This window comes from Melospiza georgiana, chromosome Z (assembly GCF_028018845.1).
Source record: "Melospiza georgiana isolate bMelGeo1 chromosome Z, bMelGeo1.pri, whole genome shotgun sequence".
In the NCBI taxonomy this organism is placed as follows: Eukaryota; Metazoa; Chordata; class Aves; order Passeriformes; family Passerellidae; genus Melospiza; species Melospiza georgiana.
In genome coordinates, this window is record NC_080465.1 from 68,233,621 (window position 1) to 68,305,709 (window position 72,089).

General features: G+C 37.2%; 1 protein-coding gene across 4 annotated transcripts; it reads left to right on the forward strand.

The window, feature by feature from the left end:
* Window positions 1-7,878: 7,878 nt before the first annotated feature.
* TMEM161B (transmembrane protein 161B) lies at window positions 7,879-57,219 on the forward strand. 4 transcript variants are annotated; one of them, XM_058043278.1, is made up of 13 exons: window positions 7,879-7,960; window positions 14,280-14,369; window positions 15,857-15,960; window positions 20,430-20,510; window positions 24,838-24,935; window positions 26,599-26,755; window positions 31,411-31,562; window positions 32,077-32,137; window positions 33,848-33,988; window positions 37,053-37,166; window positions 38,244-38,418; window positions 40,465-40,561; window positions 41,479-46,448. In XM_058043278.1, the coding sequence occupies exons 3-13, from the start codon at window positions 15,887-15,889 to the stop codon at window positions 41,754-41,756; spliced, it is 1,428 nt and encodes a 475-aa protein (XP_057899261.1). In that variant the 5' UTR covers window positions 7,879-7,960; window positions 14,280-14,369; window positions 15,857-15,886; the 3' UTR covers window positions 41,757-46,448. The 4 variants fall into 4 exon arrangements, with proteins under 4 accessions (XP_057899261.1, XP_057899260.1, XP_057899262.1 ...); XM_058043277.1 differs by lacking the exons at window positions 7,879-7,960; window positions 14,280-14,369 and adding an exon at window positions 8,166-8,279; XM_058043279.1 differs by lacking the exons at window positions 7,879-7,960; window positions 14,280-14,369; window positions 41,479-46,448 and adding exons at window positions 9,876-9,954; window positions 56,816-57,219.
* The last annotated feature ends 14,870 nt before the right edge of the window (window positions 57,220-72,089 follow it).

Here is a 72,089-nt window from a genome sequence, read left to right on the forward strand (position 1 = left end):
GAGAAGTTAAAATTTGAATTGGCCATCAGAAACCTGAAAATAAGAGTGTAAAGCAATTTGTCAATGAAATTAATGCCGTCAGCAACAGTCATTAACATGCATACTGTTCAGTTCTGCATCAGCTGCTCCAGATGTAATTGATCAAGCTGGTATTGGCAAGTTAGTGACTAACTTTTAGTAGTAGTTTGAACATATTCAGTTTAAATCAGTTTGAAAGCTTGCTGAAAAAGAGAAAACTTTTCCCTTCCAAAGGAAAAAAAAAAGTAAAAAAAGGAAAAGAAAAGGCCTAAAATGTAAAATAGAATCACAACACTAATTAGGCTTAGTATTTTGTTTCATCAGCATTTTGTTTAATGCAAAGCACATTGAAGTGCTAATTATTATTAATAACTCAGAGGACACAGATAATTAATGATTGTAGTGGTTCAGAATAATAACCCCTGTTCAGGCTTCCACTCAGAAAAAACAGAAAGAGGAAAGAGGAAAGGAAAGGGGAACGGTTTGGAAAGGAAAGGTTCGGAAAGGAAAGGTTCGGGAAGGAAAGTAAGAAGGAAAGGAAAAAGGAAAGGGAAAGAAAAGGGTCAGTTCCAGGAAGGGACGGTTCCAGGAAGGGACGGTTCCAGGAAGGGAAGGTTCTGGGAAAGGAAGGTTCTGGAAAGGTTTGGTTCCGGGAAGGTTCCAGGAAGGTTCCGGGAAGGTTCCGGGAAGGGAAGGTTCCGGGAAGGTTCTGGGAAGGTTCTGGGAAGGTTCTGGGAAGGGAAGGGAAGGGAAGGGAAGGGAAGGGAAGGGAAGGGAAGGGAAGGGAAGGGAAGGGAAGGGAAGGGAAGGGAAGGGAAGGGAAGGGAAGGGAAGGGAAGGGAAGGGAAGGGAAGGGAAGGGAAGGGAAGGGAAGGGAAGGGAAGGGAAGGGAAGGGAAGGGAAGGGAAGGGAAGGGAAGGGAAGGGAAGGGAAGGGAAGGGAAGGGAAGGGAAGGGAAGGGAAGGGAAGGGAAGGTTCTGGGAAGGGAAGGTTCTGGGAAGGGAAGGGAAGGGAAGGTTCTGGGAAGGGAAGGGAAGGGAAGGGAAGGGAAGGGAAGGGAAGGGAAGGGAAGGGAAGGGAAGGGAAGGGAAGGGAAGGGAAGGGAAGGGAAGGGAAGGGAAGGGAAGGGAAGGGAAGGGAAGGGAAGGGAAGGGAAGGGAAGGGAAGGGAAGGGAAGGACATTGTCCCTCTGTCTGAAGTCCAATATTTGTTTTATAGTTAGAGAAATATATTTTGGTAAATGTATTTTTTGGTCTCCTTAGTTGCTGAGTTTTAAAATATTAAATTCATCAATGTTCACTGGAGTCTAATTATGAAATCCTCAATTGAGGACTATTCTGAGAATGTTAATTGAGAATGACACAATACCATTTTACCAAGTTTTTTGTAAGTACTAACATTCATAGAATATAGACTCACATATTCATACACAAACACACATTAGATATGTGTACACACATATATACAAATATCTAAAGACTTTTTCAAATGTATGTGTATTTATAGACGAGCGCACACACACACACAGACACACACAGACACACAGACACACGTGTGTGTGTGTATATACATATATAAATGTATGCTGTCTTTCTCTGTACTTCTGAACATCTTCACGGCCAGGTTCCATCTGTATAACAATTGTGAAGAACACTTTAGAGATTATTGCATTAAAGAGAGTGCATAAGTTGTCAGAAACACTTTGAAACAGTAAACTTTCTTGTCAAGGGTTCTACTGAACAAGAGGCTCAAACTCAATTGAGTATAAATCTCATATTAGCAGTGGAGCTAATGAGCCCTCATCTGCTTGGTGTCTGTTTCTTGTGCTTGGATTTGCTACTGTCTGAATAAGATATGTGGTCCAGCTGATGCTTTGTCTGCATTTAGACATAAATTTTAATAAGGGGAGAGTTCACACTGTAGCACTATCCCTGCTTGTAGCAATAATAAGGGTCTCCCCTTGTTGGGGTTTGACACTGGCTAAAAGCTAGGGACCAACAAAAAAACATTCACTCATTCTCCTCTACTATAGTTGAGCAGAGGAGGGGGAAAAAAACCCCAAAAGGCTCGTGGGGCAAGATAAGGATTAGGAGAAAACACTTTAAGGACAAAATCAACTCAAAACTTAATAGGTATAAAGAAAAAATTATTAAAATAATAAAAGGATAAAGAGACCTAAACAAACCGTTAGAATGCCTCCCCCCCTCCCCAGCCCTACTTTCCTTCCCACCGATAGTGAAGGGAGACAAAACATGGGGTTTTAGTCAGTTTATCACTTCGGGAATCTTTCTTCAGTTCACCTAGAGAGAAGAGTCTCTTCATAGGGTCCTTCCCATGGACTTCTCCAACATGGTTCTATTATTTAGGAGTAGCAGTCCTGCCCAACCTGCTGTAATGTGAGTCTCTCCCATGGGCAAAATAGTCTTCTTGAACTACATGGCGTGGGTCATTTTAGTTCATGGGGTGTAGTTTCTTAAGGATGATTTGTTGTAAGTTTTTAAGGATGAGTTTGGAAGCAAGGGTTCTCCTCTATCTTCTCTCTGAGTTTCCTACTAGAATACAGCCTTTCAGCATCCATGCGCTCCAGTGTGAACACCTTTTCTCAAAGGCAGCGAGTGAGTCTCTGCATCCACGCACGCACTTTATGAATTACAGGGAAACAATTGATGTTTCCCTGTAATGATGAATTAGTCCTCATCGTGGCTAGTAGAAGAATCTCAGCTCCGCTGCCCAGAGCATCTCCTGCCTCCTACTTTTTCCCTCCTCACCAAAAAATCAAGTAATCCAAAACTACCACACCCCTTGACAATCCCCAGGGTTCACAATTTCATCAGACTTGTAAGAAGTTAGCATGTTTCAGGGCATTTAGGTAGGAACTGGACAACAAGGCCTAAAGTAACCAGGTGAAATAACTATGACATTATCATGCACACACTCACATGCAAATATAGAATGATTAAAACCACCAGAATTCCTTAGAAAATAGACCAAAATGTTAAAGGATATAAAAACATGTTTACTTTAAGTATGTTTTAGTCTTCCTGTTCCCCACAGTATTTTGGCTTTTGGAGAATCACTTTAGAGCACTATAGCAGAGTTTGACAGAATAATTTTTTAAATATAAACGTTTTTCAATTTTTAATTTATTATTCCCTTTAATCTCAGAGAAACAGTAGGGCACAATTGAAAACATTCAGCTTTTTTCAATATGTCCCAAAATTTAAGAATCCTGGCATTCAAAACTGTGTAACTCCTGTTAACACCAAAACACTGATTGTTTCAGCGTCATTTGTCCAAAGCCAGTTTATAAAATTAATTTATCTCTCCTTTACTACCAGAGATATAGTGGTAACTCTGCCTTCACATTACAGAAGAATGTGACACTTCAAATTACAGAAGAATAGAAGAGTTCTTAACATTTTTACCACAGGGCTATGTTGGAATCACAATAAAGCATACAAAGACACGCTTGAAAACACTCAACAGATGCATTGTTCTGTTGCACTTTTTAATTTGAGCTTTACATCTTGACTAAATTTTTTTTGGACATTTTTGACCCAGATTTACTCTGTGTTGAAAAAATGGATTTATAATGGGGATTACTTTGGCCTGTTGCACTAACATCCCTAAGTCTTCATCTGTATCAAGATGTTTTTAAGCTCTTTTTAAAACTAATTGAAGAATTGCTCCTATAAATACCATTCTGATAGGAAGCAGAGAGAAGACCAAGGAAAAAAAGGAGAGAGAACTAAGTACAGTAAACAAAACTCCTTGATAGCTTTTATTCTATGATCACAGAACACCATTTCCAGTTAATGCTACTGACACAAGACTTTATTATTTGATACAAACAACACATATTGAGCATCTATGGGACACTAGATAACTCCCATTAGTGACAGATGATCTTCATAACTCACATGTTGGTTTACCACTTCATTTTATTAACTCTCACTTATTAGACAGCAGTTTATTAGTGCAGTGCTTTGCACTACAACAACAGCTGACTTCTTCAGGGCTGACTGTGCGACAGATTTCCCAGTGCTAGCCTTTTGGGGATTTTTCTGAAGAAAGGACTGCACATATGATTTGTTTATGCATTGAAAGGTAGACAGAAACAACAGAAAAAAATGAGAGGCTGCTTGGTTTTCTGTGCATGCAGCCCTCTCTACAAAGCTGACTAAGCCTCACCTGTTCCCTTCCCTGAAAGCATAGAAAGGTAAAAAATTCATCACTGACCTTGAGGTCAGAGGGACTGGGAGGGGGTGCAGAACTTGCATCCTGACCCTCATCTCCCCTTTGACAGCATGGGACTAGAATATGTAATTACCTGATCACCACCCACTCATGGTCAGTCTATTTGGGGCCCCTGCTATGGTTTAGAGCTGTACAAATCATCATTCTTGTAAGGAATGAGAGGTATGTGATCAGAGCATCAAGAGGGGCTGGAGAATTCCTAGTCCTGAGTCTTACAAATGCTGCCTTTATATTCTGATTTGTAGATGGAGAATATTCTTCTAGTCAGTGTTTTGTTTGTTCGTTTGTTTAATATGTTTGTAATACTTACAAGTGCTTGGGATATACTTCCTAAGTATGCCTGAGGAACTGAGATAAAGGCTTGTGGCACCATCCCCAAGTATTTAAAGAATGTTCCTGACAGATTGCTAGCTTCCTTCCAAGCCTCCAACATACCAGAGTTACTCTGCCCACTACACTGCTTCTCTGAGAAGCAGAAGAATTATTTTAAAATTCTGGTTCTGACCTGCAAGACCTTCAATGGTCCAGCACACAAGCACAAGATCTTTTCCCCAACCGCCCTGCAGATTGCAGTCCACTCATCATCTACTACTGAGTACCAACATCCCAAAGAACTTCCCCTTTTTTTTGCATTACACATCTGGAATGCTTTGCCAATTTCTAGCCCGTTGACTCAGGACAAGATTTTTTACACACAAATGCCACTCTGGGACACCGCAGCATGTACCAGCCCATTACTGATATAGTTATGTTCTGATTATGCTGTTATGACTTTGTTTGTAAGCTACTTTACTGTATATTAAAACAATGTACATGAAGCCTCAAGACACAATACAAAGAAAAATGCATCAAAACCTCTCTGTGCTTTTTAAAATGAAATACTACCATCAGAGACATGTATTTTTAAGTTATTTTAACAAGTGGTTTTATCTGCTTTTAATAGTGGTTAAATCAAATCACAACACACCTTTTAGCACTAATGAACTGCTCAGCAAGAAGGCATTTGCTCAGTAACATGATTTTTTAGGGGGAAAAAAAGTGCTATCAGAAAGCATGTTTCAAGTTAATTGAACAGAGCAGTAATGACTTAAATGTCACACAGTAGATAAAATGAGGAGTGCCTAGTTTTAGCTGTGATATATTTGATTTGTCTGTTTTACGTTGTGTTTCATTTGAAACAGCACATTTAGAGAGCATTAACTTTTCTATGCTTGTAGAAGTGCATGCATGCATCAATATTGTGTGCATAGCTTAGCTGTGTGAACCAATGTATTAAAAATATGTACTTTCATACATTCTGAATAATGAGGCATAAACCTCCAGCTTAAGACTGCCTTGTATTCAGCAGGCACAGGCAGTAAAAATGTGTCTCCTTTAATGCTTTTCTTAAAACTTACTCACTCTTTGAGACAAGAGGACTCAAGAGAGCAACTTCACAGGTCAGGTCGTGTTTGTACCAGTAGTGGTGTTGGGCAGTAACGCACAGGGCAGTTTTCTTTACCTCACTGCTGCAAAGGTCCACTCAGCCCATATACATCCATCCAAAAATACATTTTTCCATAGTGATTAGAACAACTTTGGCCTTGTCTTTGTTGTGTGAAATACAAAGTCAAACAACAATAGAATTAAAATACTAGAGCTCTGAAATTGTCATTGTTAGAGTTCAAGCGGACTAATTCTTGTTTCAGTTAATTAAACAGTTCTGCTCACTTCCAATTTTGATTATTTTTCATAAAACGCCACCAATTTGTATCAGTGATGAAATCTTATGCCAAAGAGTTCCAGATTAAGAATTTTAAAACACTTTTGAGACTCTTACCTCCACAAGTAAACATGCCTCAAATCAGTTGGTCTCCAAATGCATCTCATCTCTTACCATCTCTGCAATAAGATTGATACCTTTTTGTTGTAACTTTGCCTTTTAAAGAGCTTATTGATTTTCTTTAGTATTCTGTGTGCAAGAAACACATGGAGTAGAACAAATGCCTTTAGAATTTGTTATTTTCTTGACATGCAACATTTCCCATAAATGTGACGAAATTAGCATTAATAAATTTGGAGGCCAAAGACCTACTTGTTGACTAAAATTGAATGGTTTGAATAGCTCAGAATCATCTTGTCTTTGGCAGTATAATCTCTAGTATCAGAGAAGATTTGCTTTGCAATCTATTTGTTCTACTGTTTTAGAATGTGATTTTGAGTTATTTTTGGTGTCTTTTTAGCTGCAACATAATTCAAAGGAAGAATTTAAAATGTCAGAATTAGAGAGTTTGTAACTTTCTGATAGTTGTTGAGAGTTCACTACATTAGCTTTCCCTAGGGATTTGGTGTGAAGCAAGATTTAGATTAACTCTGAGCCGCCCTGCAGAGATCCTTCTTTCAAGGTTCTGGCAGACAAAAAGCTGGACATGAGCCTACCAGGTGCATGTGGAGCACAGAAAGACAACCATGTCCCAAGCTGCATCCTAACCAGCCTGGTCAGCAGATGGAAGGAGGAGGAGGATTGAAGGATGGGAAGGTCTGTTCTGACCTCCTGAGACCTTCACCTGGGGTTTTGTGTCCAGCTCTGGGGTCCTCAGCACAAGAAAGGCAGGAACCTCCTGGAGTGAGTCCAGATGAGGTCTGCAAAGGTGATCACAGGACTGGAGCACCTGTGCAAAAGAGACAGGCTGAGAAAGCTGGCAATTATCAGTCTAGAGAAGAGAAAGCTCCTGGGAGACCTTAGAGCCCCTTCACCTAAAGATAGCGTTATAAGAGCAATAATGAATTTTTACACAGGCAGATAGTGACAGGACCAGGACAAGCAGTTTTAAACTGAAAGTGGAGAGATTTAGATTAGATGTTAAGGAGAAGTTCCTTACTGTGAGCAGGGTGAGGGAAACTGGATGGACACTCCATCCCTGGAAGGCCAGACTGGACAGGACTCTAAGCATGCTGCTCTGATGAAAGGTGTCCCTGACACGGTACAGGCTTGGAATGAGATTATCCATACAGATCCTTCCAGCTCAAACCATCTTGCGACCCTCCTAGGTTTCTCAGAAGGCAGATAAAGCTTGACAAAATACGAACAGACGTTAAATATTTTCTACAGAAATACTATTTATCTATTCAAGCAGAATGCTCCTATTTGTTTCCAGCTCATGCATAAAGGACCACAGCGACGCATTTAAAACCGCAGCATTTACGACAAAACTTGAGCAACTGTTCCCCGTGGCTGTGTTGGGACGGACTATCCAGGTGTATCCCTTTCGGATCGAGCCAGGTAGTGCACAGTACTGAGTATTCTGCAAGCAGAACACCTATTTCCCTCGGGCCAAGCGACTCCGCCTCGCTCCTCGGAGGGCCTCCCTTGAGGTACCGATAACCGCGGCCACGACCGCGAATCGGCCCAGCCACCCTTCCGACCTCAGTCCGCACCACTGCGCATGCGCAGCGCCGGCAGGGGAGAGACCGATGTGACCTCGGCCCTTGCGCATCTCCTGCTTCCCACGACTCCTCCGCCGGGCTCCGTTCACGCTGCCTCCGTGTCGGACCCCTCCCCGCTCCGCCCGCTCCTCTCCGGTGCTCCAGCGGTGCCGTGCCTCACGCGGGGGGTCGCGAGTTGGAGAAACTCCGCGCTCGGGGCGACCTCCCGCGTCACGTGGTTGGGGCCGCGGCGGCGCCGTTCCCGGAATAGGCTGGCCAGGTGACGCCTGAGAGGGCTGTCGCCAAGGGGCCCGCGGCCCTTGCGCCGTGGCAGGCGTCTCTCCCTTCTCCGCTTGTCGCGGGCCGGCGGGGGTGGAGCGGTGAGGCCGGGGCTGTCCGTCGCGGCGCCGTCCCAGCGCTCCGGAGCCCCGCCCGCGCAGGCAGCTGGTCGGACAGCTCTGGCGGGCCTTGTTGGCGGCGGGATCCCGGCGTGACCTCGGGGTGCGCTGTCGGGAGCGGCGAGCGGGCGGATATATGTGCCGGGAGTGGGGCCGAGCTGGACGGCAGCGGCGGCTGGCGGGGCCGAGGCGGGCGCCATGGTGAGCGGGGCGGCTGAGTCCGCTCGCCTCCCTTGAATCGGGGCTAAGCTGTTGCAGGCCCCGGTCCCTGGCTCTTGGGACAGCTCGGGGGTTTGGGCGCGTCAGGGGCAGGGAGGCAGCGGAGTGACACCATCGAGCTCTGCAGTTGGTACTCGTGAACGGAACACCGCGGCGTCTGCGGCATTCCGCGGTCTAATGTCGATACGGTTCCACTGCCCAGTGGTTGCTTCCCTCTCTGCTGCTTTTCCGTTGGGAAGTAGAGTGAGCCACTGCACTTAGTGCTCTGTAGCGGGGTTAGGATGTCTCTGTATAAATGCACAGGATTCTTTTCCTTCTCTATAACTACCTGACAGGAGATTGTAGTGGGGTGGGGGCTGGTCTCTTCTACCCTGCCTGCAGTGAGATGCAGGGAAATGGCCTCAAGCGAAGAGATTGGAAATACAAATTTCTACACATACTAGAAAAAAGAAAATTCATTGTTTGAGTGGTCAGGCATTGGAATAAGTTGCCCAACGAGGTGGTGGAGTCACGATCCATGGAAGTGTTTTAGAAACGTTTGAACCTGGTGCTCGGTGATGTGTTTTAGAGGTTCTGGGATTACAGTGGCAGTGCTGGGTTGCCATTTGGTCTTGATGATCCTAAGTTCTTTTCAGCATTGAGTCTATGAGTAGAACTGTCTTGTCGGGTCTCCTTAAATCCTCTGTAAATGGAGTGTGTATGTGATCTTCGATATATCCAAAAGCCTTTGCCATATGCTTTGTTGTTCATTGCCACAACTTCGCTCTTGGTGCTCTGGATCATGTCACAGCAGCCATGTGTGCGATGGCAGCACGTGAGTGTTGTAGAATCACAGTGCATTTGGAGCTGGAGAGGATCTCATGAAAAGAGTCCCACCTCAAATCGCTTATTTGCAGCAAGTATTTCAGCACAGCTACAATTTATTGGGCTAAATGTAGTGCACAATAAATGACCTTGTAACACAGTAGAATTAAGTTTGGTGTAATTCCTACTAACAATGTAGCCTTGTTGGATATATGTTGATTCAATAGAGCAGGCTAAGTATTTAATGAATATTAAATTATATAAAGATATTTCTCTGTAGAGGTATGCTGAATTTTGTTATTAGGTCTTAGCATTTAAAACACTGGAATTGATTTGCTTAGCCTTGAATGTACTTATATTTGAGATATGAGGAGCAGAGTCTGCAGGTATAAAAGCGTATTTTGTATGTGCCATTAATATATTTCTCTTCCATATGACTATATGAATATAAGTGTCAATATGTCATTTTAGCTATGGCACCAGTGTTTGTTCATTGATCTAAGTCTTAAGAAATGCACTTTACAAGTAAATTTTTTGATAAAATATGCCTTTTAACTGTTCTCCTACTTAGAAGTTTAATCATGTTGTTTCACTAAAGTAGTTTTTATAGTGTAAATTCTTGTATATGAAAGAAATTGTGATTTCTTTATGATTTTAGAAAAAATTTATGATCTTTTTCTCATGAAGTCTTTTCCTTTTTTCTTTTTTTTTTTTTTCTTTTCCACAGGGGTTAGAATACTTATTCAAAAGGCCTTGAGATGCTCCTCTCATTTGTAGGAGTCCGTGAGTGCTGTGGTCTAGTATGGGAAGCTACATTTGGAAAATTGCAAGCAAAAAAGTTTTTCCTTTCAGTGTAGGTCCTTATTTAAAGTAATTGAGTGCTTGCTTGTGTGGCCTAATGGGGTTGAAAGATCAGGTCCAGTTTTCTTTACTGTGTGCTGGCAGCGTGGGCAAATAACCTTTGTGTGTGGTTCCATGACAAGTGAAGGCAAAAGATGGTAGTCTGCTTCTGTGCTGTTTGGAAGCTGTATTTTCAAGTTCCAAAGCAACAGGAGAATGAAACATTGATCAGTTTCTTTTGTACCAAAAGCTTAGAAATCAGGTTATAAACATCAACACCTGGGGATGGGACTGTCAGGACTCCTCTGTGCGGTTGCAATGCCAGTTAGGCCATGACTTTAAGCTCTGCACAAGTGTCTTAACACTTTGTAAGACCATGGTGTTTTAGACTGTTCAGCAGAGGCGTTAACGTCTTTGCACTTTTTATACTTGGAATGATTCCTGTAATGACAGAGCCTGTTCTTTAAAAAGCCAGTCTTTTAGAGAGTGGGAACTTCTGTAGTTTGTACTTGCCTGATTTGTGGAAATACTGGGCAAACTAAATTTTAAAAATCTTGGAAAAGTAATAATGGAGTATAACCTTCTTTTCCCTGTGTAGTACATAATTTCTCTGAACTAGTTTTAGTTATAATTTAATAATATATTCTGTATATATTGGTGTTCACTGCAACAGGTATTCTGTATTGCCTTTTCAGTAATAATGATAAATTTGCATTTTTATAAATGCCCTTGTTCTGTCCCTGAGATTTCTGTAGCAATAATGTGGTTTGCCTAATGACCACTAGTTCTGTAATCTTGTACTTAGAGAGCCTCAGTGGTAAATGAAGCAAGACTGTCAGGTAAAATGCTGTTCACTGACTAAAACTGTTTGGTTTCAAACAAATCACCTTGTTTCAAAGGGAGTCATGCATGTCTGAGTCCTTCTAAGCACCAGTTTATGGTTCTTCTTTGTCTCTGTGGAAGGACACTGGTCAAGAGAGAAGTGACCTTTGGGTATGAAAGACTGTGAGGGTGAGCAGTTAAGTGATACTATTGAACACCTTGTATATTCTTCATGCCCGTTTAAGCAACTTTTTTGTAAACAGTGATAGGTGCGTGAAAATTTTAATTCAGGGAAGCCTTGGTCATGAGAATAGAAAAAACAGTAAAAATCTGAATTTTTTTTAAAAGAGTTCTCTTATCATAGATTTCTTTTCCAAAATTAGCTGTATGAATGTCTGATTTCTACAAACCGTAGGATTTGAACTGCCTCAGGATGCTGATTATCATAATGACTAAAGATATCTGTGAAAGTAGTAGTTTTCACAGGAAGCATTCACTTTAAGATGTTGTACAGCAAGTTCACTTTTCTTGGCCATCCTGTATAATATTTTCTACTGTTTAGGAAACAATTCTGAATTGCATTTATGTTTCAGGGGAACACTATTTTGCTCTTGCAAGCTAGAGCTTTAGCATGGACATAAGGAGAAAAATTTTCATATGAAGAAAAAATTATACAGGGAAGTCTCATTTACAGGAAAAGCAGTAATGTGTCAGCTATTAAATGGCATTTCAAAGCGGATTTATCTTCCAGACTTCACAAATACCATTGCACTTTTAAAATTGCAGGAGATAGGAGTATTTGTTATATTCTCTTAAAAATCTTGGTGGCCACTACTATTACAATACCTTTTCAGTTTCTTACTTGAAAAATCATCAGCCATATTAGTGTGTTTGTGTGCTACCACTGAAAGATATTATTATGGCCTGTATTAACATCTGTAGGATGCTCAAGTACAGTTGTGTTAAAATCTTGTTTTTACAAGACTTGCCACTTCAGAAAGTAAGCAGTGGTAGTTAAATTTCTTAAGGTGAAGTTGTGAATGGGATTCTACCAGCTGTTTCTCAGTCGTGCAGTTGTATCCCTACTGCAGGCCTGGTGCAACAGCAGTTGGCTTCAGCTCAAGGCCCTCATCTTGTAATGGAGGAGATGGTTACTGTATGAGAACAAGTAGTTTCAAAGTCCTTTGTGAAGCTGGTATTTGAATTATTTGTAATAGGTAGATAAGTGGTAAAAGGAAGAAAAGACGGAAACCCATGCCCTTTTACTACAGGTAAGGAGGAATAACCTTGGGCAAGGTCAAAATAAGGAGACTGGAGTGGTGTCTTTGCATAATACAATCAACCTTGTCTATCTTTTTATTTCATGTTCTATAAATCGTGTAATGATGAAAAGAAAAAATGTACTTTAGGTAGAAGTACTTTGAAAAAATTGTTGGATTTTTTTTCTTACTGTGAGGTAGCTGTTGGTGTTTTATAAGTACACTTACTGTGCAGATAAGAGTATTGTAACTTTATCTTAATTACTTATTCTTAGTTTTTGTCCTTCTACTAATCAGTAAGTCTGTCTCCAGGTATGTACTATAAAGGACTGAAAACCAAAGTCCAGGTTACACTTTTTTCAACCTTACACTTCTGCATTTTCAACCTGCCATTTCTTTCCTACCAATTTTAAGAAATCTGTCAAGCTTCACATTAGTGTGACTGCTGAAACTATTCTTGTGGACTACTTAATGTGTTCTCTGCTATGTTTTATTTAAAGCTTTTATGTAAAGTGTGTTATGTTACTCAAACAAAGGTAGGAATGCCATGGTTGCTGGAGGGTCAGGAAGTGAACATAGTCCTCAAGACTTCTGAGACACCTCTCATCAAAGATCTTCCTCTGTGGCAGAAAGACAGACAGACTGCAGTTTATTAGACTATGTTGTTGCTGCATGGCTGTACCATTTCAGTCTTGTTTTTGACCAGGAGATTGCTTGCCAGCCTGTGTTTTGCAGAAAAACTGACTTACATAGTCAGCTTTGGTCCCCATGCTTCCCAGTATTAGAGAGATTGACAAAAATGTCTTTGATCAGCAGAGTGCAGACCTCTCTCTCTAGTGTCTTGAACTTGGTCTCAAGTTTCAAAATGCAAAGCTGAAGCATGATAAGGACATGGATGTATGTGGAATCAGTGTTGGAGGCCTTATGGAATGGTTTCAGTTCCACAAACTATTCTGTAACTGTAGACACTTTATTTGATCTGTGCAGCACTTCCTCATCTCTTAACAGTGAGTAGTCTTTCTCTTAGTTTTGAGTCAACCCAGTCACCAACTGTGTGGTTATTACTTCAATACAGATCAAGTGGTAGGTTCCAGAGTTTGTTTACCAGAGGTCCTCAAAACGCCCTGTGGTGTCAGCTTTGACATTGAGCATCTTCCTCAAACACATATCACTCTATTTCTCATACTGTAGATTTTTAAAGTTGTAGATTTCTGATGAAGATCTGAATCCTGTGTCCTCTAATGTGCAAGTAGAGGATGTAAGATATTGGTGGAAACCAGCACCTAATCTTCATTTATAGTTCTGAAATTAGTTGTTTTGAATTTAAACTGCTATTAGTGTAAAGTGAAGACTCAGAAGTTAGGGGAGACTGGACCTAGACAGAGTCTGAATTGAACCCTGTATTTGGGGATGGAGGGAAAATGTGTTCTAGTGTTGTAATATGGGGGTAGTTTGGGGTGTTGTACATTTTTCTGGAGGGTGTTAATTAACCTACAAGTAGAGTGTAAACGCATCCGGGCAGAAAGGTAGAGTTGGCAAAAAGTTGTGCTGTGCACATAGCTGGTTATTTTCACTCATTCTATTGTCTAATGTGTTCCTGTGACTAGTGTTCTTGGTGGATTGCAGGAAGATTAATGCAGTGGATTTTTAAAAAAATTTCTTGTGACAGCTTTTCTCTATTAGTATATTGCTTGTGATTAAATAGTAACCTTCAGGAATCGAGAAAAATGCCCATACATGGCATATGTGTATATATAGATGTATATACATTTTTTAATTGTTTAAAATATAGAAAAATACCAGAAGGTTATTAGGCTATTTCCTCCATGAAGTCAAAATTAAGTTTAGAGATATCATTGGGGTTTTAGGTTTGGTTGGTTTTTTTTTTTTCCAAGTGGCTTAAAACTTGCTAGGCTATTTTTATTTGTACACAGAAAGGTTTGCAGGTGTTTCTATTTTTATCAAATACATCAGTAACTTTATGGGATTGAGCACTATAAATTTCTGCTGGAAACAGGTATATAGGGTGCAGCAAGGCATTCAGTGGCTAAGAGGAATTGTTCCTGATGGGTTCTGTTACAATCTGCAGGCTTTATTTGAGTAAGGAAATTAGTTTTTATTGGTACACTTTTAAGTAGTCTCTTGAATTGTAAGTATTTTAGCTCAGCTAGTGGACCTGCTGCCCTATATAAAAAAAACTGCCTCTTTTGCTTCTTTTTCCCTTCTCTTGTCTTAAGGCAATTTCTTTCCCTTACAGATAGGAAGCTCTAGGAGTAAATGAAGAGACATACTGGCATCTGATTAGGCTGTGCTTCTAATAAATACATAATTGTAGAGAAATATTAATGTAAGTTCACCCTGAGAGAGTGAATTCTGAGAATAATGGCTTAGTGGAGAGGCTAGATGAAGGGACAGTGATTTCTCGCTTACATTGGGTGGAAGTGGTAATAGGGCTTAGTGTGAGATGGTCAGAAGAAACATTTGATTTTAAAATGGTTTGTTTTGTACTCAAAGAGTATATACTTAGCAATTTAGTAATGTAAGTATACCATGTATTTTATGCATGCAGCTGGTAACACTTTTTTGTTAGGAGTGCACTTCTCTTAGCTAGGAAGCTGGTGGAATTGGTTTGAGTAATCTATGTGCAGAACTATGCATAAACCTTAATAAAGATTGAGCATTCAAATATGTACAGCTCCTGATCCTGATATCAGTGAAACAGAACATAAACAAAAGTGAGATTTTACTTTTTGAGATTCCTCGAGGGGTTGATGGCACCAAAGTGTAGAAGCAGTAGAAATTCCAAAGAGGGAGGAGGTGGAGACTCTTGAGCACCAAAGAAACTTGCTGGTATCTGACGCCCTTCAAAGGTGTTACTTCAAAGTATAATAAAGTAGCACCTCCTTTTATTGATACATGGCACTTTTTTGTGACACATGTGGTAACATATTGAAAGCGTTTATAAGTAGTTGAAGAACATTTTATTCTGTCTTTATTTCCCTCAATTGTGTTGAATTACAGATAATAATGTATATCCAAAACATTTCATCTGCCTACGTTTTTTAATAAAAGCAGTATCTGCACAATTTGTGTTTTACTAAGGGAGAAAGCATTAAAGGAAGAAAAGAGTGCATGCACTTTCCTTAGTGCATTATTTAGGATGAAAGATTATACTGCTAGTAGAGAGGGGAAGGGTTGATGTAGAGTTGTAGGTTAACAGCTCATTGCATAGCAGGTGTTGGTAGAAGGGATTTGGCTTATGTGACCATGGGACACTGTTGAGGTGCAAGGATTGGTAAGACAGAGCAGTATCCACCAGATCAAGTGGACAAGAGCATCTTTGCCAATAGTCTGGCCAAATTGATATTTAGACTAGGATTTAGAGAGGAAAGAGTTGATGACCCTTAAGTCAAGAGGAAAAGGTGGTGAACTGAGCTGGTAAAGTAAGGATGATGATGATGATGTGGAGAGGAGTCCTTGAAAATGACTAATTAGAGAAGATAGAAATCCACAGATGTCGGTAAACAAAGAGGAAATGTTTGTACGTACATAATGGGGTCAGCATTATGAGGGGCAGGATCTTAGACCTCTTCAGGGAGATTAGCTGTGGTGACCTGAGAATGCCTTTTCCCTTTGATGAAGTTTGTAAGTTATTGTAGCAAGTTTCAGAGAATTTTTTTTAACAGCTTTAGTGTTTTGCCGGCTCACTCCCCCCATTCCTCCCCAGTGTTGTCATGCCTGTTATACAGACTGTTACTAAGTTTGTTTTTTTAAAGATACTTCAACACTTTTCTGAAGCACATACTGACTTGTTATTAACTTACTTCTCTACAGGGTGTGATAGGTGTACAGTTGGTGGTTACCATGGTAATGGCTAGTGTCATACAGAAGATCATACCTCACTATTCTCTTGCTCGTTGGCTTCTCTGTAGTGGCAGGTAAGATAAGTGTGAATATGGTAATTATGCATCTGGGTAGTAAAAGTAATACATACTGATCTTGTTTGGGTTTTTTTTAAGTAATTGACTTTTATTAAATTTATTACCATAGCATTTTTACACCTGATTTGTGGGCTCAAGGCAAAATGACAGTGTTGCTGTAAAAGAACATTACTTGTTCGTTGCTATTAATTGTATCAGTCACACAGTTAATTGTTGTTCAGCTCTTATATTAAAGGTATAAGGTTCATCCTTTAATATTAAAAAGCTAAATTCAATACAATATACTGAAGAATAAAAGGGTTTTCTTTTCCTCTGCACTGTCTCTGTGTTGTTGATAATCTACCTCCTGATTAGCCTTGCATATGAAGAGTGCTTAGGTATTTAATAAAAATTCTATTCCTTTTTAATATGTCAAAGGACAGGATTAATATAAATTTCAGTACAGTGCTTCCTTGTAGCAATAGATCAAACAGACATAATGAGTTGCAAGGGGAGCATTCCCTGTGTCGCTGTATCCATAATAACAATTTAAAACAGCAGCTGTTTTGAATATGAACCACTATGTTAAATATTAAAAGGAATCATAGATACTGTGTCTTTTCATTTGGTAAGAGGAACACTTTGTATGATTAGCAGATAGTGTGCTGTCTTTTGTAACTGTTAAAATTTTGAGAATATCAGGTCCTTACTGCCTACTTTCTGAAGGAGTATCCTTGAATAATAATGTACTCCATAGGAGTATTAACAAGTCTTTGCATTGTCTTTTTTCTCTGCATCTCATAATTATCAACTTGTTCCTTTTTAATATTCCAGGTTTCATCACCCATCAAGTTGCTAATGAAAAGTGACTGTAAATGTTGTTTAGATGTATGTTAGATATAACAGAAAACAGTAATTGTCAGGTGGATGACACAAACAGGAATCATACTCTTAATTGTTGTGTGAAGTTTCACTGTTAACCATATTGGCAAGATATTGATCACCTTTCTTGTGCTCTAAAAAGAGCATGACACTAATCAATATGAAACTGGCTACCATTTATTTTGAAAGTGTGTCACCATGAGAGTCTTTTTTCATCAGCAATTATCCAAATTGCATATTGTACCTTTTATGTCTAAGATTGATGTAAACTTTTATTTGAAAATTTAAATATCTAATTGCTCTTGCAAAATAATTTGTCAGTATTATGCCCGTGTTCTTTATTTTTGTGAAGTTTTCACTTACTGTATCCTTGTTTTAAGGTATGCCACATGCCAGCGATAGGGAGAAGTTTGCTGTTCAAATATTTTTCAAATCCATTTCTCCATTTTTCTTGGTGCATCTGCAGATTGATAAATACTTCAAGCAGGATTTCAGCACTTGTGCTTGGGTAATTCTGCTCTTACTGCAGTCAGTGGGAATTTTATTATTGCCTTCCATGTTAGTAGCTGGTTGTTGCTTTTCAGTTTCTTTTATGTATCTGATAGCACTATTTTAGTGTATTGTCATTTCAGGCATTCTGAATAATTCCCTGAATACAGGAATTGTATGAAGAATCAGAAGTAAGCCTGTGGTCTAGAAAAAAGAATAAGTCAGAAGATTGGCTGCAACAAGAATCTGAATTTTAATGGTAGAAAGAAAAGCAGTTATTTTCTTAGTTAACCTGATAACTAAGGTTATGTTTTATCTTTAACCCATTTCTCCATAGTCTTTTTGCCAGTGATATTTGACAGACCTGTGTGGGTGGGGTAGGTTTTATAGAGGATTTTACACACGTAAGTGTGCAGGTACGGGCACACTCCTAAAGCAATCCATCTGTCTAAGGAAAAATTACCACCTGCTCCTCCTTACCTTTGTTAGTAACTAACAGTGGTTTTTAAGTGACTTTGTTTGAGTGTCCTGCTTCCAAAGGATTAGCAGGCAAGATAGATCTGAAATGTCTGTGGATAGTCCTTGCTAAATGGGAGGGAGGATAAGCATGTTATCAGACAAGACAGAAACATTAAGTGACAAGTTTGTTTAAAGATGGCTGTTTGTCTGTTTGTGTTCATGGGAAGTTTGTTAAAAGGAAACAAAGACTTCTCAAAATCTAAAAGAACTGTTAGGATAGACAGATTTAAGGTAGTTACTTATTTTACTTATTAATGGAATAAATAGCTATCACTGACTCTTAAAGAGCAATTTACATAAATTTGTTAAGAAATACGAACTTTTTCAGTCAGTGCTATTTTCAGAACTTGAATGCAATTAAATAGATTTATTGAAACATTTACCAGCCTAAATATCTGCGTAGGCCTTGTGTCATTTTTAAAAACATTTTAATAAAACATTCTCTACCAAAACATTGCTTTTTAAGTCACTCAGCTATTTCAGCTACTATGTTTTCAGGGCATGTCAGGATACAGGGGAAAATGGATGTTTTGTTGTAGATTCGTTAATGACCTTTATTCAAATTAACTAGGGCATGTCTGTGTGTCTATTGCTATTCAGACTGACTTGGATATGTCAAAGCCACAAGGTAATCAGTTGTGGGATTTCAGTTTTAAGCATATGTAAGCTAAAACAGATATAAACTACCTTTTATTATCTCTGTCTTTATGAAAATGTTTGTCCAAGTCTTTTGGTTTTGAGATTTTAAATGTAAGATGTGTAGGGTTTATCAACTGAAAAATACCAAAACTTTTTGTCCTATTAGTTCTAATTAGCTATCACTTGCAATGTCATTTTGTAGTAAAATTAGGAGCAAATTGTGGTATAATTTGTGGTTTGATTTGTATTAGCATGCTACACAGAACAAGAATTTTGTCTGTTCTGCTGCATTAGGTACCATTTCTCTGTCTGTGCAGGAAAGATTTTGAAAAGTTTTTTTACCACATAGGTGGCTTTCATCATTAGCATCCCAAGTACAGATCAGGGTGATGTGGTAAATGACAAAGCAGAAGAATATATCTGCTTTTTCACAGTTGCTTTGGGTCATGTGAAGGACAGAAGTTACCATCTCCAGAGTAGTTTGACTTGGATGCAAAGCTTGTTTCTCTGATTTATTTGTGCCTCAGTCTTAAAGTCTCTTTTGCAGCAAAGTTTGCAAATCACAGATGCCTCAACTGTACTATAACAAATAAAAATAAATTAATGAAGTAACTTTCACTCTTACTTATACAAAATTGAGTTCATTTTTTCCCCCATCTTTAACTGTTCGTGCAAACTTTGTAATATTTGCCATTTTCAGTTTTGGAACTGGCAGTGAATTCTTTCAATGGAAATTTGCAGTGTGCAATGGTTTGATGGTTTGTTGGCTGGTATTAGCATTCTTTTCTCTTGAAGAGTTCCCGAGATGAAGGAAGCCTTTCTAAAATGGAGCCAGGAATCAAGTGTTATTAAATGGCTTGAGATTGTTTGAGTTTTGATGCCTTCCAAATTTGCCTTTGCTAACTTTTTGAAATTGCATCTGACATCATCTCTAATTCACCAGTATGGATTTGAATGGTCCTGCTTGGTGAAGTTTTCTTTATGAGAGGTGGTGCTTGAGGGTTCCTTTATCACGTATTGACCTGTGTCACTATGTGTGACAATTAGTGGCCTTCTACTTCCACACACATTTCTCATGTCTGTCCTTGTTAATACTTGGTCTCCTTTACTACAGCATTTCAGAGTGGAGATCATAGTGATACGTGGAGATCATAGTGACTTTCCGCATCAGGACAGAATGTGGAAAAGGCTTGTTTTAGCTACTAAGATTTTTGCCATACTTAGAAATTTAGGTAAAATATACCATCTTAGACACTTAACCGTCTCTGTTTGTCCTCTTCAAAATTTCCATGCCATTTGTTGCCTTTTAAATGAATGAGCAATTAATGGTGCATTGATCTATGAAAGTGAAAAGACTTGTAGGTCAATTTTGTGTAAATTAGTGATTTTTTTAATAGCACTTTTTCTAGTAGAAGTTGAAGATATCACTGAAAAATGTTTAAGGAAAGGGGTTATGATGTGCTCTGCTTAAGAAAAAATATTTGATTATGTTTGGTAATGATTATTAGATAATTGATATTTCAGATTCTGGGAAATTACTGGGTTTGGCAGGGATATAATATGCTTTATTAAGTTGTTTAGAATATGGTTCTAATGAGTAATTGTAGTGGTATAATTATTCTAGTGAACTTTCCCACCTTGTATGACTGTGTTTGCTGTATTTGATGATATCTTTAAAAGTTGGTGTTCAGAGACTGAAGAGCTTTCATGTGAATGACAAAGTGGCAAAGCTTTCTAGTTATGTATAAAAACCTCATTTGCTGTAGAGAACTGAACTCTAGCTGTTGTTCAGTTCAGGCAGGGTTGGTACTGATACACAAAGGTGTCTTGCTTAGGAGTGACAAATTACAGATGTCTTAGTAAATATATAAATCTGTGTTGTTATACAGTTTTTTGAAAGCCATGCTTTAAATTGCTAGTAATGATATTGTTTTACTTGAGGTTTTCTTTTTCTTTAGCTTAAGGTGGTATCAACATCCCACTGAAGAAGAACTGCGGATTCTTGCAGGGAAGCAAAGAGGGAAAAGTAAAAAAGATAGGTAAATACTTTTTTTAAGCTTGTTTTCCCCCATCTTTTGGGTTTTTTCAGCATTATATGGTTCATCTAGTAACTTTACCAGCCTACCTTTTGTCTTAGCATGAGTTAAAAACTGCTAGTTGCATATGATGCCCTGCTTGCATTAATTGTCACAGTTCTTTATCAAAACATGTTTTATCAGTTTAACAGAGTTGGACATTCCCAAATTGTGCAGAACTGGTTAATTTCTGCCCACAAAACGGTCTGTGAAATGCTAATTCAATGGCAAGTTTTTTTAGTGAATGTATGCATGTAGATGCTGTGGAAACAAATCTTAGGATTGTAGCTTTTCATCTTGAAGTCAGAGAAGAAAGATTTGAGTATATTAGCTTACCATAGGATTACTGTAAGCCACTGCTGTTAACACAGCTGTGAAAAAGGCAAATGGGATCTTAGGATATATTACATTAAATGTTTCTAGTGAAGAGAGAGGGAAATATTAATCCTCTTGGACAAGACACCAACGTAGAACTTTATCTGGATTACTGTGTACAGTTCTGATCACTTGTGTTCAAGAAAAATAAAATTTGTATGTGAACAGGAAAAGAGAGCTGCTGGGATCATCCAGGAAACAAAGTCTTTCTTACTCAAGGGGGCTAAAAGAGCTAGGCTTTCTGAATCTATCAAAAGACAACTGAGGGGATTGAATAGCTGTCTTACCAGCTTAAGGTGGAAATAGATTTCTGGAATTCAGACATGAAGTTCCAAACAGCTGTACCAAAAGTACAGCTGCATCAAGAACTGAGACATCTTGAGATGGTGGAACTGCCCATGTTGATGAAATATGTCTAAATTGGCTTTGTTCATAACCAGACAATCCACTGTGATTTTCTTTTTGGCAACACAGGAGGTTTTTTCCTAGTTCTGTTTCTTCTATCCCAGAATGAACTCCCTTATAAATCTTAAGTTTTGAATTAATCTGTGCACTGCTCATATAATGTTAATTGTAATCTAACTTTTCTTCCTGTTTCCTAGCTCTTAAGCAGCGTGGTTGGCAATTGTATTTGCCTCTTTTAGGTTGGAAAAGAGATCAACCTTTGATCACATGTTAATTGCAGCCCTGAGGGCCACATCAGTCATTTGTTAAAAACCTCTAGGAATGACGACTCCACCAAATACTGCCCAAGAAGGGCAGCCCATTCCAATTCCACACAAAAAAATTCCTCTTCAGGTCCATCCTGAACCTCCCCTGGCACAGCTTGAAGCTAGGTCCTCTTATCCTGTTACTAGTTAACCTTGAGAAGAGACCATCCCACATGGACCTATTGCCTTCCCTCAGGCAGTTGTAGAGAACAAAAAGGCTCCCTGTAAGCCTCCTTTTCTCCAGGCTGATAGCCCCTAGCTCCTTCAGCTTCCCCTCATCTAACTTGTACTCCTGACTGTTCCCCAGTTCCGTGTCCCTGGACTTGCTTGAGCCCCTCAATGTCTTTCTGGTTGTGAAGGGCCCAAAACTGAACACAGGATTCTAGGTATGACCTCAGCAGTGCTGACTACAGAATACAGTCACTGCCCTGGTCCTGCTGCCCACATTATGTCTGACACAGGCCAGGATGTGCTTGGTCTTCTTGGCCCTCTAGACCCATGCTGGCTAATGTTCAGTCACTGTTAACCAGCAGCCCCAGATCCTCTTCCATTGGGCAGTTCTCAGTGACTCTGCCCCATCCTGTAGTACTGCATAGGGTTTTTGTGACTCAGGTGTAGGACCAGTACTTGGACTTGTTGAACCTCATGCCATTGTTGTCAGCCCAATCCAGCTGTCCAGATCACTCCCAAGAGCCTTCCTGCCCTTCAGGAGATCAACATTCCCATCCAACTTAGTGTTTGGAAATTTATTGAGGGTGCCCTCCATCCCCTTGTCCAGATGATCTATAAAGATCTTGAACAGGATGGGGCCCAGTACTGAGCCTTATGGAACACTATGAGTGACCAGCTGCCAACTTGATGCAGCATCATTCACTGCCAATCTCTGGGTTAAGTTGTTCCTTGTAAAGTAGTAATTTTTTTTTTACAACATTCCTTAAAATTAAGAATGTCTTTTTATCTTAACAGTTTTCTGTGACAAAAATGAAGCAAAATAATTGTGAATAAGAACATAATTTATAATTATCTATGTAACCAGTGGTATTTATTCATATATGAAGTAACTTAATTTATGTAATTTTAAGTCCACCCGTAGGAGCCTGAAACTGAAAAACGCAATTGTACTTCTACATAATAATTGTGCCTTTGCTCTTATTGCCTTTCCTCAGCCTTGCCAGTCTTTTGCAGTAGTAGTAGTAGGTGTTTGTATCATGGTGAATGTTAGTCAAAGGGGAATATAAAACTTCAAAGAAACTGAAGCAGTAATGTGGAGGCTTAAATGATGTTTTGTTTGCTTTACTTGTTTAACTGCTGAATGAATAATAATTTTTTTTTAATGAATTAGTGTACCTCTGTGTTCTTGAAAGAAGTGACTATGGTTTGTGAAGAACCATGGTTAAGTGGGAATTGTTCCTGTTGAGTTGGTTTGGATTTACTGATCTAGGTTGCACGAAATGGAATGTACATCTTCTGAGTCATCCCAGCAAGGAGATGTGAAACAGATTGTGTGAGAGAATAAAGATGCGTCTGTTTTATACTCCCCATGATAAAGAATACTTTGCAGGATAAAGAATCTGCTTTGTCAGGACCATAGTCTTGGAAATACCAGCTCCTTAAATACACTCTCAGTCTGAACTAATTTAAAGAGAAATGGTTAAAGGAGGTACAAGGAGCTTGCTTGAAAATTTGCCTTAGAAACAGCTGTAGTGTGAAATTTTAGTTAATTTTATTCAGCACATATTACCCTTCAGTGTATTATACTGTAGGCTTTGGGAACACAAGAATATTAGGCAGGTTTTCTGCTTCTAAATTGTCTGTATTATACAAAATTATTAGGCTTATGAAAAGGTCCATAGCTACTGTGAATTACTTTGAACTAAAGCATTCAATGGTCCTAGGTAGATTCTGTCTGTGCCTCTTGGACTGTGGGGCTCTGGGATAATTAAAGTGTAGGAACACCAAGTTTTGTTGATCTGAAACGGCTTCAGTGGTAAAAATGCTCATCTCACTCAAGATGACAGTACTCCTGGATACAGGTAGTAGGAAAAAAATCAGGAGTACAGCTGCAGGCATGGAAGTACACAGGAGCTTGCAGGTAGTATAGTCCTTGGGCAGTGTTTGGGACTTCTTTTGTAGATTTGCATAACTGAATTTTTTGGGTAATACTTTAGATTCCTATCTATAGGTTGTCCATTAATATAACCTGAAAATGTTTACTAATGTTTTGTGCTTGTATTTTCCTCTCACATTTGTGCTGAGATGAAAGCATTCCTGAAAACTAAGTTCATGATTGATTTGATTTCTTTTTAATGCTTATATTGCAGTAATTTGTTTTCCTATGGAAAACCCAGCTCTCTTTTTCTAATTTCAGAGGTGATATTGTAAAATGTGGCAGTTTATTGTTTTCTTCTAGCCTTTTAGAGGTCTTAAGTTTTAGGTATGATTTTTTTAATGTAGTAAAGCATTTTCTGATCTCCTTTAATGATTTTTTTTAAATAGTGTGAGAAGGAAGTTTTACATTAGTTACTAATGCTGGTCTACCAGATTAAATTATTTAACTTTGTTAATCTTCTTTTAAGAGTGTGCTGGGTTTTTAATTTAAAGTCATCTAGTATGACTTAATTTCAGGGAAGTGAAAATCATGATATTGGTATAGTTTGAGAGCTCCAGATGAAAAGCACCTTTTGGTCTAAATATACATCCTTTTAGATTAGAAAGATACCTCAAATTGCTTCACTTGATGGCTAGTAGGTTGGACGTTGCAAAGATCTAGGTTAGTTCAGCTCATGTGATGTACCTGCTTGTTGTGACAAGAAGGACTGATGCAAGTGTTTTTTTTTTTTTTTTCTTTTTTTTGACTTGGTAACACCCTGTAGCTCTGAATAGATAAAATCAGTGGGCTGAAATAAACTGTCTTCTGGACCTTGATCCAATACGTGCTCAGATTGAAGCAGCTGGAAGCCGTTTAAATCCATACCACGTGGTATATCAGAGTCTGTCAAGTTATAGATGGGAGCCATTGACATATCTGGTTGTTTTCCAAGATTTTAACTTGAAGTTCTACTTTTAGTTAAAATGATAAAAATACTTGTATTTGGAAAAAAAAAACCATTCTGCATTTTTCTAAAATTTGAAATGTCATTCTATATTGAAAAAATTATTTTGTCATACCCATGCTTGTACTATCTATTTATTTATTTCTTTTACAGAAAATATAATGGTCATATTGAAAACAAACCCTTAACCATTCCAAAAGATATTGATCTTCATCTGGAAACAAAATCTGTAACAGAAAGGGACACTATTGGTAAGAGTATGCAACAATAATACATTATTTCGAATATATCCTGATTCTTTCTATCAAGTGTATATTTGTAATTAATGCTGAAATGTCTTTTTTGTAGAATGTGGATGAATAGAATGCAAAACTGATCATAAATGAGAAAGCGGTTAGTAGGGCTGAGTCTCCTTTATTGTTCTATGAGTGACAGTTAATAGCAGTGTTGTGGAAAAGGATGAGTAGATGACAGCCAATGTAAAGCATAACTTTATCAGTTATAGCAATATGAGACAGCACTGAAACAATCAGATAATTCTCTATTCAAAATAGAGTTTTTAACTTTGTGCAAGAAAATAACAATGGGTAGATATCAAGTCATACTTTCTGCTCATCTAACATAGGGTATGTGCTGTAGCATTGGAACCTAAGCCCTTTCAGCCGTACATCTCAAACATTCAGGTAAAATGTTTAAAAATAGCAAGCGATAGTACAGAAATATGCAGCATTAAGTGTTTTGAAGGAAGTGGAAAGTATGACTATTATTTTTTAGATGGGTAATTTTTGATTATTAAATAATAATCTGTCATTCTGTACAGAAAGGTCATATATGAGTATGTATGTGATACATATTTTCTTTCTACACATATTTATATTTATGTGTACTCTGGACAAATATAGAAAGAAAGGATATATATTCTCATTGTAGGAGACAGCATGTGTGTAGCATAAATTAAGTTTTTGAAGTAAATAAACAAAACATTCACAAGTTTCAATTAGTGTTACTTACCTGAAATTATGTCATGTAATTGTCAACCTGAATGATACAAGGTAGGGTTTGACTGTGTTTGAAAAATAAAATATACAATTTGTTTGTAAATCTAACCAGATTGTTATTTCGAAATAACAAGTGTAGGACTTGGAAATACTTAAGTTTGCCTAGTTTCGTATCTTTGCCAACAGGTAGCTTGTAGTCAAGTCAAATGTTCAGTAGTGTTTTCTCACTTTTGAATGTAGGGAAGGTGTTTGGGGGAGACAATTTGTGTGGTCACAAATGGTTCTTTGGAGTTTCCAATACCTATGGGAACTCTCTCCATAGCATCTAGCCTATATGCAACACAGTATGATTCCCAGAATTTTTACAATGAAGTTTACACAACTATTATTGCTTTATAGAATGTATTAACAAAATCTTGATGAGCAATCCATCAGGTATCTTAGATGGGGGGGTTTGTAAAATAAAAAGCACTGTTTATTTGTAATATAATATATGATAGCCAGTGAGATTTCAATCTTTAACAAAGAGTCAAAACAAACCCTCTTACCTGGAATTGCAGCCAGACTCAACTGGAAAACTGCTTACTCTCTGTGTTGTGAAATCTAAATTAAGTATGCTTTTTGGATTGAGGATGTTAATGTATAAAAACTGAGGTGATAAAATAGTAAAACCTCTGAAGCCTTATAAATTCGAGTAGTTATTAAGTATTGGATGACAGAAGTAAAGAATGATGTTAACATTGTTAAGTAACTTTTTCAATGTTACATTTCACTTGGTTGATCTTGGTCTACCTAAATTTGACTTCAATACACTTAAGACACAGTTGAAAACCTCTTTTAATTGCTGCTCCATTCTATATATATAAGTAACTGCCTTAAAACATACCTTTAACATTCACAAACATATATTTTTCAGCATTGCATTACTTTCCAGAATATCAGTGGTTGGTGGATTTCACTGTTGCAGCTACAGTTGTGTATGTGGTGACCGAGGTCTACTACAGCATTATGAAGCCCTCACAAGAAATGAATATCAGCATAGTGTGGTGTCTGCTTGTCTTGGGTTTTGCAGTGTATCCTTTTCTGTTGTGTTGAATCCCCCTCTACCGAATAGTTCCGAATAGTTTACATAATTCTGCAGTTCACATAAATTTCCATGCCACTGATGGGCGGGACACAAAAATATGTGGCATTTGGAAAAACGGTCCTGTAAGCTAATGCTATTGTTAAATAATATATACGCTGTACGTGCTCTTTGCAAATGCTGGTATCATTAGCTTGCTAACATTAATACCAGACCATTTAGGAGAAAAATGCATGTATGCAAAGATAGTTAGTGCTGATCTGTAGTATGTAGTGGTTCTAAACTAACTTGATTTTGTTCAATTTGGCAATCAGAAATGATTATGTGTACATAAAGTACAGCTTTTGAAGAAGTTTGGAAATTTAGTGTGCTTCTTTTTTTCAATATGTTTAATCTGATACTTCTTGATCAGAATAGCACAGTGATGTGTATACTAGTTTACTGCAAAAATACATGTGTGAATTCATAATTTTAAAATACATTCAAGGTATTCTTACAGAAAATAAGGTATGTAAACAGTTGTAGAAACTGAGGTCTGTGAAAAGCTAAACTCACCTCTGAAACTGAGGGAAACAGAAGTGGAGTATTTAGGAAACAGGCATTATCGAACCATAAAATGTTTGTTTTGTTATGGAGGAGGCAGTTAATTTTTTAAATTTATTTTACTGGAGAAGGCATTATCACACTTAGATGCTTGCATGGTAATTACCTGTGTACCACATATGAATCCAGACTGCTGCTTTAGGGAGGAAAGTTACACTTTAAAGATATGATTGGAGATAAAGCAGTAGAATGGAATAAGGGCTTTTAAAAGAGCATGTTATAGAAAGGTGAACTGGGAAGTGAATTGCTACAGCTCTTCTGCTCCTTCAGCGGCTGAGACCAGATAAAATGCTAAGTTACAGTTGATAAACGTCTTGAATATTCAAAATTGTTTCCTCTATATAAATGGCAGTTTTAAAGATTCTTAATGTGTTGTGGTTTGGTCAGTTGTTTTGTAATATTGGCAGTAGCTGCTGGTGTTATATAAAACCTTGAACTCTAATGTTTGGTTACATTTGTCTAAGAGTTCTGAATATGCTTCATGCTTGCCTGTCCTTGATAATTATTAAAATGTGTGATGCCTTTATAGCGTGGACAGGGGTTCTTTTCTAAGTATACTGGAGCATAAATCATAGAATTTCTCCAGAATTTTTTCCTTGTAATGTATAGAAACTTGCTAGAAGAGAAGGTCAACTCACATTTGGGTAAAAGAATGTCTGTTAGCATACTTCCAGATCAGGTATTTGCCCTTAGACATGTCAGTGAACAGATCCATGGTCCGAAAGGTGGTTTTTCTAGTCTACTGTGGGAAGAAAATCACTGTCTGGCTCTTGGGCACCTTTTAATTGTATCATAGCTGTAGTATAGGTAATGTGTAATTGTTACTGCACATCCTTAATTTTTTTGGTGTGAGGTTGAGAATTTTACTTTAGTTTCTGCAGAAGGAAGGATAAGGAGGTGGCTACTGTTTCAAAATCAGAAGATAGCCAACACCTTTCACTCTGATTTTTAAGGATGAGGGGGAGTTTAATAGAACTAATGGAAAAAAAAGCTTCTAATACAAAAGCCACAATGTACTCTTAGATTTATCGGTGACAATGCCTTGTTTGCTTCATCTCTTGTATCTCAGGAGTAATCAATTTAAACAAACCTATAGTAATTGCAATTCTAGGTGAAACAGGGTTGTGAATTGTATATTGTAGGAAGACGTACAATACAGAGGGTATTGGTAACAATTCCTGGGGTCAGTGGAACCTAGTTAGATGAGGTTTCAGAAGGGGTTCATTCCTGTATTGTGACATCAGGCTTTTGGGATGCAGAGAATACTTAAAAATTACTCAACTACTCATTAATTCAATATGTCAAGACCAGAAATTATTCTATGATAATGGAAGACTCAGAAAAATTTGGTTGCCTACATATTTTTGACAGAAAGTAGTCAACATGATATGTCAAAGTTAAATATAGAGCAATTTTGTGTTCTGTTGACAAGTGTTTCTTCTGTTTCGTGCCAGTGTGTTAAAAGGTGAAAAGTTGTACTGAGGATACAGAGCAAGTTTTCAGATGATAGAAAACTGGGAGGAGCTGTTGACTCCCTGAAGGCAGGGTGGCCCTGCAGAGTAACCTCAACAAAATCAAACCCAAAGAGATATGGGCAATCACCAACCATTCTAAGTTCAACAAGGGAAGGTGCTGGATTCTGCACCTGGGATGGGGCAACCCTGGTTGTATGGGCAGACCAGGGAACAGAGAAGTAGGGCCATAGAAAAGCACTGGTGCTGCTGGTTGGCAGAAAGTTGAGTGTGAGACATCAGTGCCCTGGCAACCAGGAGGGCAAACTTGCCCAGCTTGGCCAGTTTGTCCTGCGCTAAGCTTGACCAGTTTGTCCTGCGCTAAGAAAGACATTCAGCTATTAAAGTGTCTAAATAAGCCATGAGGAGAATGAGGGAGGGGAAGCTGTATGAGGAGTGTCTGAGGTCACTTGGCCTTTTCAGCCTACAGCTTTCTTGTGAGGGAAGAGAAGGGGCAGACCCTGATCTCTTTCTCTGTGGTGCCCAGTGACAGGATTCAAGTAAATGACCTGAAGTTAAGTTAGGCCAGGGAAGGCCTGAAGTAAAGTCAGGGAAGTTTAGATTGAATGTTAAGAAAAAGTTTTCACATGGAGGATGATTGATCACTGGAACTGGCTCCCTGGGGAGGTGATTACAGCACCAAGCCAGACAGTTCAAGAAGTATTTGGACAGCAGTGTCGGGTGCATGGTGTGATTCTTGGGGATGGTGCTGTGCAGGCCTAGGAGCTGGATGATCCTATGGGTCCCGTCCAACTCAGAATGTTCTCTGCTTCTGTGAATTCGGAGTTTTCATGTGTTTTAGTAGGAACAGAAGATGGATCTCTTTCACCTCAACCTATGAACTATAAAATTAAAGAATTCAATAATCGCAGCAGTTAAAAAAAATATAATTATTTTTGTAAAAGGGTATACCATGATTTCTACAATGTCTGCAACTAAATACAAAATGCAAAGTATACAATTCTATAATTCCTCTTGTGGCAAAAAAAAAACTAAATGAAGGGCGGAACTGGTGCAGGCATTCTATTAACTTAGCACTAAATACTCCTAAATTATTCTTTCAGTACATCCTGAATATTAGGTCTTGCAGTGGAAGGAAGCGATGAAGCCAGCCATAATGCTTCAATCTTCTCCAACCCAAAAATAGGAGCAATGGTCATGTGTAGTTTGCATAATCATGGATCTGCACTATAATTTTGGAATGCTTTCTTTTTCCTCCTTGAATTTTCCAAATCCTTCAGGCACAATCCATACTTGAAGTCATAAAGTATCTGGGGGGTCATAAATCTGATGATAGATTAGGTTTGTTGATCACAAACTTATTAAGTCCTTTGTATAGCTTCAGGGTGTTTTCAATTTGTGATTAATGCCGCTAGCTATAAAAAGAGCCTTGGTTTAAGCATGTGTTATTAGAGAAACAACATCCAGAACATAGTCTGTATGATCTGTTATGTACATCTTTTTGGGATGAGTTAAGTCTTCCTTTTAATGTATGAGTTCTTTCTGTAAAGTATAGAGGGGTCTGAAGGTGGTTACTGTATGAGATTACAATTACTGGATGCTGTCCCTAGACCACATAGGGTATATTAGAATCTTTCTGCGTGTATGAAATTCAGCAGTGTGTATATTAAATGCGTGCTGCCTGTTGAAGCATAGTCATTGTTTCTTGAGAGATTGATGACTGTTCAAATGTTTTACTGAATAGATACCCCCAAAAATGTTTTCATGTACTCTTCATATTAATATTATTTCAGTATTAGAAATAGGCAAATTCAACTGCATTATTGCATAGTGGAGGAAAAAAGTGCTACAGATTACACTTACAATCTTTTTTTTTTTCCTTTTTGTCTGTATTTTTTTCAAATCGTAAATTACGTTTTTTCAAAACGTAATGCCTGGAATTATCTCCAAATACTTTATTTAAATCTGGGCTGGATATTGCGTACCATTTAAATTATAATGAGCTGCAGTTCGTAGTAATAAGAGTGTATAATGGAAAGTTTATTCTAATCTGTTACACTTGAGAACTGATTTAGAAATGTGTAAAAAAGAATACTTTAAAAATATTTTTAAAACACTCTGATAACAGAGCAGGTGATGTCTTAAATGTTTGTCTTCATGGCAGTAGGGCTAGATAAAAGGATGCTTGAGGAAATGGCTTAGTGGTGAACTTGCTGGTCTTAGGATGATGATTGGATTTGATCCTAAAAGTATTTTCCAAACAAAAGGATTTATCTGAAAGGGGAGAAATATAAGTTCATCTTTTCATGTGTCTTCTTTCTTACTATAAGTAAGCCTAAATCAAAATGCTACTCCAGAGTATTCCTGGCTATGCGTTATGAGATCATTATGCTTTAATGTGTTCTGTAATTTAACCTGAAATCGACTGAACACGTAATACCTTCCAAAGAAATAAATACACATCATAGAACAAACTTGTGGATGAACAGAATAAAATATTATAATTCTTAGTTATAAGATTCTTTGTTATTTTACAAACTTGATTTTCCTTGACCTTTTCATTACATAGTAAGGTACTGTTTTCATTGACTACGCACTATTTCAAAGTGGAAGATGGAGGTGAAAGATCAGTCTGTGTCACCTTTGGTTTTTTCTTCTTTGTGAAAGCCATGGCAATACTCATTGTGACAGAAAACTATCTAGAGTTTGGATTGGAATCAGGTAACTCCTTTCTTTAGTGTTTGAAACAGCTGTAGTGATTGCATGATCTGAATAAATTATTTCCAGAGTTTTTGAGAAAAGCTGTGTTAAAATGAATGCTGTAAGTTAAATGCTTCTAAGGAAATTTGCTTCGGAATGAAGATTCTAGATAATATCCTGTACCTTTTCCTACTGTTCTCTTAAATAGTCTATTTTTTGCCTAGGTTGTTTGTTTTGTTAATTGTATTTGCCTTCCAGTTACAGATTTAGCCCCCTTTGACTTCCATAGTAAAGTGTAGCTCCCTAACTAGAAAAGAATTTAAAAAGTTATCTTTTTTCATCTTCCCAAAGTGTTCAAATATTACAGATGTTGTTAATCAAGCTTTACTTTATTGTGCCAACTAATTAGCACATGAGAGAGCTCTGTTACACATATGAAAAATTGTTTAAAAAATGACTTGTTACCCTACACTTTATTTCACAAAAAGGATTCGTTGTTTGTACTGTAATGAAAGAAATATATATGTCCCTGCAGGATTCTCGAATTTCTCAGAGAGTGCTATGCAGTTTCTCGAAAAACAAGGTTTGGAATCCCAGTAAGTTTCTGAAAATACACTTGTCTGTTTATATGTGAATTTTTAACTTGTCTGTCTATATGTGAATTTATGAACCATTTGGATTTTGTTTGCAAGATTTTGTCTTGCATGTTTTGCTTTTGTACATGATTATAATCCCTACAACACTTTAAAGAGATTAATGGAAAGATCTGAAAAGTACCCACAAGTAACTGAAGTTGCATTAAAGTTTTCATTTCAATATGGAGATAATTACTGACATTTTGATTGTAGTTCATAAAATATAGTTCAAAACTGTAAACACTTTTTTCACAGTATTTCCCTTCAAAAAGGATTGTTTAAATAGAGAAGTATTTTTTGTCATTCCTATGGCATGTAAGAGGAGGAGTGTGCAAAAGCTACAAGATGGAGTTTGTGTTAAATTTCGTATTAGGAATAAATTGTGTTATTCATGTTTTCAGGTTATAGCTGTGTTCCTGTCATGCAAAAACATCTGCTTGCTACAGGGCATCCAAGCCTCATATAGACTGTTAAAGGAGCATGCCATATCTTGTGATATTACATAAATATACAATAGGCAGGCTTTGTATATTGCAAAATGGATTTCTGTTACAGTTCCTTATACTTGTGTGCTAAAATTTAGGGACCATTTCATCACTGGGAGCACACTGAATGTCTTGCTTGGAAGATCTCAAGTATCATGCAGAAGCCATGGCATATCTTTATTTTTGAGGAACAGAAGCTTCCTCAAACTAGATCAGTGTAATTTATGAATAAACTCATGGGAAACCATTACCTGAATCCCATGTGTTTCTTAGCCTTTCTTTAATATGCTTTCCTAAACTGTTGCAAAGTCACTACCTTCTGTATTCATTTTCATGTTGTTTGTTTAGTTATAAATTATTGCAGTGCTTTGCCTTTTTTAGCAGTACCCATGTTAATGATGGTGTCTCTTGTTAGTTTAGGTGACATAGATTAAGAAAGGATCTGAAAATCATTTGAATCACTAGATTTGGTTTTGTTCCTATTTGATCTGCTAGTTACATTTCACTGTAACTATGATGGTTTTTTATTTGTTTGAGGGTTTTGTTTTGTTCTCTTTTTTTCTTTGTGTAAACCTGTTTTTGTTAATTATGTGATTAATTCTGTGATTTCTTTGATCATAGATACTTTTCCCGTAGCTTTTCTTATGTACAATATTAATCACTTAGAAGAGACATGTTATCGACCATATGTACATTTCAGATAAATCTGTGAAAAGTTGCAGTAATAACTGTTTGATAGCGATTTTTAATGGATAATGGTAGAATAAAGTATCCATTTTGTCTTCAAGCAGTTCAACTTATGAAACATCTGTTCCTCTTAAAAACACAATCATGAAATTCATTCTATTTTAGCTATTTCTGTTATGTAATTTGTTGCTAATTACAATATAAAATTGTTCTTTTTTTTCTTCTATACTAACAAATTAATATCTCACAGTCAGTAAATTAGGTTTTCTGTTTTTCTAGGAAATAAATAGATTATTTGGTTTGGTTTTGAAAGTATTTTTAAAAAATTTAATTTCTGATTGGTTTTTAATAATGCTAGTATTTTGGAGGAAGCCTATAGAATACTGTTGGCTTTTTTTATTAAGTGTTAGATACTGTTGGATTGAAAGTAGTCTCTGATACTCCCCGCTCCCCCAACGTCCTCAGCAAGAAAATGCTTACTTCCTTTCTTTTCTTTTAGGGGTCCTGTGTCTAAACTAACCTTCAAATTGTTCCTGGCTGTTCTGTGTTCACTTATTGGTGCTTTTTTGACATTCCCTGGCTTGCGACTGGCTCAAATGCATCTGGATGCTCTGAATTTAGCTACAGAAAAAATAACACAGTAAGAGAAAATATATGCAAATAGGTATATGCTACTCAGTCTTAAATTTTTTATGTCTAAAAATGTCTAAGCAAACTATTCCAACAAGAAGGTAGTGACTTAAGACTTCTGTTGCTGCCTGCTTTTCGTATCTTGAGCAGATTTGCCACCTGCCTCTTTCTGCTCAACCTGTGCTTTGCCAGTCTGTTACATTCTTTGCCTTGTAATTAAGAGTCTCAGTTAAAGGAGCTTTCCTTTCCTCCTGCAAAAACTCCACCATGAATGTCTGTGTGCCCAACTTTCTTTCCACCATCATGTCTTTCCAGAAGTTAAGATAATCTTCAGGAAATACAAATATGACCACAGACTGGTTTTTTTCACCCACACTTACAGATGGGAATTATTCCTTTAATAAATTTAGCATAGGATAAAATGCAAAAATGACCCAGAATATTTAATTAGGGTCCTATGTTAATACCAATTTAAAGGAGTATTTTCATTTTCTGCCATCCTTCCATATGGTAGTAAAATGTTCTGTCCAATTTAACTATTTCTCTTGAACATTCTCTGGTTGAGAGGGTGAAACTCCAAGTGGCTTTCAGAGATCTTGACTGTTGATGTTTAGTACATGCTAATGACAGATTCTGCAGCATAGGGCAGTTTAGGTATTCAGTGTGGTAAATTTCCTAAGAGAACCACTATGTTTTCCAGTAGGAAAATAATTTTTGTTCAAATTGCATATTTTTTCCTTTCCCTTCAGGAATGCCCAGCTTAAAAATTAATCTGTTTGAAGTGAGTCCATCAGTCTTGGTAATTTATAAGCATTGAGTACACTTGCACTCAATGTAATTTTCTATGTAGCAGCCAGCTACTGGATTGTTTTATCTGCTGTTACATTTCTGTCTGTGTGTAGACTGTGACTGAGTCACTTCCTAATCTGTTCTTTCCAGACAGATAAACTCCTTAGTTCTTAATTGCTATAGTTCTCACTATTTTAAAATTCTTTGTCTCTTTTCTCTAAGTATTCCAGCATCTTCTTTGATCAATGGACATAACATCCTAGGCAGAAATATAAACTCTCTGAAACAAAAATCCATTAATTAAGAACTAAAGGGCAATTAATATCCACTGAAGTGTGGTTATGAAAATTAAAACTTCTCTAGCTTCTTTAGACGGTATCAGAATTGGTTGTTGAAGATAACTTTGTTCAACACCACCAAGTTATTTTTGAAAGTCTACCAATAGACTATTCAACGGGAACAATGTGAAAATTACATTAAATGAGTATTAAATGGATACATGATAAGGTATCCATATAATTAGATAAAGCCATTATAAAGAATATTTGTCAAGTGATAGGTTCTAACAAACCTGAAGAACATAACTTGTCCTTGCTGATGCATTTTTGTTAGTGTTATTGACTACACTTGTTTGACAGTGATTAAAGAGGGGGGATTGTAAATGAGGATGACTTGTCACTGATAAAAGCTCTCTAAGTTGGGTACTAAAACAATGTCTATCTTTGCAGTCAAATACATACTCTACTTAAAAAACCTCAACCAAAACAACTGCAAAGAAAAAGCTCACCAACTAAACAAAATACAAAAACAGCTTAAACCAAAGAAAAAACCATAATCAAACTAAAAGCCCCCACATCCCTTAAGCTGCCCGAAAACCCCACAAATCTCTCTTAAAACCCAACAAAACAACCAAAACAAAACAGCTTAAAAAATATCCAACACAAAATCTATTCCTTAATGGAATGGAACACTTAACTTGCAGGGAGCACTGACCAAAAAAAGCCCCAAAACTTAAAGGTTAAGGAGCAAGAACTATTTTACTAATATGTTCAAAATTATTATTGTTATTCTTTTATGAGTGTAGGGAGCAAGTTCATTGTTTTTAGGTAAACAGAATAGAAATCATCTGGTGTCCCTTTCAGTTTTGAGAACTGGCTTGATTTTTTTTCTTTAGCAGTAGTATCCTTACTTGCATATATTTGGAGTCCTCTTAACAAAGTTGTACAATTTTCATACACATTTCCTCCTTTGCCAGAGTCTGCATCAAGAGTATTTCAGCCTTACTTCCAGTTCCATTAAACACAAACAAAAAGAAGAACAAAAAAAATAGAGATTCCCACCACCCTTTGGCACATTGCAGTCCATTACTCCAGTCCGTTAACTCAGTAGGATCTCCTAAATAGGTAGAAGCTCAGGTAAAAGGCTTTCACAATCTAATTAAATGCTTTGGGCCGATCCTTGGTGCTGTTGCATTCCCAAGCACCACTTAATAGCTAGCAGGGTTTATTTCTTCATCTGAAACCGAAGATCTAAATTTGTGTTTGATGACAGCTTCTGTATTATGCAAACATTTTAGTGGTTTTAGGAAGCTTGATAGTTGGCAATCAAGAAGGTCTTGTGTTCTTTAGAACAATTTTTGATTACATAATTTTTTCTGTCGTGCAGAAGTACTGTAGTGAAGGTAGAGACAAACCTGATACTATTAGTGAGGAAACACTGCTAACAAAACAACCCAATCCCTTCAACTGTTCTCATTTCATTTTAGTAACGAAAAATGATTGGGGAAAATGGGTTTAGAAATAGAGAAGAAAATTTAGAAGTTTAGAAATAAAGAAGGATATTATTTAAGGGAGAACTCCAGAAACTGTATCCCCTTTTAAAATTCTGCTAGGTTGTACTCAAAAATTACTAAAGAGTACCACTTTTATTTTTGTTGTGCAGTTTCATACAGTATTTTTTTGGTCTGAGTATCTTTAATGTAAGTACCAACTTTAATTTAATCAGGGTTTCTAAATAAAATGCTTCATTAAACTGTGTAATCTGACCTCTGACAACTGTTTATCCTCTTCTTTTTAAAGCCAAAATCCAGTGTGATTTCACAATATATAATGTTACTGTTTTGTTGAAATGTAAGCCGTACCTATAAAATAGGGAAGAAATTTTCTTATTTATCTTTCTTCCAATTATTTTAAAGTTAATATTTCTCCTTTTGAATCTGTATATACTTTCAACAATATGGTCATTGTTTTCATTTACTAAGTTCCCTGGTTTTTTTCTTTTTTCAGAACATTGCTACATATAAACTTCTTGGCACCTTTATTTATGGTTCTACTGTGGGTAAAACCAATCACTAAGGACTACATTATGAGCCCACCTTTGGGCAAAGAGAGCATTCCTTTGTAAGATTTCATTTAAAAGTTCTTTCTGGGGTATTGAGAACAAAACATTGTCTTAGCGCTCTTTGCAAGTTGAAGAAACGTGAAAGACTTTAATAGCATTGGCTGTCAGAGGTATTGTAGAAGATGCAGCTGAATTATAAGGAGCATCTGTTATTTCAAAAGAATGAGTTGCGGAATGTTGAGTGTTAAGGTAGTGGTTCCCAAGAAACTGCTGTCTCTTGATGACTCCTTGGCAGTAATGTGTTGTTTTTTGTGGGGGTGGAATACCACCTTGCTACCTGCTGGAACCTTATGTCTTGCATATTGGTGTAGGAGAGAAGTGGTTTCAGTGAAAACAGTCAAGATATGTTGGCATGAGAACTAAGCTAGGAGGTTTGTCTTAATATTACATACTGATGAAGTGGTATTGAATTGATAGGTAAAATACTTAGAATATAGAAAGGGAGAGAGTTTCCAGGAAGAGTAGTGTTTGAAATGATGTATAAGTAGAGTTGATTGTCATTGTCACAATTAGTCTTGCTAATTCAAAATAGACTTGAAAGAGATGAGATAACCTTCTTAAGTGATCCTGTGACCATTGAGCTATTACATGAAACACAACAGATATACATATTTTGCATGTCTTCTGTTTCTCAGTTTATCTTAAAATGAGGGTTGAGCTTTTACTGGCTATCTCAGGTGTCTGAAGATACAATTTAGTACTAGATGCAATTTAGTGCTACCATTTACAATCTAGTACTATTTACTATCTAGTCCTGTGTGTCCAAAAACCTCTAGTTATCTGAGAAGTCTTCGTTTTTAGTGTCCAGCCTTCATTTCTTAGAATTTAGGCAGTTAAGAACTGCTATTGTTTACAGACAAACGAATACTAATTTGGATCTATACTGTGGGGCTACTGAGAAGTAATGGGAAAGAGAAATAGAAGGCATTACTTGCATGTGAACTTCATAACTACAGTTCCTGTGTTAACTGTTTTTGACAGTTTGTCTCAAGATTGCTTTACACATGATAAAAACAAATAACTGTAGCAGTAGGTGGTCTTCGGAAAACAGCATTACCCTTTTTCTTTATCCACAGAATGTCAGAAGATACATTTGATACCATCAGATTGTGGATTATAATCCTGTTGTGTGTTTTACGGTTGGCTATGATGCGTCATCATTTACAGGCCTATCTGAATTTAGCCCAGAAAAGCGTGGACCAGATGAAAAAGGAAGCTGGTAGAATAAGTATGGTTGATTTACAAAAAATGGTAAGTATGGTGGCACTTAGATTATATATTTGTAGTATTTTGACTGTGGAAATGATTTTTTTCTAATTTGTTGTATTCTGTGGCAGCAGAGCTCAAATCTGAATGAAGCTTTCTAGACTATATCTCCTATAAAAATACAGAAAAATCCGGCAAACCAAAATATGGAGAGATATATCATCTCTGTTATGCGGGTAGTTTGTCCTGGGTTATTTGGAAGTTTTTATAAAAGATCCTTTCCAAGGAGTGGTGATCTGTAACTACAACATGGGAAAGAAAAAATTGAATTTTTATTGAAGGGTAATATACTGTTACCAACTATGATTTTTAAATTGAGGGAAAATTTATGACAAGGTGGTTATATTTTGGAATAAAATGACAGATGTTTGATTCTGTCAGACCATTTAGAAGTGTACCAGCCTAGTTAAAAAATTACTTATCATATTGTGGACAAGACAAATTTTCCAAGGTTTCTTTTTTTTAAAAGAAAAGTAGTAAAGCATACCTTGAACAAATGGATGAGATAGAATGGCTGTTGTGTGTTGTCTGCAAAATAAACTTACATTTCTATTGTTGTATGATAGTGCTGTCTAATGATTTTGCTGAGTTGGGGTCTGTTTCAGGCAGAATATTTGAAGCATGCCGTAAAGACAGAGACTCCTCTTCTAGGATTGTCATTATTACATGTAGTTACACTAAGTGTCTAAATGCCATAGTCTGAAGGTGCAGTAGTTATTTACAAAGTGGCTAGGAATTTGTTCCAGGAAAAAAATCTATGAAGTACATGTAGTAGCAGCTGGTTAGGATGGAACTGTCCCAGTTGCTGTAAATGTGCTATTTTAATACTGGGAATTTTATTCCTACCTGTAAAACATTAATGTCTTCTCCATGTGGCATTTCTTATATCCATTTCTCCATCTTCATATATTCTGTTTGAGAAGGCCCTAGTTACTAGATGGCCTGTGACTTGTTTTGTTTTACTAATCATATCTGCTTTACCTTTTTTAGGAATTTGTGCCAGTGAATTCTTTCCTGTCTGTCGTTCTGCAGTGATCGTTACTTTTTAATTTGTTATTTTTGTCATATTCCATCAATTTTTTGACAAATTTTTTTGTCTCATGCTTTTTCTTCTGTCAATGTCTTACTACTTTTCTTTCTCATGTTAATTTTTTTATTCATGCTCATTAAGAAGCCTGTTGAGAGGTATTCCCAAAACTATCACATCTATCTCCATCATTTTTGCCAACCTGCATTCTCTTCTTCTATAAAACATGAGTAGTTTTATTTCACTGCTTGCTTGCTCTTATTTTATCACTTTTTCCCATCTTTATTTAATTTAATCTTTTTGGTCAATAACTTATAAAAATACGTAATGTTACAATCTTGAGAAAAATGGAACCTGTGGGAGAGTAGAGGGAGGGATATATCTGAATGGACTTTGATGAACCATGGTGTATGACTGAAATAAGGATCATTTAAATGCTGTTATTGATCTAATGAAAACTCAAGTTATCATTGTTTCTAAAGTACAAATGTTTTCCAGTTGGAAATCTTAAAAATATCTCACTTTTGAAAAAGGACTGTAATAGTAATGAAGCTTTCATTTACCTTTTATGGGGCTTTAGACTACTACTTCATTTTTGAAATAGGATTTAGCTTGTAAATGGCCGGAAACTTGAAAAATTAAACATATATATTTAATTTTGTTTCTGGTATATTAAAGTAGGAGTCATTGAATAATGGCATACAGTTTGCAGAAGCAAAATTGATTCTCTATTTTTTATTTAGATCTGATGTTTTTAATTGTTTTCTTTCAGCCCTTCTTTTCAGTTTTGTAAATGTCCTGAAACTAGAATTCATTATGGGGATTTCTTTATTAGGTCTTTTGAAGACAATATGTCCCATGCCAGGAGTTACTAGAAAATTCTTAAAACAGCTTTAGTGCATAAATACTGGTTTTTTTTAGTAAATTGTTTTTTCTAGACATGTTCATAAAAGTCTGCTTTGATGAACCAGGAATCATGAACTTATACTCTTTCTTTTTTCTAGGTGGCTCGGGTATTCTATTATCTCTGTGTAATTGCACTGCAGTATGTTGCACCATTGGTAATGCTTCTTCACACAACTCTGCTCTTAAAAACACTAGGTAGGCAAAATTGGATCAACAGTAGTTTATTCTGTTCTACAGAGGGCTTTTTTTATTTTCACCTGACTAAAGAGAATTAGAATTCATGAGTACTTGCAATACAAAAACATCTTGTAGTTTCCTGTAATTTAAAACATTCATATGTGTCTTGTAAGTAGTTATTTCTGTTGCTGCTTTTGATATCTTCCAATTACATGCTAATTTGTTTTATTTATTTCTGAGAGATTGTGTAATGCAATCAATTAAACTGTTTACTTCTGTTGAAATATATGTCTTTTTAGAAGTATTTTAAAAGTGGACTGTATAAAGTATGATTGACTGTACTTCATTAACATCTCATACACGAATTTTTCAGCTTTTTTATCATTAGTAGGCTTTTAGAATGGAAATTGTGAGATAGAGTGTTCATGTAGTTAATGGGAGATCTGAAGTAGCTCTGGTTTGGGTTCTTTTCTTTATTTCCTGTGAGACTTGTATTTCATAGCCTGCCATGCGGTTGTATCATTCTCTTTGCAAAAAGGCAGTGGATAGAGATCGACTTTATTAAGTTGCGATTCATCCTGCCTTAGAGTAGACGTCTCCATCTGGTAAGATCAGTCATACCCAGGACATACAGAGGTTTCAAGGCAGCTATATCACATGTAGATGTTAGGATGTCAAAATACAAGATGAATCCTACCCCAGGGTGAAGTAGGATTGATTCATCCTACTTCCTGATATGACCAGGAAGCCAGATGAATATACTTTGTATTTACAAAGTTATAAAAACAGCATTTTGTGTGTGTGTGTGTGTGTGTGTGTGTGTGTGTGTGTGTGTGTGTGTGTATTAAAAATATATCAAAGACCTGTAGAGTGATTGAATTAACATAAGTTGAATTTAATTCTACAAAAATCTGTTACTTGTTTATTTTTAACAGGTAATTATTCTTGGGGCATCTACCCAGGATTGAATTCTGACACTCCAGTAGAAAGCAGTCTGCTTCCCAATTCTGTTTATTCTGAGTCTCCACCTGCTGATGGAAAGATGAAAGTAACTGTAATACAAATAACGATGGCTCTGGGAAGCCTAAAGAATATTTTCACTCCTCTCCTGTTCCGGGGACTCCTGTCTTTCCTCACTTGGTGGATTGCTGCTTGCCTTTTTTCTACAAGCCTTTTTGGTCTCTTCTATCACCAGTACCTGACTGTGGCATGAAGTCAACTGACTGAGCAAGTGTGAGGTCACATTCTAGATACAAGGTATCCCAGGTACCCAAGAGGAGATGAAGAGAAAAGAAAACTATATATGTGAAGAGAAAACATGTCATAATTATTTTTAAAGACTTCCTTGGTGTTCTCAGGGTGAATAATCTTAAAATGTTTAAAATTGCAACTGGGTTGGTTATACTTGTTACCCAAATGGTAGGTAACTAATTCAGTTATAGTCCTGGGACTGACTGACATTATTGTGTTGTAGATGGTGATAAGCATGCTGAAAAGATATGACCTCTGGGTATCTTGGTTTCCATAAACAGTGAGCCAAACTCAAAAATTTGGTTTTTAAGCATCAACAGTCACTGACTGAACTGTATTCAAAGGGTACTGGACATAGTGATGGTAGCTGCCTATCAATTAAGTCCTGAAACTGAGCCATACAAGTGAAAGGAGAGAGAGGGGATTTTAAAAAAATGGATCTGTTGGATAACTATTGATCACTTTTCTCCTTGGAAAATTAAAAATCCAACAGGACAAAAGAGATACTGTATATTACAGTAAGGAAAGTTGTATAAAATATAAATTAAAGAGGAGTAGATGTATGTACCTGACAGGTATTGCTGCCTACATATTTTGCAGGAGTGCTTGTGCAGTAAGAAGAGAGTTATAACAATTATATTATTTCAGTCCCTGCAGTCATTTTGAATTAATGGCCATCTGTATTGGTGCTAGTATTGATCCACACATTGCATCTGGATCTTTTAAATTTCTTCTTTTGAGGTAGTAGATAAATTCCATTGAGTTTACAAAAGAATAGAAAATAATTAGTGACACCAGTCAAACATTTCAAAACAAAACAGTTTAATCCTGCTGACTGCTAGTGTATGTATATGTGTAATGTACATATATATTATATATCAAATATATAATATATATGAAGGTATGAAATATGGAATCTTTATTTTAAATTCCTGAATGTATCTTACAGAGCTATAGGAGAGGGGTGTATATGTTTCTAATAATTTCAAGATTCCCTTTTGAAATTAAACTTTTAATTTTCTTTTTTTTTTCTTTTTCTTTTTTTTTTCAGTTCAGTTGAAAGGGCTGTTTGGTTTTTGTGCCTCTTTAGAGGTACTTAAGTATACTAAAGAACTTACTATGTCTTGGAAGAAAAGATCTACCTAAACTGTTAATCTTAAAATTTCTGTTCTGTCAAATCATCATCTTTTGCCACTTTAATCTATGCTAACTTGACCATATAATGATAATTAATATATTTTGGCTTCAGAAATAGATTTTCTGTATAATAAAACAGCCATGTAGTAAGAAAAAGAGCAAAGTATTAACTTTACAATTTTTGCTTAACTGGATAGATATATTCCAGTCATAAAATTATTTACAGTTTTTCAGATGTTTTGTGTATTTGCAAAACAGGAATGGGGATTTATATGCAGTAGCTTTTTTAAACAGTTAATATTAAACTTCACAGAGGTCAGTGGGTTTTTTAACTAATACTGGCTGGTTTTATGTTACTGTTCTTTTTCTCTTGAATTTGTGTACAGCTTTGGCATATAATAAGCATTTATAAATGGAAAAGCTTAACTAATTTTTAATATGTAGCAAACCTACCATATGGGAGAACAAACTCGATGAATGCAGAAAGTCAAGATTTTAAGCTGGTGATAAACTATCTTGCTGTGTTGAAAGCTTTTAAAGTTATTTATTAGTTTGTTAAGTTGCATTTACTGGAGAAAGATTTGTGTACACCAGCATAGTACCTACTGCATGGGTTTGGGACATCTGAGAACACCTTGCATGATGCTACTGGTTTCATTGCAGTATTTCAGTGTGACTGGGACTGCAAGCTTTGTTGTTTTCACACCAACTTTTTGTAACTAATAGGGACAAGTGCGTAACTGTGAATTGGCCTAAAGAATTAAATTTGACCTCATAGTTTCAAATTTCAGTCATTCCTGGGAAGTATTTTTCAGATGAATAATTGAATGGCAAAATATGACAGGTCCAGTAACACTGCACCCGCTTTCACATTAGTTCAAGATATATCATTGCGAGATACATCATTACTAACAGAATTAGTAAGGCCAGCTTTTAAGTTAGAGTTAGGTGCTCAATGCCAATCTTTTATTCAGAAAAATAAAACAATGCAAAACAGTTTGATTCTGATAGTGAACTTGCCTGATGAAGCTCACTATATAGGAGATGTAACCTGTTGTTGAAATCTGAAGGAGTAAATTTTGGATACTTGGAGATACTTCAAAATAATGTTAACAGTTTTTGCTAACAGTCATTCTGAAAGCTTATAAGCAAAAGTGAACTGTAGTTCTATAATAATGCATTCAGCAAAAGTAATAAGGATCGTGTAGCTCAACTGCGCAAAGCTTTTGCTAAGAGCTCATGCTGACTTACAATTCAGACATTATACTGATCACAGTGAAAAATAGGCACCTAGTGTTACAAACATGAAGATCAGTGCTTGTAGCTGCTGAGCTGCTCCATTGTTCTACAGACCATTGTTGTGCAGAATCGAATGGTTGACCTTCTGGTCATTAGTGAGTGGGAGACGGTCCTTCTTTGGGTCCATTTAATCCTGACATGAGTCCAGAAGGCTTATGAAAAACTAAAATATGCTAATAAAAACCTTTGAAACATGTGGTGACTGTGAAACCAGAGGGACCATATTGCTAAGGTTGTGAGCAGTGCTTCAGACAAGTATGTGATATGATCAAAAATGTGTTTTAAAGAAAATCAGCAACCCTGATAGTCCTGACTTCCATATATATTGTGTAAGGGTCAAAGGAATATCTGCTTACTTCTGTAGTAAGTTCCTTTGAAACAGCAGCTGTCAAATGCCTTTTTTTGTTTGTTTCATGGAGACCTTTAGCGGCACCTGGCAATGAGAGGAAAGCATCTTGCAGAAATGGAAAAGCAATAAAATGTGACTGAAAGGTTGGTAGGTGTTACTCAGGTTTCTTAAACACTTTGTCTTGCTTTTTGCCCACTACTTAATTTAAAAAATTGTAGAATGTTTTGGGTTGGAATGAATCTGGAATGGATCACTTTTCACCGAACCAGGTTGCTTCTAGCCTCATCAAACATGGCCTTGAACACCTCCAGAGATGGGCAGCCATAGCTTCTCTGGCTAACCTTATCTACTGCCTCACCACCCTCATAGGCAAGAGTCTCCATCTAATACCTAATCTAAATCTCCCCTCTTCTAGTTTAGAAGTGTTCCCCCTTGTCCTATAACTTCCTGCCTGTGCAAAAAGTCATTCTCCCTCTTTTTTATAAGCCTTCTTTAAGTACTGGGAGGCCACAGTGAGATGTCCCTTAGTTTCTGAGAGATTTTAGAAGGAAATGTTCCTGTGGTAAAGAGTCCATGTCTGTTTCTTCTTAAATTCTGGTCTCTTTTCCTCTCTTAGTCATGTGACTTCCATTGCCGATCTACAGCACTGTCCCTGTGTTCCCTTCTCAGAACCAAGTAGGCTAAACTAGTTCAAGATTGTATTTTGACTTCTGTTTAGTTTAAATTTATCTATTTTTGAAGGATTAGTTCCTTTAAATATTTCAAATAACTTAAAATTCCATCTGAAATATGAACAAACTTGTTGATATTTGTTTAAACTCTGCACTTTTATTATGTGGGTCCCTTTAGAAAAAGGGTTAAGACAGCAAAAAATCCAAGTCTTCCAGCAAGTTCAGGGAGGTCCAAACATAACACTTGGGCTATTTCTGAGCTAAGAGACATTGATTAAGAACAGGAGAATAGACTATAGAAAGCCTATTCTTACACTTCGTAGGTGACATTCTCAGGCTACACTTGTCCTCTTTTAATTCCTTCTCAAACTATAGGTTATGCCAGATTTCGAGGTTTTCTTGGCTGCACAGTCTTTCCCTCCTCCAGAATTCGCTTACATAAAGGATCCACAGATTAAATAGTAGCATCAGTACAAGAGAACATCCTTGTACAGAAGATACTTGCAGAAAATTAATTTCTGTTGCAGCTGTTCTTCTCATTTGGGTCACAAGTACTGCAAGGTGTTTAAACAGAAATGCATTCTTCCCTGGATTGTAAAGTCAAATTTGTTTTAAGAACAAAAATGCTACCAAGACATCAACACAACATTTAGGCAGCATCACCTCATTATGTGTAGGGTTAGCAAGTAAGGAAATTTCAGCTAACTTCCAAGGAACAATTCAAAGAGCTGTGCTTCCTTATAGTAACTACACCTAAGTGGTAATAGGCATTTGGGATATATCAAATAGAAAATTGAGCACATCTGATATTAAAGCTGTTGGAAGGTTCTCCAAGGTAAAAGGCCTTATGTTTCTGTATTCTCAAATAGCTGTGCTTTTCATGGAGATAATTTTGATCAGTTTTTAAATACTATGCTTCATGATTTTTCTCATGACACATTTTGCACATTAATTTGTTCCACACAGCACCTCTACACTCAGACTTAACCCCACAGTTAATGTTGTCACTATAAAGTTCCTAGACACTTCAACTAAAAGTTTAAGAATTGAGTGCCCAGACAAAATGGAGACATTGAACAAGAACAAGGCCAAAGAATACTCTGTGTTCTCTTGGAGGAATCTGTATGCCTGAGCAAAATCTTAATGGAGGAAGGCAGCAGCAGTTTACTTGTATCTCAAATAAAATATTAAATGTGAATTATGAGTAAGACTGTTATTTTTAGCATCTACAGCCTAAATCCCAAATGGTAAAGAAAGCAATATTTTGACCTCGCAGATACCTACTCTAAAGAGCATCTAGGCAACAGATGCTTAGAAGCCAGATGTCTGATCTCACCAAGCAGGCTGATTCAGATTGGTGTCTGCTTCAGAGTGATTTTTGTGCAACTACTTTTCTAGGAAGGCCTGCCATGCTTTGTGACTTGTGCAGCACATACAGTCATGTACTGTATGATGAAGTAGATGGTGTGTCTCATTTGCATTCCTGAGTACTAGATTTAAAGGTCTTCCTCCTAGGTGAGATCATGAAGCCAACATGTTCCAAGCTGATTTTACTGACATCTGTATATGCTGCACTTAACTTTTTCCATTCTCTCACTGTGGACTGCCAGGAGGGTAATATTGCACTGGATGTTGTTTTTGCATGCCAGTGTATATGTATTTTTATACCTTTGATTTCAATGGTGTTTTTATTGGAAATTATTTCTAATCCTAATACCATGGCTCATATTTTCATTTTTTAAAATTAATATCGGTGCCTGCAACTAGAAGTCAAAAACTTCTATGCTATTTTTTTTAAAGCTTGTTGCTTAGGCTGAAGTATTAATAGCCTGTAAATACCAGATTTTTTCCATGTGATTACACATCAGTCAAGAGCCTTTAGAATTTTTACTTGCAGCATTTTTTCACAACAACATACTATCCATAATGACCCTGCTGTCTATAAAATACATATCTCAAAATAGTTTGAATAGCTTTTTACAAATTCCTTAGTAGTAAGCCATTATTCTTTTATTGTGCTGCAATATATTTTTTAAAACCTGGCTTAAAATTCCTTAAAGTCAGACTTATTCTCTCTTCTTCTGTTCATAGTAACTCTGCTTCCTGTATGTGCTCTAAGCTTCCAGAATACATATTCACAGTATTTTTCATAAAAGCATAGGACAAAGAAAAAGGCACCAAAATTATATTTCATAACTGCAGTTCATACCCATGTCATGATGTGCCAACAGTTTTTATTTTTCCTATCTTTGGTCATTTCTTTGCTCCATTGTTAACAGTATGTAAGGCTTTCTAGGAGGATTATACTTGGAAAAAAATTCTGTAATAGAAGATACTGAAAGCTGTCTAATGTTTCAATCTTCCTATTTATGTGAGGAAATATTAATGCAAAGATGCTATTTAATAATTTCAACCTAAAATTTTTCATAAAGTAGACATCTTACACATTGCACAGGGAACATCTTCCAAGTTATAAATATTTTACTTTAAATCTTCTACTTGTCTCATTGTTACTGGGAACACACTAACTCACTGTTGTTTATCAGTTAATAGTCTTACTTATTTTTGTCTTTAAGTGAAAAGCACATAGTACTTTCTGCTCTAGAATAAAGACCTAAGACAAAAAGATTCCCCTACCTTCATTTCAGTATTTGCCAAATGGAGAAGACTCTGGTGTTATATATGTAAATTTTAGCTTCCTCTTACTACTAGAATACTGTTAAAATGATTTTTATAGTTACAGATTTACAAGTACTAACACTGTAATGCTTCACAATGAGGATGGTGTCAAGTGGTGTTTGCGTTAAATGGATATGGTGCTGCATTACCTGTTGTTTAAAACCAAATTGGCTTCTATGCTTTTAAATGTTCTTCAGGATCTGTGATCAGAAAAGCACAGCACAAGTTGAAAAATCTCACTTTGGAGTGTTTTTTGGTTATATTTGGGTTTTTTTAGTGGTGTGGATAATACTTGGGTACAACTACTACAGCTAATAAACAACCTCCAATATTCTTTTTGTACATTGTAAAGTGCCTAATTGTGGGTGATTCTGGTAACCTTTGAAATAGGGTTTGCTATGAAATTATTTTTTTCATACAGTTTTTGGCTTATGTAATATCCATGTGTGGTTTTTTGCTATTTACATATTGGAAACAAATAAGATTTTGAAGAAATCTTTTCCATTCCTCTTACTTAAATGGTAAGCTAACGATTTTGCCCATATATGACTGATAATTGAACACCCCTAATTTAAATTAACACCCCTCCCTCTGCCACCTGCCACCTCTGCATTGGTTTCTTTATGACTGAGGGCAAGTATTTTCAAGATTTGGAATGGTTTGACTTACAAAGTTCTGTAGTGACACCTGGGTGTCACTAATTATACCCCAGGCATGTGGGTGATTTCAGCCAGGTAAGTAGTCCTGCTTGGGCTCAGAAAGGCAACATTGAAGGCCGCTGAATCCTTATGGATTTGGAGCACAAAGAGTACCAATTGTGATACTGCTGACTGACACCAGGCTTCCAAAAGTTGAGCCTTGTAAAATATTGTAGAATTCTTTTAAAGAGTATTCAATAGTGAAACCACCCTTCCTCTAAAACTGCTTGTCGACCTTCAGGAATGCAAGAGCTGAAGGTAGAACCTGACTGGTTCAGCAAGGAGGTTAAAAAAGTGAGGAAACAACAGGGCTCTGCTCCTGCGTTAATGATACATTCTGCATGTGAAGTGCTTGTAAGTTGAGATGGTGTTGCTGATTCAAATCTACCAAAGGAAGCCTTCTTCTGAGGAAGGCTTGTCACAGCATGTTGAGCTTTTAGCTCTAAAAAATGGCTATAGAAATCCGTACTGTATATAGTACACTCTTAGGGAAAACCTGCTACAGTAAGCTTGCTAAATATTTCCTTACACCACTTTTAAGAAGTTACATTTTTTACTGTAGAGCATTTAAGAAGATAGTTTTGCCTAGGTCATTTTATATTAATGTGAAAATAATAAGAATTGGTTTGTCATTTAAATGCCTAAATTTCTTTAACAACAGTAAATTTCACAAAACTGAAGCAACTTTCTTATTCCCTATTCATTTTGTTGAAATGTTGCAGTTTAACTCCGCTTTCATAATGCATACGTTATAAAATTATAAAATGTATGCAAATTTATGTCTATTAGTTGCTCATGGTAATACCACAGCAAATCTAAGAGAAACTGATATATGCTGTTTATCAAGTGGCTCTATCAACTTGTTTGCCTTTTTAAAGAGTTTACCCATGTTGGACATATAATGTCTACTGCAGTAATGTTCCTATAGTATTTTAGTATCCTTACATGTACTCTGCATGCCTTGCACTTGTGCACTGTAAAGAATTTTAAAAACCTCATTATTTTACATAGGTTTTCCCATATCCAAGATAAGACAATTTCTAAAGCCAAAGATCAATAAATGTTTTATTGTCTACCAGTGTGCTTTTTTCCTGCTTTTTGTGATATATGCTACTCTTTATCAGCTTGCAAAATCTCCAAAGAGCATGTAATAACCAGGCTTCTTATCAGTTTTTCTATGAGTGTAAATTTTTTACTTCTTTTAAAAGTAATTGAGTAGGTCATTTATTCACTCCTTCTTTTGGGTGTAGTAGAATAAATACTTTTTGAGTCTAAATGCAGGTAGTGTCTTATTCATGTGGATGGCAGTTTAATCACAAAGAATCATTACAGATTTCGTATGAGTGTTTCCATTTTTGTGTATTTAAGTATTTAAATTTTTGAACCATTTCTAGAGAAAGATTGGTTGTACACCATGATAAGTGGAGGAAATTCTGGGTTTTACACTCAAAGGATTTGTCACCCTTCTTGACTGTTGCCCTTCCTAGGGCTTAGAAAGGGGTTGTGTTTGCTTCTTATAAAAAGAATTGTATTTAAAATCATTACATTGTCTCTCCTATTTGTTTCATCATAGCAGCACTAAGAAAGAGTATACTTAATAATGTTAATAATCTTGTAACCATCTTGAATTTGATTTTTGGAATACCAGATTTGGTTATGCATGTATTTTCTTTCCATGTGTGTAACAAATGCAGGTGAATTATGCCAAAATTGCTCAAATAGTTCCACAGTTGCAAAAAAAAAAATCCTTGAGGAAGCATCCTTCTTTAGCCTAAACCCAAAGTGCTACCAAAGACGCCTTCAGCAATAGCCATCAGTTGTGTTGCAGAAGCCAAGTGTGGTATGGTGTTGAGAAGAGCCAGTGTTGACATTTGGGAGGGGAATTTGAAAGTCTACAAGGCATTTGAGCTGTGGGACCCCTTCCTGAAAGTGTAAAAATGGTTTTTAGTGATGGTTAAAGTGATAGTTAAGAGGAAAGAACAGAACTATAGTGGGAGATCTGCTTGTGTCTCAGAAGGCAGCTTAGCCTTCTGCTTTCTCCATGCAGCCTGAAGCTTCAGGCTGCCTTTGGAATCGACAGTCCTCTGGACTTTGCAGTAGAATGGTTTAGCCCAAAATACAACAGTGAAAGGTTTGGCAGTATGCTTCTGGGATAAAAGCTAGCGTTGGGGTCACATGAAATCTTGCTTTTCAATCCACCAGGTCCACACTCTGTAACTCAAAGGACTTAAAAGGTCTTCAGCTGACCTCTGCTGTCATATGCAAACATGCATGATTCAGTGTAGTTCCATAGGGAGTATTCAAATTTTTGAAATGTTTATTTTACTGAGTACGTGCTGTGGGAGAGGAAAGCCTGGAAGTATCCTCCAGACAAAAGGGTAAGCATCTGGTACCTGTCCAGTGCTGTCTGTTCTAGGTAGGGCTGAGAAAATGTTGAAGATGTTGATTGAAAATGTTGAAGGTGGTTTGATTTGGATTTTTTGACAATTTTTCAAAGAATATGAAACACAATTATTGTTGCTTGCATCCTTAATAGGTTGTTATCTGGTGAATCATGAAATAGACCAGAAAACCCTCTTTTAGAGGAGTATTCATGCTCCATTCCATGTTAAAAGAAAGTAGTTTTTTTATACATAACTCTCGAGTTGAGATTAAAGTGTTGCTTTCCAGGGGGTGCAGCACCGTTGACTCTGAGGGAAGGTCAGCTTTTTATGAAAAGGGAGCATGATATGTCTCTTTTTAAAGCAGACAGGAAAATAAAGAATTTTTCTCTCTGAATTTTGAGCTTTACAAGCTACTTTGAGTGGTTCTGGATAACCAAATTCTCATTCCCCTCAACTGTCAGATTTTAAAGCAGCTTAACCATCCTCTCAGGTTTCTCTCAACTGTCAGATTTTAAAGCAGCTTTTTAACAAGTATAAAATTTGTATGATTTCCCAAAGTTGTCATTTCTATAGGTATATAGAAATATACTGTGTAGAATTTGTGCATTGTCAGAAACTAAAAGGATCCAGGCTCTTAGTTGGAGTTAGGTTGGTCTTCAAGCATCAGCAATGTCCATTTGCTTCCTATTCATTTGGCTTATATTGTGAGTAGGACAAACCTTCAAGATTTGGTCATACAATCTGTTTTTTTCTTTGAGTGAAATTTAGGTATCAGCCTGACAAGAAGAGAAAAATACAAAAATCTTCAGCCCTAACATTTTCTGGATTGCCATTTCCTCTTTTCATGGAGTGAGATTAAGCTGTTGCTGCCATTCCACAGAGGGTGTGAACTCACAGAAAAGGGACATGGCTCCCCATCAGCTGAGTTATATATCAAGAAATTTGGGCTGCAATTTACAAAAGGAAAACAGTTGTTCTGGACAGGGATTTGTTTTCCACAGGAAAATACAACGTGGTTATCTGTCATTTCAATTAATGCTGCTAGACATCATCCTCCATATGAGGAGAGTTACTAAAAACACAAGGGGCAAGCTGGAGTAGATGTTGTGTACTGCAGAACAAGTAGGACTAATGCTGTAAAAATGCAGGATGAGGTGGTGTGTATTGTTTTTAATGTGTTTTTCTAGGAAAACTAGGGTAACAAATCAACAAATAAATGACTATTTAATCAATTTCTATTGTTAGGATTGGAATTTTTTAACTTTTGGATTGGCACAACTGTGGCTGGCTTGCCACACTAAAGACACACATCTAATTTCTTTAACACAGACTATGCATTGTCCTTTTTTTATACTGCACTGCTTTTAATGCTTGCAAAAACTTTTAGTGGTAAGAGATTTTAAAATTTTGCTGGCATCTAGTAAAAAGGTAATAGAAATTTGAAAATAAATTAAGGTAATACAAAAGTTTTGCTCTGTTTAAAGACCATGATATCTTAAAAGGCAAAACTTTCTATGAAAATTCATTTTCTAAATGCTGCTGAATTCAACTCCATTCACAGTTTTTAGCTGAGGAGTGTTGTTTTCAGTGGAGCAATCTGCAAAGGTACCAGCTGTGTCCTTCCACAGACACAGTGGGCCAGGCAGCCCAGGTATATACTTACCATTTCTCTTTGCATCCCGTACCTTTGTCATTGTCTCCCACAAAGAAGTCCACCAGGCACAAATGGTCCTACATGGGTCTGTAATTACAAATTTACAAAACTATTACTCACGCTGTGTATACTCATACAAAATAGTACTGTTGAAGATGTTAATGGATGCTGTGTTCATGGTCTTTTCATGCCACCCCTTATGCTACCCCCCAAGATAATAACCTCTCAAGTGCTAATTAGGTAGCCTTATTAATGCAAATCACAATTAATTTTACTTATTGTCTTGCAACAACTTTGCAGCTCTGATTCTTACATGGATATTTGATAATTCTCAGCTCCTTTTAGACAGTACTAATTGCTAAAAAATTGTTTCCCATTTTTTTGTATATATATGTGTTGTCATTTTTATTAAGTGTAACACTTAGCACTTTGTTCTGTTTCTTTTTAAAGAAATACTAATTTTAGACCATTTCTCCAATGGATCAAAGTTACTTCAATTCAAACTAATTTTTTGTTTGTTTGTTTTCTATAGAAACATATTAGGATCTTACAGTCATAGAATAGTTTGGGCTATAATGGACCTTTAAGGGTCATGTAGTTCAGTCCCCAAGATCTTAAGGAAAACACTGAAATGTGTTGCCATTACAGAAGTGCATGCACACATGCATTATATGTAAGTTTACATATATGTCTTTTAAGATATGACCACCAACTCCATGGTACCCAGTGAGTTTCCTCAAGCATTTCTGATTATGTCTATACATTTAATTTGCCTTAATATTCCCTAGTCTTTTTTCCTGTATCCTGGCCTGCCATTTTGAAAAACAAACAAGAGTATTCCAGCTAATGCCTCTTCCTGGTCTGAAAAAATTTAAAAGCCAGACATGGTTTAGGGAATAATGGGTTTTTACCTCTGTATTTTAGTAAGGATACTTATGGTGCTCTGTTTCACCAAGGTGATGTGTGCTGCAAAGCACAGACATATAGACTGTGTGTACAATTTATAGACCTTACAAATTAGCATATCTAGCAAGGATGCCCCACTGGAAGGCCTGGATGAATGGCATAATACTCCCCCGTCCGAGGAATACACTCCTGGATGGGCCAAATCTCTAGTTTACAGGATACGTTCTAGAGGGGGCCTCAGCTTCTCAAGATAATGTAAGAGTTTCTGGCCTTGTACTACAATACCTTTAGGATGTCTGGTCTCCTGGCCTAACAAAATACTGGGACTATGCTGTTATCAGACTTAAGGAATTACAAGTATGCATATGAGAATACTGAGGATACATGAAAGTAATATAAAAGGTATATTAAAAAAAAGGCCGAAAATCATCCTGGCATCATAGCAGCTTATTTGTTTAGTCTCCATCTTAAATGACAGCTATAAATTTTCCTTCTTATTTCGGTTGTCCCTCAGACATTCTCAGCTTTCTTAGCTTTTTCCCCTGTCTTTGTGTGGTAGATTCTTCTTATACTTCCTTTTATTTGTGTACTGTTTGTCCGCTTTCATTTTGAGTTTGGTTATGAAAGAAATACAGCTTTCTTCTTGCACTGATTTTCTCCTTCCATGTTACTGCTTCTCCTATCCACTGTTATTTATCACTTCTCTTCACTCCCACCAGAAAAGTCACTTTTCTTAGACATTTTAGAGAAAGACCTGTTGCAAGATTTAAAACATACCTAAGTTACCCCACACCATGAATTAATCATTTTGGGAAATTGTATCAAGTCCAGGCTTGCTGCCTTTTGTAAAAACCTCCCATCTCTGGCAGCTCCATAAGTTTCTGATGTTTGCATCTGTACAAAATACAGTTATTCTAAACTCACAGAAAAAGGATTTTTGTTACAAAATTAATAGTTACTTTCAGTTTTACCATTATTTTTACCAGATTTTGACTAACACAGTTCTTTCAGTCTGTGTTCTCTTAACTTGCTGGTCAACACAAAAAGCTTCTAGGTGTTTTCTCTCCACTGCAGCGCTGTACCAAGGAAGGCGGCATTTGCCAAGAAGGCAGTATATGTGATGCGCATTAGAGATAAATGTGCCCAAATATCAGCTGCTGATGCCTGTGATGCCCAGCTATGCTGAATAGAGCAGCTCTTCAGCAGGACAGAGGAGGTACCCTGCAAGTTGGTTTCTTTGCCCACATGGATTTAGTAGTATTTCTGCTTTTTAACAAATCAATTAGGTATGTAAACATCAACCTGAAATACTGAAGATTAAGTTTTGAAGTGGGCAGGATATGCTGCTTAAATAAAATTTGTTTCCTCAATTTGCATTCAGTCTCTACAATCCTGTTTTGACTTCTATTTTCTGTACCTTTTGATTCAACTACACAGAAGAGTAAAGGTTTTATTTTTGGCAAAGTCTTTATGGGGAGACATATATACATACATCTGAGAAAATGACAATGTACAATGTATATCTATATATATTGTGTATATATATACATGCATATATATGTATATTTATAGATATAGATACATTGTACTACATATATCTTGTCATCTGAGAAAATGACAACATACAAATGCCTCATAGACTTGAAATATAAAATTAGCTTTATAAAATTAGCTAAATATAAAATTTAGTTTTTCAAAATATAAAATTAGCTTTTAAACTGTATTTTAAACTCTTTTGAAATTACTTGACTGTATTTCATGGTTGTGGTGTCTCTTTAACCTATCTGCTACTGGGTGTAAAAATTAAATATAAGGTGAGAAAGAAGATGCGGAATCTGAATGCTGAAAAAAGCCACTGGTCTTGCATGTGAAAAATGATCACTATACAAATAACCTTTCTTTTAAGAAATTTTAAAATCATGAGATGACTTTAATATACTTGTAGCAGGTCATTCAATTGAAAAGGTTTTTACATTACATTTCCTGAACAAGCAATATTGCAATGAATCTGAACTAGCAATGTGTGCGAAAGAGCAAGAACAGAGAGTTCCTAAGGCCTCGGAGATACAAGCTCAGAGATAGAGATGAATACAGTGTTTCATCTAAGACCTTGGAGAAGGCTTGAAGGTTTAAAATAGAATAGTCAAACAAGCACAAAATAAGAATAAAGATTTGCAGTTTAAGCAGAAATGTTTTAAGCAAGTAGAAATATGCCTCATGTAAGCAAATAAATTTGTAAATAAAAAAATTAGTTTCAAAGACTACCAATAGAACTTGTTATAGAGGTGGTAAAAAGTAGAAGAAAAGCAATAAGTTACTGTAGGGTTATATGATTGGATAGAAGAATATGCATTGCGGCAAATTGTGTAGAACGTAGCAATTAGCAATTGATGTATGAAGATGCTAGGGGGTTTTGTGAAAGTAGCTGATTGTGTAAGAAATTTATAAAAGACATTGTAGCTAGAATTACAATGAAGAATTTTAAATTGTACTATCAGAATGGCTTCTGTCGTGATGGCTTTGGATGTAACAACCTTACAGTCTCACCCTTCCATGAAACTGATTTTCCAATAAACCTTTTGTTGCCTAGTCAGTTGACCCCATCTTTCTGTATCCTGAACAATTGGTGCCCACTGTGTGAGGAACAAGACTAAATTGTTTAGTGGGTAAATGTTAGACCATTACATGATTAGAAACATGGAGAGAGAGTTTTACAGGGTGAAGTGTTCAAGCCTGTCCACCTCAGAATGAGTTCTTAAATATTTGTGTATGCCCTGGTCTTGTTTTGCTAAGACTTTTATCACCGGAGGGGTATTGGGGACAGACAAAGGTGATACAGAGACCCCATCATCAGAAGACATGAAAAAAACACTTTATTATTAGAAATCTACAGTTCATCTAGAAACAATGCTTGACCCAAGACCTGATTAGCCTTTAGGAATCTTCTCTCACACTATTCGCACACTCTGGAGAATCACATCTATAAACAACAGTTACAGAAAGAGAGATAATTGTTTTAATTATTTCTCTGAGCTTTCTCACAGCTTCCCAAGAAAATACTGGGACAGTAATGTCTCTCTCTGTTCAGAGAATATGTGATTACCACAGATGTTTATACTCGGGCATGTGTCTGACTGGTCTTCTGTTGGTTAAGTAGAAGCACATTGATACCGGATTAGAAGTAGCAGTGTTTAGCCCATTGCAAATCACAATTGAATTCTCCTTTATTTTCCCCCATGAACAGTCACCCTTTACATGAGGGCTGGATATTTCTCCAAGGATGAGGAACGATCCAGGAGGCAGCAGGTTCCCCTTCTATGGTCTGGACAAAGATGGGTATGAGATCCATCTCTACATGAGAGTTACTTCATTTGTTTCATGAAGCACATGCGGTTCCTTTTCACAGAACTGGTTTTGTCATGTATGTAGTTTACTCTTGCAGGTATTTTCTTTTTGTATGCAACCTTCTGAAAAATTCCTGTTCTTGTCTTCCTTTATTCCATACTTTTTCTTACTCTTTGAGAGAATTGCCATGTACTGACACCATTTTTTTGTTTGGTTTCTCTGGTTTGTTTTGGCTTTGTTATTTTGGTTTTTTTGACTTTTTTTAAACTTGTATTTCACCAATAAATATACACATTTTACAGATTTCATGTGTGAAAAGCTTTTAAGGGAATCTGAGCACAGATGCTGTTGGGGTTTTAGGAGTTTTCCTTTTGGATTTTTCCACTTAAGAAATTTTCCCTCATACATGCCGCTAGTAGACATAACGACTGGATACATAATAAATAGAAAAGAAGTTGTACTACGGAGAAGCTGGCTACTCACTCTTTACCTGAGGTTTCCAGTGTAGGGCAGAGATATCCTCTCCCTTTCTCCCTCTCTCTCTCCCTCTCTTCCTCCCTCTCTCTCTCTCTCTCTCTCTGCTGTGGGGTGAGCCTCCGCTCATGAAAGCAGCCGCTGAACTGGGACCTTATTAACAGCTGCTTCACTAAAAAAGGGACTTTTCATCATCTGCTGGGGCGGCCAGATCCCGAGCCCGCCTTTCCCTGCCCTGCGTGCTGCTCCGCCCCGCCACTTGGCCAGTGCTCAGAGCTTTGCCGGACTGTAGCCCTGCACCCTCTGCCTGCTGAGACGCCCCGTGGTTCCAGGTACAGTTGCGGAGCTTCCGATAAATCGTCCACCAGCCCGAGAGTTTTGCTTATTCCGTATGCTTATGCCGGCTGTGACCGTAACTACACCAAAGGGGAAAGTGCCTGCTGCCAAGAAGGCTGATACTGGGTTTCTGGTTCTGTTTTTTAAAATTACCATTGTTATTGTTTGTTTGCCTTGTTATACATACGAGTAAATAACTGTTGCTCCTTTTCCCCATATCTTTGCCTGATAGCCCCTTGGTTTCAAAATTACAGTAATTTGGAGAGAAGGGGTTTACATTTTCCATTTCAAGGAAGGCTCCTGCCTTCCTTAGCTGACACTTGCCTTTCAAACCAAGACAGATGGTCTCTTAGTCCCTGATGAATCAAAAGATATATTTCAGAAATTAGTGGTCAATATGTGGTTTTAAACTCACTTGTAAAAACCAAGAGTAAGCACATTTGAAAATTGGTTAGAGCTGCACGAAGCTGTTCCCTAGCAATTTGAACTCTGGGGCATATGCCTTCACAGCAACCTCACTTGTTGCTGTTCTACCCATTTAGTTTGAAGCTGGGTCACCTTTTTCATTTGTGCTGACCTAGATTTTGTGATTAATTTAGTTGATGGGAGGGAGGGAAGAAAAGATTAAAAAAAAAAAAAAAGAGGGATGGGGCAGAAACCAGAAAAAAAAGAAGTTCTTTTGCATCCAGTTCTGTCAATGCATTCATTTTTCTCCCTTGCAGCTTTCTCTGGTTTTTTGCATCTTTTAAGCGTGGGATTGCTCATATACATTAGATTATCATGCCACTGCATGATAATCTAATCAGCTTCAGCAGATGGCTCTTCAGGCCTCTTCTTGGAGCAGAGACAGGAGGATTTTTAGAACAACAGTGTGAGCAGAAATGCATTTTCCTGGGAAGATAAGTTTATACTTTGTCAGTGAGCAGCATGAGAAGAAGTGGTGTTTTCTTAAAATCAAAATCCAAAGGACCACTCTCTTCAAGGAACTTAGATATTTGTGAATTACATTAATAACTCTGGTGAAACACATATTTTCTAATTATTTTGATTTTTATTAGTTTAGTAGGTTTTTGTAATTGATTTCTTAATTGAAGCTGAATAAATTTTCCTGTCCTTTTGAGTTATTCTGAAATTTTTCTTCCCACACCAATATTCTTTTGTTTTAGTAGCTAAACTGAGATAAGCCTTATTTACACAACTTCCTAGTTAAGGATGTCTGATCTAGACAATTCAGTGTTGCTCTCTGCTGTGTGGTGTAATAGGAAAAAAAAAAAAAAAGTGGTAAGCTTAATGTATTTTCTAATATATTTTCAGTTCCCAGCACAACTTGCTTCAAGTGTACATCTTCTCCTGACCATAAAATGCTTTCAACACTAAAGGAAAATCTCTGAAGATTGTCCAGCCCCTTCATGTTTTGGTGTTTTTTTGGTCATGAAGTGGATATTAACAAAAACAAAAGAATTCATGATAGCTTAGACAATGTTGCATTAGTGATTTTTTTTAATTCAGAAAAGTAATTTTTTTTTATTTTTTTCTTGCATCCAATAATCCACTTTTTTTACTTGGTGAATAGCAAAAATTACAAGAGAAAAATACAGAACAATTTCATTTTACACCTGCGATTGAAGGAGTTGAATTACCATAATTTTGACTATATTCCTTTTATAAATCTGCAGTGGTTGAAAGAGACTTTATGGAATATGAGTGTTTGGAGCACAAGTGTTTCAGAGCAATTCAGAATTATTGAAGCACTTCAAGTTTTGTAAAATGCTTCAATTTGTTAGTGACTCCAGCAGTGTTGTAATGAGTTTTGTAGAGCTCTTAGCAAGGTTGTGTGAACAACCTGGAAATGGTCTTGTAATTTTTCCTGTCTTTTTTCCCAATCTGCATGTTGGTGCTATTGCTATAAGTCTCCCTCAGCTTATATAAATATTTCCAGTGAGCAACAGCATCCCATATGTCAATCTGGCCAGGCAAAAGGGAGGGGGATCAGTGCAGCTCTACCACCATATGCCAATCCAGGTGGTGACAGTATTCATGTGAAAGGGGCATCACCCCCTTGCTGTGGAAAAAGAGAGTACATTTTGCCCTCACAGATCTGATGACTAAACAGTTTGCAAAAATGAGTTTTAAAAAAATTACATACTAGTTAAAAAAAAAAAAAAAAACACAACAAAAATAACCCAAACACAAAAACCTGAAGTTGTCACTTTTTTACTAACTATCCAGGACATTAAATTATTTTCCTATTCAAAGTTGTCTTATGAATTGTAGAGAAACTGTCTCATGCAATGGTGTGGTTTGGATATTTGGAGTATATATCATGGCTTTTCCTCAATTTTTTCATCTCATTTTGAAAAGCAATATGGGAAAAAATTAGTTTGATTTGCTCAGCAATTTCAGTTGTCCATCCTAGTCAGGCAGGAATGCCTCAAAGCTGTGGATTTATAATACAGGCATTTTGCCTTGAAATAACTAGCATTCACAGATCCTATCAATGTGCATTTTCTAGTCAATATTACACAGAATAAAGTAAAATTTCCTAAAAAGTTTACACTAATTTTGTTGCAAAAGCTTGATTTTTTTTTTCCCCAGCATTATGCATTTGGAATGGTCTGTGTCTTTTTTTGTGTGTGTGTTGCTTTTAACTTTTGAAATTCAACATCTTCTCAGCTGTGCTTCAAATTGTATTTTGTCTTCTGAATGAGTGTAAACACTAGATCATAAACAGAACAACAGTAAGGTTGCAATGGACCACTGGCAGGATTATCTGGTTCTACCTCCCTAACTTTATGTTTGCCTGTTCAGAGATGTGTATTTGTTTTCTCAAGGGTTGGTTGCTTGGAGGCAAGTGACAGCACTTTGATTCCTTCAAAGTTGATGGGAACATTCACACAAAGGGAAAAAAAAAAAAGGATTCAGAGTATTCATGTAAAATTTGTGTTAGTATTCAGGTCTATCCATAATAATGCATCTTTAAACTTTCCTATTTAGAGCATTTAGGTTAAGGACACATTTGTCCAATATGCCATACCCTGTATAGCTATAATTTTGAAATACTGTTGGTAAGGCCTGGCAGACTGATTTTTAGTTGTTGCCATGGATGCATCTGACATTTTACGACTAAGGAGTGTTAAAAAGTGTCAGTAAGTCAAATACAATTATGCACAGTCTTACACACACATACATAAAATTTAAGACATTCTAGTCATGAAGTTGCAAATTTCTGGAGGTTTGAAGTGTTGCAGCGGGGTGGTGAGGAAGGCCTGCTAAGAGTCCCACTCAAAGTGCTCTCAGGCCCATACATGATTTGACAGTTGGAAGGCAGCAAATGTTCATTGGCCTTTGATGTGGTGTGCCAAGTTTACCCACCATTCAGTCAGTACATGCCTACCTTATGCCCTGGCTGCCCCCATAGCACTGGAAATTTGAATTCCCACCATGGAAGCACAACATGGTGTAACATGAGTGCAAGTCCTGGTGAGAGAAGGAAGAAGTGATATCAGGAGAGGGGAGAATTCATGTGATACAGCAACAAGGACAATATAAAAGGTCTGTACTGGAATTGGTGGCAGAGAAGGTGCAACAATATGAGATATGCTGCAGGTATTTTTTCCCTCAGATTCCTGCTCTCTGCTGAGGATGGTGGGCAGATGCATCCATTGCAAAATTCTGTTCCGGCTCTGCCAGGTTCTCTCCTAGAGCTTATTCCAACAAATCAGCATAATTAATCTTCTTCAGGGCCATTTTGGAGCTTCCAACAGCATGATTTCACAGATTGTACAAATTATAATCTCAAGGGACCTTCTTTCAAGGTTGTACAAATTACAATCTCAAGTGACCTTCTTCCATCACTTTTTCTCTCTTCGGTCAAAATTATTTTCTACTGTTTGTCCTCTTTAGGGTGACAGGTTACTCCACATCATCAGGAGTATTCCTCACCCTTTCATGGCTTCAAGTTTTCATTATATTCTCCTTTCTAAGAATTTAGCAGCATCATTACTATTTAGGGTACCTCTGCCTGCTCCAGCAATGTTTCCCCCAAACGTTGTTCCTCCCATTGCTGCCATTGCTAGCATCTTCAGGCAGTACAGCAGATTACTCCTCTGTGTGTTATTACATCTTAATTACACCTTCTGTTGAACACTGAACCCTTCCTATGTATGTATGTGTAGGGTTGTGTATATGACAAAGAAAAACAGAAAGATTAGCTCTTGATGTAGTTCTCTCCCTTCCTATCTACTACCTGCCTCTTCCCTCTGAATGCAGAGAACTGCTGCCATCTCGTATATCATATATCTTGTTTCCAGACTTCACTTCCCAGAAAAAAAATCCTTTCTGAAAGCTGCTGAGCAGTGGCCCAGCAGCACAATTTGATTGATAGATGGTTCATTCTTTCACTGAGCTATCAATCAGTGCTTATGGATGTCATGGTGGTAATGCTCAGAGGATGTGTATGCATCTCCCTTGCCCATCATCTTCAAAGATAATTTAACTCCCTTCATCTAGTTTTGAAAGATTCAGAGTGCACAGCTGGGTTATGGCTGTAGCAGACAGCTGTCTTGCTCTTCCCTTTAAGTTCTCTTTGCAAATTAAGCCTGTCTTGACTGATTTGACTGGGTCCTCTAAGCTGTTTTGTTAACAAAGAATGACAAAAATAAATACAGGAAGGGTGAAATCAGGTGAGAAGTGGGTCTTTGTGGTCTTTGTTGCTATCATAGAATGATTTGCTTTGGAAAGGAATTTATAGCTCTTATCATTCCACTGTCATGCCAGAAGCAAGAAGACCTTCCACTGGGCCAGGTTGCTCCTAGCTCTATCCTACCTAGGCATGGACTTTAAGGGCTCGGGCACCCACAGCTTCTCTGGCCCTGTGCCAGTTCCACACCACTCACAGCAAAGAATGAGGTTGTTATGTAAGAACGCTAACAAAACTGTTCTAGAAACTTCATGCTGCACCTAGAACATGCCACTGCATCAATATTAATAGCCAGCTTCTTATGCATTGCTTTGAAATTTACAGCTCAGAAAAAGCCCTTGCTAAATCAATCTAAGCATGGACGACCATCTTGCCAGGACAAAGTTCTAAGCGGTGTAAGAATGAGAAGCCTTTTCACAGCCAAACTTTAAAAGGCAAAAACTAATGTTTTAATGGTTTTCAAACAATTTTTCACATATTTTCATTTTCAATGATGTATGAATATACTGTGAGACTTCTGGTGAGGAAGTAGACCTACATGGCCAACTTCAGTAGTCCAAAACAGAGAACTTACCACTGAAATGTAAAATAATTGGCTGACTCTGAATTTTTGTTTTCTTTTTAATTATATCTTTGTCACCTCAAAATGAAGGAACCAAAAATACCAGTGCTCAGACTCAAATTTTAACTTAGTTAAAGTTGCTTGGATCCATTTTAACCATTCAACAAATTCACATTCTGAGAAAAATAAGAGCCTTTGGCTACAAAAGTAAATATATGCCAAAAGGTGAAGGCAATCCATTTGTGCTGTCAGTTTCTCTTGGAGTTGACTGGAAAATGCAGTGGCAACATCTTCTTGTTTCTCTGCAAGTGACTTAAATTTATGCATTGATGAAGGGAGCAGAATTAGTCACTTTTTGTAGTGAGAACAATTAAGTACGCTTAATTGAAATATATTTGATTAAGTATAATTAAATAAATGTCATTATTGAAATGAAAATGCTTTTGTATCTGACTGATCAAAGTTGAGAGTCCAATTACTAAGAGCCTTAAACTTCTGTACCTTTAATCAGCTGCTTAACCGAATAATTTTAAAGACTGATTTATCAAAGCAGGAAGGTTTTTTTTTTAATTTAGAATTGCATAATTTCAGTACTTTGCAGATTTATAGGTTTACAAAATAATTTCTTATATACTCTAAGTGAGCTCTGCAAAGTGTCAGCTAAATAAAAATCTTTAGAAAAATAGATTTAAAAAAGAAGAAGAGGATTTGAGCCTTTATATTCCAATAGCTATCGGTGTACTTAGTTGTTGGCTGCAGGGATAACCCCAGCAACAGGTTGTGATTGACTTGAACATTTGACATTGACTTGCTAACCCCAGCAATAGTTTGTGATTGACTTGAATACTTGACATTGTTAATAAATGGCTTTGGTCCTAATTTTTTTAGTCTGTGTCATGTTCATGTGGCACATTACATGGGACTACCAAGGGGCTGGGAATACTGTGGCATGCAAAAGTAGCTGAGAGCATTCATCACCTCTGGTCTTGGATAAAGGATTTCAATGCTCATCATTGTCGGTACTGTATCTTTTCTGGGAATTTTTTTCTGCATTTGCTAGCTGAAAGTTCACCTGTAATAAATGGTTCTGCATATGTAAGAACAGCCTCTTGGGAGAAAGCATGATTATAAACACTCAATATTTTAACAAGATGATCCTACAATGTTTCTTTTTATTCCCATTTGATGCAAGAGAGGGAAAAACATGTTGGCTCTTCAGGAAGGTATGGATTTGAAAAACACAAAGACTTGTTTTACATTGTTGCTGTTGTTGATGGTGATAATTATAAATAATAGCAGCTCATGTGTGGAAAGTAAGAAGCCCATTAGAACTAAGTAAACTTAATTGACAAAGGTTCCCACAAGCTTCCAGTATGAAACACTCCAATCCCAGTAACAAAATCAGGAGTGGAGGTAAGATGTCAGCAATTACTCCAGAAGTAATCACTACAAAGTAAAAGACTTTGGAGTTTTTTACTTGTCTTGAGGGGTAAAGTTGAATGTATGAATGGGACTCAAAACACAAATTAGCAAAATTTGTCACAAAACATCCATGACATGGGTTCAGGCCTTTCCTATAACTTTACTAAGAATCCATGTACAACCAAGGTGAAGGGATAACATCAGTCCCTATGAAATTCTCTATGGCAGGCCATAGCAGATTCCACATATTTCAGGTGAAATTCATAGGAAGGGGAAACTTGCAGAATTATCTAATGGCTCCAGGTTCTACTTTGCAGAAGCTCTAGAATTATATTGTGCTCTCCAGACCCATATGACGGAACACACCTGTACCTCCCTTCCCGCCTGGAGACTGGGTCTATGCTAAGTGGTGGACAGTGATCCTCTACAAGCCAAGAGGAGTGAATCATTCCAATTTTTCATGACCATCCTCACACCAGTCAAAGCTGCTGGCAAAGGACCCTGGATTTACTACTCCAGAGTTAGGAAAGCTTCTACTCCTGAAACAACTGTAAAAGCAGAGACTAGTGCAGATGAAAACCTGTTTTAAATTATTCCTCTTCTGTGCCCAAAGAACTGTCCACAATAATCATTATTCTTCTTTGCATGATACCCAACTGTGCATTACTGTTTTTAGATATTTATTACTGTTTACTATTGTTTATTATTAATATTATTAGATATATACTTATTGGACATTTACTGTTAGATATTTACTGTTATGAGATATTTATCCAGTCTTAGATGTTTATTTACTATTAGATATTTATGTGTTGTTAAATGTTTATTATTAGATGTTTATATTGATACTTGTTTACTATTGTTAGTTACTTATCTGTTATTAAACACACATTATTAGTAAATATTTAGAATAAAGACTCAACAAGGTAAAGGTTTTTCGAGCCTCTAAAGGGGGGAATTGATGCCTCAGGTTTTAGCTTTCATATTTTTCAGATTTTGTGCTGCTTTAGTGTGTAGTTCTGAGCTTCATAATAGGGCATAGTAAGCTCTCTGCACAGAGTAGCTAGACAAAACAAGTCCTTCTCTAGCTGGTGACCAAGGACAAATAATCCAAATTTCAGGCCCAAGAGCATAAACAACAGTGGGCTGAAGAGAGAAAAACAAGAAGGATGGGACTTCATAAGCTAAAAATATAATTGGACAATTCACCAATATGCTAATGGACCAGAACTTATAAAAGTGTGGTACCTCATGACCAGTCATCCACTTTGTGATCATTTTGGGTTCATCTTGGATGTAGCCCTGGCTGAGCTCTTGTACTGCCCAAGGTGTAACCATTGAGGCCTTCTAATAAACACCTACTTTATTCTTTATCTCCATCTAGTCTCTCTTCTAGGTCAGCCTTCACAAGGCATCAGTCTGATGCTTGTGCATTGCTTGCTGAAGGGGGTAAGTGGATGACCAGTGAAGCTGGGCTGCAGGGTGATCCCTGAGTGATTTGTTCAGGGGCCCCCTGCCCTTACGCTCCATCTCCAGCCTGTGCAAGGTTATGACATGCTGCCTGCTACTGGTCCTTCAGAGGTGGCTGTCACTCCACCAGCACATGCAGCTGAGAACCCAACATGCTCCCTAGATCATCAATGATATAATAGTTTTCTTCACTTGTATATAAACAAGACTAGAAAAACAGAGAACTGTTCACCTAGTAAAATGGTGGAATTTTACCGGTGCTTTGCCTTTTTTAGCAGGGCTTTTTTTTCAGCAAAGCAATGAAGCCTGTGTGGCATTTGACAGTATTTAATTAACCTGGTTTTTTCCTTTCCTTTTTGCCATTCTACATTCATTTCACTATACAAAAATCTTGCCCTACAAACCCAAAAAATGTTCCTGTATTAGGGAGGTGACTGGTTCACATTCCTTATTATACAATAACATCAGAAGGAAAGCATGAGAATTGTGAGAAGACTTGTGTGCACAGCTCTGTGGTAAAGTTGCGCAATTCAAACCCTGCCAAGTTTTACTCATTTTGGGACACAGACACAAGCATATTTCTGTTTCCCATAGATGATGGGTGTGAATATGTTCTGTGGCTAGAAGAAGAGTACAGAGAGGGAGCATCTACATCACCCTCTCTAGACTACCACCTCACAGAAAATCTCGAAACTTAGAAAGATTTCTGCAGGTAAATTTTCAAGGTCTAGATAGTTCATAAGTAGCACAAAGCAGCTTCTTTGAAAAGAAAAACAAAAATGAAAAAAGAAACTGCTCTTCAATATTTTATAAAGACTTTTGTCACCACTTCGCTGTTACCACCCCTTCCAGAGGCTACAAAGGGCATAGTGCAACTGTGGTACCCCAGGCTCCTCTGGCTAAAGTAGAAGGCAGGTCATGGGTTGAATGAAACTACTCTTGCAGAAGAGTTTTCCTGGAATCATACAAAATTGGTATGGGAGCTTCAGTAATCATTTTGGTGTTTCATCTCTGTGATGTCTATTCGTGCTTCCCATGCAGGTTTGTTTTAAACTGGATCCTACTGACCAAGAGAATTTCAGAATATGGCTGAAGAAGGAATTCTTCTTTGTGTCATTATTCTTGGGTCTTTTAATTACAATTAAATTGTTGCGAATACATTATTTTGTATGAATATGTTTGATTTGTTTAGAACTGAAGACACCTTAAAACTTTGCTTGGCTTTGTGATTTTTTTTCTTTTGGGGGAAATCCCTACCACTGCAAACTTTTCCTCTTAAACTCCAAAGGATAATAGTTGCAACAACTGACACAAACATTCTGCATTTTGACAGAATTAGGCTGCAATTAAACATTTTTTTTAACACTTGGTAAAATTGTTGCTCTGGCAGAAGGAAGGAAAAGCTTCTAGCAGTTGTGCAGTCTGCTGACACCCACAAGGGACATATCTCATGCAGTCCTTGATTGCTTGATTGATAAAATGAAGCCTTCATTCTCAAGAAAAAAAATGCAAAATAATGAAAAGTATTAAGGTGCTTGACTTTGGTAGCCATGTATCCCCAGCCAGAATACTTTCAAGCCACTGGCAGAAGCAGTGGTTCTGACATAACAGACCTTTCCCATTAACTTCCCCAAGCTGCACTGTTACCAAAACAAAAAGTGCCTGGACATACCAGCACAATTCCCTTTACTTCACACAATGTTTGGTGCTCTGCCAAGCAGCTCTCCATGACCTCCCTCCTCTCTGGATAAAGGAGTTACCATACCTGCAAAAAACCTAGGGTTTTTCCCAGGCAAGATCATTTTATCTGTCTTGACAAACACAGCAGAAAAGCGTTGTTTGGAAAGCCCCAGGTGCTCCCAATAATTGAAGCACAAGACTAAAGCAACAGATGAAAAATCCCTGCACAGAAACGTTTTGATTTTGATGCAGGGTGGTTTTAGTGGTTTTAATTAACAATTTAAACTTTTGTAAAATTGAATGATCCTGGATTATAATAAGCCAGACTTCTGCGTCATTTTGCAAATGCATCTCTTGCTAGCAAAAAAAAAGGAAAATTGCAATCTATAAACCATCCTGGATTTCTAAACAGAAAATAAAGAAAAACAAATCAGTAACTCAAACATGAGTATGGATACAAATATTTAGTACGGATATGCAATACATGCAATACACCCAACTCCATGGTGGGTGGGGGTGATAGCTATGGTCATTGAATTATTCAGGCCTTTTATTCTCCAAAATATTTTAATCTGCTTGATTAAAAAGTTTTCTGTAGAGCAAAGTACAAACTACTGTCCTGATATTTACAATCATTAATGTTAAAAATGGGAGCAGACTCCCGGTACTAAAAGTGATTTCAGCATTTATTATAACAAAAATGCGTAAAGCGTGGGGGTCCATGGGCTGGGCAGGAGAATTCCCATTGAGGATGCTGCAGCGCCGGCACAGGGCCTTCTTCAGCAATGATGTCCCCAGTGTTCCAGGTGGAGCGGTATGGATTCAGTGGGTCAGATCCTCCTTTTTATCCTGTTTTTTTGGTCCCTCTGGATTGGTTTCTTTTCAGGGACTTCATTTTCATGAAGGTTTAAGGCACTTGATTGGCCCATTACAGTTCTGTCCAGGCTGGCTCTTTTGCTTGGGGTGTGGTGCACTTTACTTTGGTGAAGTACAGTACATTGAGTACCGTATTTCTTATACTTACCCTTTTAACCCCTTTTACAATGTAATAACCAAACTAACAGTACATGCTTAACAATTAAAAAATTTTTAGTTTATAGTTCCTTCAGCTTCAAGTGAACTGAAGGAGCAGAGGAATATAAGCATCTCCTTTAAAGCAAAAAATAATAGCATTTCAGTGATTTCTCTATCAAGTCAATACTGACATGGATTTTCTGACTCAACCCATCCTGACAAGAAAGGATGTTCCGGAGCTTTTAGGACGCCATAGCAAAACAAGACAGTAACCACACAGCATACTTACTCCTCCACCCTCCTCCTCCTTGCCTCCTGCTTTTCTTCAGTAGTTGCTTTTTAGATTACTTTAATTCATTTTTAGTTTTTTTTTCTGTTGCTGTTTATTTGTTTGTTGTTTTTCTTTGTTCTGAAAGGATTAAAAACATTGTGCCTAGATGTACTTGGGCAAGAATAAGATACACTATAACTACTAATATAGGAGCTAGCAAATATTAGCCACAAGCTAATATCACAGGATGAAACTTGTCAAGAAATAGGCAACAAAACTTGCAAAAAATGAAGGACAGAGCTTTCTAAAACCAGTGAGGAAATCATTGGAACAGCTAACAAGAGACTGCACTTGCATAGAGGAGAAAGGTGAACAGGGCACGGCAAGGAAGACATCCAGCCTTCATTAGGAGACCCCGGAGGAAGATGCGGAGCCTTCCTCGGTGCGACCACCAGGGTGCACTGTGCCTGACCTTCACCTATGCCAGCAATAGTAACAAGTACTAAGAAATAGTTTGCATAACCACACCTTTTCAAAGAAAACAACGACTATACGTGACATGTCGCCATATGTTGTGATTTGCTGTGTGCCTGGATGTGCACGTGTTAGGAGGAGATATCCCCCACACACCCAGCATGCTGAATAAAGCAAATACCCGCTTCTTGGACTTTGTTTTGGAAGTGTGTCTTGGCCTGGTTTGGGGTGATTCAGTTCCTTTCCCTTTTGTTGGGTTTGGGGAGAGTGGATGGAGATTTCTAGGTTTGTCTTTTTCTTTTTGTCGTTTGTTTGGGGAGGGGGGTGGTAGTTTAGAGGGGATGTTGTGGGGCTTTTTTGTTTGCTTGTTAGTTTGTTTTGGCTTTTTTAGATTTTTAAAATTCTGTTTCAAAAGACAGTTTCAGCTGCTGAAGAAGCAGCTGGGAAGCCTCAGAGGAGGCGGACCCCCGAAGGACCCCCCACCCCTTTCTTGACTGACCGCAGCCGCACTGGATAGGCACTACCCTCCCAGAGGATGTCCCAAAAGCTTCCCATATCCACAGAGTATCTAGATCATTCAATGAGAAACACAGCTTGCTCTATAAAATTTTTAAATGTTTATGTCCTGGTTTAGGGCAAATTTGGGAGAAAACCTCCAAAGGGGCCCCCTCCAGAAAGCAAACCCACACAGCCGCTCCCCCCAACTGGTTCGGGAAGGATTCTTCAGAGAGAAGTGGAAAGAACCTGTCTATTTAACAGGCACAGCACCCCCCAGCACACAAAATGAACAATACTGGATGGCAACACTCTTTTACCACTCTGAAAAAAGATTACAAATTTAGAAAGTCTCTCCTGGGAGTGGTCACTCTGTTATTGGTCCCTCTGGCACTGGGAATTGCAGCTGCAGGCCACAAGGTGCAAACTTGGTATTTCCCAGTCCGGAGCAGGCTCGAGTGGTTCCAAGAAAGGAAAAGAAAAACAGTCCAGGAAAAATTCGGACTACCTAGCTAAACTAACTAATGAGCAGAAGCAGAAGCAAGAGCAAAGCAGGGGCAAAGCAGGAGCAAGAGCAAAGTGAAAGCAAAGCAAAAAGCAAAAGCTGCCCTATGTGCTGCCCCTGTCCTTGTGTCCCGCTGACCGTTAGGGGAGTGAGCAGGCTGATAATAAAACAAAACAAAACAAACCTTCACTCTTCAGAGCCAGTCTTGAAGGCACAGAACATAATATCCAGCATAAATAGAACACAAAATTGGGGATATAAGCATCACCCTAGGATAGTTTAATAAAGGATAAAAGGGACAATATCCAGTGCTAGATTGCCTAGGGTAAATGCCAGAACCACATAGTTAGCTTAAAACAATTTTCTTATGTGCCTTTTTAGTACACTGGTTACATATATATTAATGAGGTCATACATATATATTCAAACATTCCTGTGAGTTCTTTTACTTTTTCTGGGAATTCTTTTATCTTTGTTCGACCCTTGACCTTTTGTAGTATAGATTTTATTCTGGGGACTCAAATATATCATTTCCTTACAATGTATATGCCATTTCCTCACAATGTGTATGCCACTTCCTAACAATGAGAGACAGCAAATGCAGAATCAGTAACAGCGTTTTTTCCACATTGTTTTTCTGATGTTATCTGTGTGGTTCCTTCAATGTTATCTAATCATACAGACTAGTATAGTTGCAGCTATTTCTAAGTTATTCTCACTATTGCTGACTAGTTACAAAATGAAAACATCCTGCAGAAATTAACAGGTTTTGCTAAAACATAAACTAACATATATTGATCACACTACTATTTGTATGTATACAAAAGCTGACAGATTATACTATATTGAAGTAGTTAAAAGGGGTTACAAATAGTACTACATCAAAATTGTTGTGGTTAATAATAATTTGCAAAAGTCAACACATAACAAAATAGCAAAAGCCAATAGTTCCATAGTTACTTAGAACTTTTCACACAGTTTTGGGGACCAGCAGAGCCAAGGGAAGGAAGTATGACTGTGCATATGTGAGATGCTGTACATGCTCCTTCCCGCAGCCTTTCTGCCCCTTCATACTGCTCTAGTTGCATGCAGGGGCTATAACGTGCAGATCGTTCATTTCCTAGCGTTAAAAAAAAAAGAACAAACCAAAATAAAAAAATAGAATAAAAGGTAAAAAAAGAAAAGAAAAACGAGAGGGAGAAAGGGGAAAAAAGCGAGGGTGAAGGAATAAAAGGGGCAGTTGGAGTAGATAAGGAAGGTGTTTTCTAGGATGATTCCCTTCTGTGTGAGGGAAAGAAGGCATCCAGAGAGACAGCAAACCCTACCCTAATTCGACCCTGTAGGGAGCTGCATGAAATTTAAGGGGGATGGGAGGGGTGGAGGGAGGAATCTGGCTCAGCAAAATTCTGGGGTGTGGGAAGAGTGGAAGTTCCTGGTGCCCTGTGCCCTGTGGAGGGAGGACAGGGATGATCCTGGCCATGAACAACTTTGAAATTTTCCTTTGGATGGAAGGACAAGCAGGAAGGAACGGGTTAAAACCCTGTGCTTTTCCCCCCTTTCACCGAAGTAGTTGGATGTTTTTCATCTTTTTTGTCTGGTAAGTGTTACTGAACCAATCTGGCAATAACTACTGAATTATTTGTCATCACCTGTTTTTTTCACATATCAGCTTGATAGTACCTTACTTACTTTTTGCAATGATGATCAGAGCCTGAGAATAATTCCTCTACCTCACAAATGCTTTCTTGTATTTTCAATGTTTCTGATTTCT

Bases quoted from the DNA above. Each gene is read 5' to 3' on its own strand.
- TMEM161B (XM_058043276.1), top strand. From the start codon at position 9,904: ATGGGAAGCTACATTTGGAAAATTGCAAGCAAAAAAGTTTTTCCTTTC. The intron at 31,563-32,076 runs GTAACTCCTTTC...ATGTCCCTGCAG, and splicing joins AGAGTTTGGATTGGAATCAG to GATTCTCGAATTTCTCAGAG. The intron at 40,562-41,478 runs GTAGGCAAAATT...TATTTTTAACAG, and splicing joins TCTGCTCTTAAAAACACTAG to GTAATTATTCTTGGGGCATC.